Source organism: Triticum urartu, chromosome 5A (genome assembly GCF_056163025.1).
Source record: "Triticum urartu cultivar PI428250 chromosome 5A, HENAU_Tu73, whole genome shotgun sequence".
In the NCBI taxonomy this organism is placed as follows: Eukaryota; Viridiplantae; Streptophyta; class Magnoliopsida; order Poales; family Poaceae; genus Triticum; species Triticum urartu.
In genome coordinates, this window is record NC_141877.1 from 593,423,206 (window position 1) to 593,494,486 (window position 71,281).

Below are 71,281 nucleotides of genomic sequence, written 5' to 3' on the forward strand. Positions count from 1 at the left end.
CGGATTGAGAGATATGAAGTCTCCAATAAGTTCTATAGCTGCAAGATGAAGGAGAACAGTTCTGTCAGTGAGCATATACTCAAAATGTCTGGGTATAATAATCACTTAATTCAGATGGGAGTTAATCTTCCAGATGATTGCGTCATTGACAGAATTCTTCAATCACTGCCACCAAGCTACAAGACCTTCGTGATGAACTATAATATGCAAGGGATGAATAAGACTATTCCCGAGCTCTTCGCAATGCTGAAAGCTGCGGAGGTAGAAATCAAAAAGGAGCATCAAGTGTTGATGGTCAACAAGACCACTAGTTTCAAGAAAAAGGGCAAAGGGAAGAAGAAGGGGAACTTCAAGAAGAACAGCAAGCAAGTTGCTGCTCAAGAGAAGAAACCCAAGTCTGGACCTAAGCCTGAAACTGAGTGCTTCTACTGCAAGCAGACTGGTCACTGGAAGCGGAACTGCCCCAAGTATTTGGCGGATAAGAAGGATGGCAAGGTGAACAAAGGTATATGTGATATACATGTTATTGATGTGTACCTTACTAATGCTCGCAGTAGCACCTGGGTATTTGATACTGGTTCTGTTGCTAATATTTGCAACTCGAAACAGGGACTACGGATTAAGCGAAGATTGGCTAAGGACGAGGTGACGATGCGCGTGGGAAACGGTTCCAAAGTCGATGTGATCGCGGTCGGCACGCTACCTCTACATCTACATTCGGGATTAGTATTAGACCTAAATAATTGTTATTTGGTGCCAGCGTTGAGCATGAACATTATATCTGGATCTTGTTTAATGCGAGACGGTTATTCATTTAAATCAGAGAATAATGGTTGTTCTATTTATATGAGTAATATCTTTTATGGGCATGCACCCTTGAAGAGTGGTCTATTCTTATTGAATCTCGATAGTAGTGATACACATATTCATAATGTTGAAGCCAAAAGATGCAGAGTTGATAATGATGGTGCAACTTATTTGTGGCACTGCCGTTTAGGTCATATCGGTGTAAAGCGCATGAAGAAACTCCATACTGATGGACTTTTGGAGCCACTTGATTATGAATCACTTGGTACTTGCAAACCGTGCCTCATGGGCAAGATGACTAAAACACCGTTCTCCGGTGCTATGGAGAGAGCAACAGATTTGTTGGAAATCATACATACAGATGTATGTGGTCCGATGAATATTGAGGCTCGTGGCGGATATCGTTATTTTCTCACCTTCACAGATGACTTAAGCAGATATGGGTATATCTACTTAATGAAACATAAGTCTGAAACATTTGAAAAGTTCAAAGAATTTCAGAGTGAAGTTGAAAATCATCGTAACAAGAAAATAAAGTTTCTACGATCTGATCGTGGAGGAGAATATTTGAGTTACGAGTTTGGTGTACATTTGAAGCAATGCGGAATAGTTTCGCAACTCACGCCACCCGGAACACTACAGCGTAATGGTGTGTCCGAACGTCGTAATCGTACTTTACTAGATATGGTGCGATCTATGATGTCTCTTACTGATTTACCGCTATCGTTTTGGGGTTATGCTTTAGAGACGGCCGCATTCACGTTAAATAGGGCACCATCGAAATCCGTTGAGACGACGCCTTATGAACTATGGTTTGGCAAGAAACCAAAGTTGTCGTTTCTAAAAGTTTGGGGCTGCGATGCTTATGTGAAAAAGCTTCAACCTGATAAGCTCGAACCCAAATCGGAGAAATGTGTCTTCATAGGATATCCAAAGGAAACTATTGGATACACCTTCTATCACAGATCCGAAGGCAAGACTTTTGTTGCTAAATTCGGAAACTTTCTGGAGAAGGAGTTTCTCTCGAAAGATGTGAGTGGGAGGAAAGTAGAACTTGATGAGGTAACTGTACCTGCTCCCTTATTGGAAAGTAGTACATCACGGAAAACTGTTTCTGCGACACCTACACCAATTAGTGAGGAAGCTAATGATAATGATCATGAAACTTCAGGACAAGATAGTACTGAACCTCGTAGATCAACCAGAGTGAGATCCGCGCCAGAGTGGTACGGTAATCCTGTTCTGGAAATCATGCTGCTAGATCATGATGAACCTACGAACTATGAAGAAGTGATGGTGAGCCCAGATTCCGCAAAATGGCTTGAAGCCATGAAATCTGAGATGGGATCCATGTATGAGAACAAAGTATGGACTTTGGTTGACTTGCCCGATGATCGGCAATCAATTGAGAATAAATGGATCTTCAAGAAGAAGACTGACGCTGACGGTAATATTACTATCTACAAAGCTCGACTTGTCGCAAAAGGTTTTCGACAAGTTCAAGGGGTTGACTACGATGAGACCTTCTCACCCGTAGCGATGCTTAAGTCTGTCCGAATCATGTTAGCAATTGCCGCATTTTATGATTATGAAATTTGGCAGATGGATGTCAAAACTGCATTCCTAAATGGATTTCTGGAAGAAGAGTTGTATATGATGCAACCGGAAGGTTTTGTCGATCCAAAGGGAGCTAACAAAGTGTGCAAGCTCCAGCGATCCATTTATGGACTGGTGCAAGCCTCTCGGAGTTGGAATAAACGCTTTGATAGTGTGATCAAAGCATTTGGTTTTATACAGACTTTCGGAGAAGCCTATATTTACAAAAAAGTGAGTGGGAGCTCTGTAGCATTTCTGATATTATATGTGGATGACATATTACTGATTGGAAATGATATAGAATTTCTGGATAGCATAAAGGGATACTTGAATAAGAGTTTTTCAATGAAAGACCTCGGTGAAGCTGCTTACATATTAGGCATAAAGATCTATAGAGATAGATCAAGACGCTTAATTGGACTTTCACAAAGCATATACCTTGACAAGATTTTGAAGAAGTTCAAAATGGATCAAGCAAAGAAAGGGTTCTTGCCTGTGTTACAAGGTGTGAAGTTGAGTCAGACTCAATGCCCGACCACTACAGAAGATAGAGAGAAAATGAAAGATGTTCCCTATGCTTCAGCCATAGGCTCTATCATGTATGCAATGCTGTGTACCAGACCTAATGTGTGCCTTGCTATAAGTCTAGCAGGGAGGTACCAAAGTAATCCAGGAGTGGATCACTGGACAGCGGTCAAGAACATCCTGAAATACCTGAAAAGGACTAAGGATATGTTTCTCGTATATGGAGGTGACAAAGAGCTCATTGTAAACGGTTACGTTGATGCAAGCTTTGACACTGATCCGGACGATTCTAAATCGCAAACCAGATACGTGTTTATATTAAACGGTGGAGCTGTCAGTTGGTGCAGTTCTAAACAAAGCATCGTGGCGGGATCTACATGTGAAGCGGAGTACATAGCTGCTTCGGAAGCAGCAAACGAAGGAGTCTGGATGAAGGAGTTCATATCCGATCTAGGTGTCATACCTAGTGCATCGGGTCCAATGAAAATCTTTTGTGACAATACTGGTGCAATTGGCTTGGCAAAGGAATCCAGATTTCACAAGAGAACCAAACACATCAAGAGACGCTTCAATTCCATCCGGGATCTAGTCCAGGTGGGAGACATAGAGATTTGCAAGATACATACGAAGTTGAATGTAGCAGACCCGTTAACTAAGTCTCTTCCACGAGCAAAACATGATCAGCACCAAAGCTCCATTAGATTCGTGTTCATACTCAGCAGTTGCACCACTTCATCCTCCGAGAGCGCCCATATACACCTTGACATAGTGCACTCCAAGAGTGCGTGTCTCCATGAGTCTTCCCTCCCGCACAGCAAACACTGATGAGTTTCTGACATGTGCCGCTGATGCAATAGGTCCACTGTCGGCATAGTGTGCCTCGCCAGCCGCCACAGGAAGACCCTAAGTTTGGAAGGTACATTTATATTCCACAATGTCGTCCAGTCCCTTCGGTTAGCGTTCAGTGTCGAGCCACCCGGGGTCTGTTCCAGCCAGTCCCCTCGTTCCTTGTTCCTGGTCATGACCATCTGGTATGCTGAACTAACTGAAAATCTGCCGCTCCTCTCGGCTGACCAGGCCCAAAAATCCTCTACTGCCCTCGTGCATATCGGTATGGACAAGATGGCTTCAGCGTCGAACCGCACAAAGGTGGTCCGGATCAGTTCCTCCTTCCACGACGCTGTGGTCAAATCTATAAGTTCGGCCACCATCTCGGGCGGGTTAGGAGTGAGAGCTGTGATCGGTCTAAAAGGTCCAGTCCTCTGTAACCAATTATCTCTCCATATATTCGTTGTTTGCCCATTGCCAATACGCCTAATAATGCCTTGCTTGAGAATATCTCTTCCATCAAGAACAGCCTGAAGGAAATATGCCCTAGAGGTAATAATAAAGTTATTATTCATTTCCTTATATCATGATAAAGGTTTATTATTCATGCTAGAATTGTATTAACCGGAAACATAATACATGTGTGAATACATAGACAAACAGAGTGTCACTAGTATGCCTCTACTTGACTAGCTCGTTAATTAAATATGGTTGTGTTTCCTAACCATGGACAAAGAGTTGTCATTTGATTAACGGGATCACATCATTAGTTGAATGATCTGATTGACATGACCCATTCCATTAGCTTAGCACCCGATCGTTTAGTATGTTGCTATTGCTTTCTTCATGACTTATACATGTTCCTATGACTATGAGATTATGTAACTCCCGTATGCCGGAGGAACACTTTGTGTGCTACCAAACGTCACAACGTAACTGGGTGATTATAAAGGTGCTCTACAGGTGTCTCCAAAGGTACATGTTGGGTTGACGTATTTCGAGATTAGGATTTGTCACTCTGATCGTCGGAGAGGTATCTCTGGGCCCTCTCGGTAATGCACATCACTTAAGCCTTGCAAGCATTGCAATTAATGAGTTAGTTGCGGGATGATGTATTACGGAACGAGTAAAGAGACTTGCCGGTAACGAGATTGAACTAGGTATTGGATACCGACGATCGAATCTCGGGCAAGTAACATACCGATGACAAAGGGAACAACGTATGTTGTTATGCGGTCTGACCGATAAAGATCTTCGTAGAATATGTAGGAGCCAATATGGGCATCCAGGTCCCGCTATTGGTTATTGACCGGAGACGTGTCTCGGTCATGTCTACATTGTTCTCGAACCCGTAGGGTCCGCACGCTTAAGGTTTCGATGACAGTTATATTATGAGTTTATACGTTTTGATGTACCAAAGGTTGTTCAGAGTCCCGGATGTGATCACGGACATGACGAGGAGTCTTGAAATGGTCGAGACATAAAGATTGATATATTGGAAGCCTATGTTTGGATATCGGAAGTGTTCTGGGTGAAATCGGGATTTTACCGGAGTACCGGGAGGTTACCGGAACCCCCCGGGAGCTATATGGGCCTTAGTGGGCCTTAGTGGAAAAGAGAAGAGGTGGCCTGAGATGGGCCGTGCGCCCCTCCCCTCCCTTGGTCCGAATAGGACAAGGAGAGGGGGCCGTCCCCCCTTTCTCCTTTCCCCCCTCCGCGAATCCTATTCCAACTAGGATTGGGGGGGAATCCTACTCCCGGAGGGAGTAGGACTCCTCCTGGCGCGCCTCTCCTAGGCCGGCCGCACCCCCCCCCCCCTTGAGCCTTTATATATGGAGGCAGGGGCACCCCAGAGGAACACAAGTTGATCCACGTGATCATATTCTTAGCCGTGTGCGGCGCCCCCTGCCACCATAGTCCTCGATAATATTGTAGTGGTACTTAGGCGAAGCCCTGCGACAGTAGTACATCAAAATCGTCACCACGCCGTCGTGCTGACGGAACTCTTCCCCGACACTTTGCTGGATCAGAGTCCGGGGATCGTCATCGAGCTGAACGTGTGCTAGAACTCGGAGGTGCCGTAGTTTCGGTGCTTGATCGGTCGGGCCGTGGAGACATACGAGTACATCAACCAAACGCTTCCGTTGTCGATCTACGAGGGTACGTATATCACACTCTCCCCTCTCGTTGCTATGCATCACCATGATCTTGCATGTGCGTAGGAATTTTTTTGAAATTACTACGTTCCCCAACACAACCCTCCATATCTGTGATGGGTGATGGCCTAATTCTGCCTCCAAGAAGCTTGTGTTAGGAAAATATGCAGCCTTCAATATCCATGCACTGAGAGAGTTTGGATCTTCCAGTACTCTCCATGCCTGACGCGCCAACAAAGCAAGGTTAAAGATTTCCATGTCCCTAAACCCCATTGCCGCCAAGATACTTCAGCTTTGTCATAACGTCCCAAGATACCCAAACTGGCTTCTTTTTTCCTTGTTTACTCCCCCACCAGAACTATCGGATAATGGATTCAATGTTTTCACATAGACATGTGTGCTATCGCCTGAGACGACTCCGAAAGGCGGGTGTAGCTCTGGGCTTTTACATGGTGTGGTTGGTGGTGGGGGTGTCGGCCGGCCGGCCGCTGCCTATGAAGCAGATGTTTATGTTTTTTACAGCCCAAGCGTATCTTGTTTACGCCAGCAAGATAAAGTTGACATGTCCCGGTGATGTCGCGTACTCAACTGGTAACTTATTCAACTTTTCAACCACACACAATGGCCATACCTGGGCTGGGCTGTCGGTTTCGTAGATGCGATGCGGGTATCTTATTCTCAAGTATACCACGGTTGGGAAAACTAATCAACCACGTTTTCCACGAAATTAAACAAATGCAGAGCGGTGAAAACGACTTAAACCTCCTCCTTCTTCTACGTCGATAATAACAACCTCCAACCGTTGGGGCCGGGCGCCTAGCTCCGGTGCAAACGTGTACCCCGTGTACTCCAGTGTGTCACCGAGCCAGTTCAACATTCTAACGTCAATGCCCCGACTCACTTGCCCAACATGTCCTCATAGTCTCCAGCAGGAAACCTCCGTTATGCAGTGCTAAAGATTTAGGGTATTTCTCCGCCGCGGTAGCAAATAGCCAATACCTCTTCCACGGCCGCAGCGGGGAGAAATCCACAAAACCTTTGTCATGGCAGCCGTTTGAACTAGTTTTCAGAAAACCTTTCAGAAACTATTCAAATCAACTCCAAAATAGATAACTCTCATAGCAACTCGAGCTAACTTTTGACAGTGAATGGAATTGGTCCGATTTGGTCCAGACGATAGCTGAATTGTCTCCTCTCTTCTATATACATACACAGCAGCACACAAGCAGTCATTGTTCAGCATCCCAAACCGCTCGTCTCACGTTTCTACACAACTTACATGCAAGTATCATCAGGCCTTGGTGGCGGGGGAGCAGAGGCGCTGGAGGTGCCTCTCGACGACGTCGAGGCCACAGAGCTCCTTGACGTCGGCCATGGTCGCCGGCACATCCATCTGAAATGTCAGTGGCGAGTTGACCGAGAATTCCCTCCTAGCCGCTCTGATGGCCTCCCGCATGGCGCAGTGCACCGATGCCGCCAGCAGCAGCGGTGGCTCGCCGGACGCCTTGGAGGAGAGTACCCGCTTCTTGTCGCGCGCGCTGCTGATGAGCTCCACGTTGAACTGCTTTGGGATGGTGTCCACCGTGGGGATCTTGTACGTCCACGTGCCATCGTTCACCACCAGCCCGTCGGCGTTCGTCGTGTACTCCTCGTTTGTGAAGAACCCAACCCCTTGCACAAATGCGCCCTCCACCTGATCCATCAACCAAAAATAATTTCAGATTACAGCAATCTTCCAGCAATCAGCTGACTGTGTCGATTGGCAGCGAGCTCACCTGGCCAAGGTCCACCGCCGGGTTCAGGCTCTGCCCGCAGTCGTACACGAGGTCGCTCCTCAGGATCGTCGTCGCTCCAGTCAGAACGTCGATTTCCACCTCGCTGACGGCGGCTCCGTAGTTGAGGTATTTTACAAAGGCTGGGTCGGGTGTCCAGAAGGCATGTGCCGACAGGTTCAGGCCCGCCATTTTCACCTGGGCGATCAAGGAGCTCCATGGCACCGCTGCGCCGGACTTGGCCTCGAGACCCTCTTTGATGGGCCTGAGACGCTCGACGAGCGCGGTGCACGACTGCCGGACCGCCTCACAGCTGGTCTCGGAGGTGGTGCTCCCGCCGGTGAACCCGCTCTGGATCATGCTCAGTGAGTCAACCTGGATCACGCGCACCTTATCGAGCAGCCCATCGGCGTCAGGGCAGAGCTCCCCAAGCCCGAACGCCGTCATCTGCTTCACCTTGGTATACAACCCCTGCCCGAGCTCCACGCCGCCGACCTCCACAGCGATTGAGCCGTCGTTCAGGATGGACACCTTCCCAGGCGTCGGCCGAAGGGACACCTCGTAGGTGATGGGCACACACGAGATGCCGCGCTTCCTCCACCTGCTCCCGCCATTGAACCATTCAACTGCCTCCGCCCTGCTCCGGTACTCTGACGACGAGGCCAGCTTGTCGAAGATGTCGACGAGGCTGTACGTGGGGGCGTCCCCCGCGGCATCACCGTAGAATTTCGTGAGGCTCTCAACGCTGTGGAGGTTCGTCCTACGGATGGCGTTGGGGTTGGCTGCAAGCACGGATGCGACGTGCTCGATGATGACCTCCGCGATGAAGGAGCCTTGCACATCGCCAGGCGCCCGCATTGCGGACTTTGACGAGACGTTGGTCTTGCACAACTTGATGTCGAAGGCAAGGGCACCCCAGTTGTACTTCTTCAAAGCACCGATGGTGCAACCCGGCATCAAAGGGCTCAAGTCTGGTGATATCCCGGCATTCATCCTGAGGTCGACGTATAGTGCCGTGACTGTGCCGTCCGATTTGAACCCAACCGAGTATTTCACCTTCATCGGGTGCCGCCCACCTGCCATGATCATGTCGGTCTTGCGGTCGAGGTACATCCTGACAGGGCGCCGCAGTTTGAACGCTGCAAGTGCACACGCACATGCGACCTGAAGAACACACAACAATTTCATTACATTCATAAATTTATGCCCATGTTGTTATATAATGGGGCACTTACATAGGACCCTTTCATTGCCTTTCCACCAAAGCCGCCTCCAACTCTTCTGGTGATTATGCGAACATTGTGGTACGGAATGCCGAGACAGTCCGCGACGACATTCTGCGTGATCTCGGGTAGCTGTGCCGAGGAGTAGACAGTGATGCAGTTATCTTCGTCAGGGATGGCCAATGCGGTCTGCGTCTCCATGTAGAAGTAGTACTGTGATTCAAGTTTTATCTGTCGGAAATTAACAAAAGATACTCGGTGTCAGTATTTCGGCCTTGCCTGAAACTAAGAATGCAGCCTCCTAAATCTCTACTCCTAATGGAGCAGTTGGTAGTCTCGCTTTCAGGTTTTTTTTCGTCCCACCACTTTCGTCCGGTTTTTTTTCGTAGGTTAACCGTCGTAGATTTTTGTCGTCGCCTCCCTCACTTCATCGGTTTATTTTCACTTCACTCTCTCACACAACGAAAAAAACTGAACGGATCAGAACTTTCCATACTGACGCAAATTATTTAGTAATGTCTTTATGTAAAAAAATCAATCACAATCAATCTCTAAAGATCAAATCTAAATTAATTAATCTTCATAACGTTTGTTTCCTTCCGAATCAAGTCCATAACTTTCTTTCCTTGTTTGGGCAGAAACTGTTTGGTAGCAGAGATTAGGAAGCTTCCTATGAGTGTAGTAATAGGAAGTATTCTTTTTCTTGATGATTCGTTTCCATGCATGATGATAGTAAATTAGGCCAACATTCACCACTATTTATCAACGTCGTCAATCGTATCCATTCCTACCAGTTTTAAGGGAATTTGCTCGCTATGTCTTTTTTAAGGGGATCCGCTCGCGAAGTCGTCGTCGCACATTATTTTCACAAGCAATTCCCCTAAAAAAGGCGTGGGTATTGGTAGTTGAACGCCCGCAAGGTTTTCCACCTGTCCCATCCTCGTGCTGTGCCGCCGCCACCCGCCGAATTTCCAGCCGCCCGAGCCCGTTAACTTCGCCAGCCATCGGGTCGACTGCCCCCGCCCCAAACCCCCATCCCCGAGCACTAGCTATCGTCGTGTTGCCGCCCCAAGCTCCACGCCACCGGGAACGAATCAAGCGCCGTCCTGACACCGCCGTCGCCGGCCCAACACCTCCAGCCTTGCATGGACAGCTTCAATGTGCAGTCTCCCTTGTTGTCTCACCTTCTGCCAGCGCATGCAGCGGCGGGGTTGGACGCGTGCGTGCTTGCTAGCTTGCTCTCCGCGCGTATGTACTTGCTCTGCGTGCGTCGCACCGGCCAATGCGCATGATGCGTGTGTGCCTGCTTTTCTATATGTGTATGCCAGCATGATGCGTGTGTGCGTTGTTGTGTGTGTATGATATAGATGGCCCGAGTGTGTGCATGCTGTGCTCTGCTCTCTGCTGATCTATGTGTTGGTGCTCCTGCTATATGTTCATGCCATAGAAATGAAATTTCTGTTAATCTTCTGACATGTTGAGTTGGTTCTCTCTGTCTTTTGAGGGGGTGAATGCAAAGCAGTCTATTAAGCCAGGCACTATTGCTGAGCTAAATTGAGAAAAAAATATTGATAGCCATAGTTGTAGTTTAAGTAGTAGCGAGTTGTCTGATATGTATAAAGAGCCCGTTGCAATTGAGCCCGTTGCTAAATTGACAAAAAGGTCGCCAGTGTCACTTGATATGTATGAGAATATTAAATGTATTATTAACATGATTAATATTAAACTCTTAAAGTTAATGTGGCCCCGTTGCAACGCACGGGCGTTCTTCTAGTATCAAGTGTGTACCTCTCCTGATAGTATCTTGTGATCCGCTTCAGACATCCCTTGGTCAAAGTCCCCAACTGGCTTTGGAGCCAAAAATGGGAGAACAGGGAAGTAGCTATTATGTTGGATGGCGTCCTCTATTGTCAGAATTGGCGGCTCAAGATTCTCGGTGCTATACTCAATGATGGCTTGCTTCGCTGCCATATAGGCGTACTTCTGTGTTTCAGCGATCTGAGTGATGGCAAAGAAACATGATGATGCGATAAGTTCAAATGACCTCTTAGAATTCGGGGTACAAATATACAACTGCTGGTTATGCATTTTTCTGAAATTGAGCTCAAGTGTTTCAGAAGTAGGTACCACAATGCCAATATTCTGACCAGCAAATTCAGACACCGGATCACCGAAAAGCGCTTCGTCTCCTAGCATCGGGAAGGCGGATCCAACATTTCTTCCACCAGCTGGAATGTCCTTTGCGGAGATAACCGTGATGACCTTTTGGGAAGCCAACGATGATTTGAAGTTGACACCTTTTATATGGGCATGAGGGTGTGTGCTGTAGATAAATGCTCCGTAGAGACAATCCTTGGGAGCTGGGATGTCATCAACATACACAGCCTCCCCTGAACAAGACCAAGAATATTGTCAAGTGCATATTTCAGAATAGAAATGCAGGGATGAAGCATATCAGATGGTCCTGCACTGATGGACCAGTGTACACAAGTAACTACCAAATGATCTGAGTCTTCAAAAAAAGAAAAGATCTTGATTTCAACTATGCAGAAGAAAATATAAGTTATATTAACGTAAACTTTGTAAGAAGCTCAAGCTATGGAAAGCTAGAAATTCAAGTGCCAGGTCTAGTACATACACAGCTATAGTGAAAATTAATTGAATGAAACACTTGCACTAAATACTGGAATAAGAGTTTAGGAGTATACCAGAAGCTTGCAGCTCCGCCCCAGCTTTCGTGATTGGCTTGCCGACAGGTTCGTATTCATCATTGAAAACCAGTTCTTGCCTTGAGCGAATTGGCAAGCCATCGCTGGCAACCTCATCTTGCTTCTCAGGCGATGACTTGGCACATGAGCCATTGGGAGCAATATACTTTGCAGGTTCATTCAGGTTGTTACTAAGTGAAGAAAGGAAACTGAACAAGAAACTGACCGCCAAGCTGACTCTGTACTCAGGGTGTGTGGTGCCTTCTGACGGCGAGATAACATCTTTCAGCGACTGAACCGCTTCAAGTATCACAGGTGCACTCGCTGGTTTCCCCTTCAGGAATTCTTCAACCTTCCGAGCCCGGTTGGCGTGATCAACGCCGTAAGCTCCGAATGCGAGGCAGATATCCTCAATGAGGAGCTCCCCTGATGCTGCATCCCCTGAAGTCCTTGCCAGGAATGCAGAATTCACATAGGACACAGCATTGCCGAACGGTCTCGGAGCTGCACGAGAGGTCTCGAAGATGACACTGTCTGAACCCCAATCTGGGACAAATATGGTGAGCAATATGGTCTTGGCGTCACAGGGAGGTTGCTCCAAGAACTCCTCCAGTGTCAGGCACAGCATCTTGGAAGCCGTCTGGATTGTCACTGTCGAACCCACGGCAAGAAGGACAGTGACGATGTCTGAAGCGAAAGGCAGCCTCTGAGCCATGATCACGTTCCCTCCGATTGTCGCCGTGTTCCGGACGAACGGCGAGGCCACCTTGCTCAGGTGACCGGCGATCTTTCTGAATACGGGAGTGCCATCTGAGAAGACCTCAATGGCTTCGGAGATGGACACGGCTGCCCCGATCTCCACCCCCTTGTTGCTCCTGTTGATGACCGAAAGCTCCGGTATCCCTTTGATGTCGATGTACTTTTCATAAAGGTCTTGATCTTTGTACACTCCGGCGCCGGTGTTTGACGCCACGATCTTAACTGAGTTTTCGTCGAACCAGTTGGAATCGAAGAGGTTGCGGAGCTCCTGGATGCTCTTGGGACGGTACCAGCCATCGTACGTAGCGGCTGGAACATCGTTTGTTTGACCCTTGATCTCGGCCTTGAGGAACTCAGGGAAGGTACAGACGGCGCCGCTGGAGTACCCCGGTAGCTTGCCTACGTCGGCACGGTCGATACCTTTCTTCCAGAAGGAATTGAGGCCAAGGTCCTCGAGGTCGACGTCAGCAGCGAAGCTCTTGCAGGCATCGATGATGGGCCGGTAGCCGGTGCAACGACACAGGTTGCCAGAGACGGCGTGCTCAGCCTCGGAGCAGGTGAGCTTGGAGAATCCCAGCGGTGGGGCGGGGTCCCCGGTCTTGTCGGCCTTGACGAGGGTGGAGAAGATGGACATGCACATGCCGGGAGTGCAGAAGCCGCACTGCGAGGCGTGGAAGCCGGAGAGGCGCTGCTGTACTGGGTGGAAGCCATCGCGGGTGTTGCCAATGCCCTCGCTAGTGATCACCGAGCAGTGGTTGAGGCTGCCGACGAGCGTCAGGCAGGAGCTCGCTGAGAACTCAGTCACCTTGTCAGTGGCCAGGTCATACTTGGAGATAAGTACCACACATGCACCACATCCACCTGCACGCAGGAATGTGACATTGTAAATAAGAAACACTGCCGGCTTGATCTAACACGTGCACTGGCTATGAATCGGCCGAGACTGAAGATAAATCTGTAAATCTCAGAAAATCACGCTAAGCACACCGTTATGTGTAAATATAAACACCAAGATACGAACATTCATGAGTTTAGTGACTCTAAGATCTATCAAATCACTGTTGTGTGAAAATGTAATCAATTGTTCAAGTCTACTCAAAATGAACGTTGTTTTTACTAAAATTAACAAATTGCACATTTAGTTAGCAAAGCATATTTTAATATGGACTGAAGTTTGCTAGTGATTGCAAATTGAAACATGCGGCAAAGTTTCCAATATCGTTAGTTGCATATGGGACCTGACCACCAAACAGAAAAAATAGCAATTACAAACCAGAGAGTGAAAAGTCCAATAATTTGGGATGCATATAAAGACCATGGTCAGCAGTAGCCCCTAAATCTTAAATGGGGTCTCCCCCTATTTCGTGATCCCCAAAATAATGGCTACAACTCGAGCAACAACCCCTATTTCTCAGCTCAATTTTCCTTTGTCCTATTTGCACAAATATTTCATGTTTTACTTTATGTTTGACATCACAAAAATTCAAATATAACTATTTCTAGTGCATAGAATTCAAGCATATTCAAAATCACAATTTCAAGCACAGCAATTAAAGTTCAAGTGCATAGGTAAATTTTATCATGAAAGCATATCCATCCGTGTATCGGTGTATGGCTTCACTTTTTTTTTCTAATTTCAACCACTTGAAAACACAAAACGTCAAGAAATGCACTGAAGCACTTCACATCCGCGTATGGAATCTGATCAATCAACTCACAGCTGAGGCACTCATAAACATCGATTTCAGAAACATTTAGTAGCAGCATTACACCATCTATCCAATATACTGAAATTCCAATCAATCAAGCATCACATCCAATTTGCATCAAGGATTTATCCACAGCGGGGCTAATTCATAAGCAATCCCCATGTTGATCTTAGGCTCAACATGCATTACGAACACGAAGCAAAGATGTACAGCGGATAGGATGGACACAGATGCTAGCACGTGATCAGTGACTGATAAAATTGATCATGCACTCAATCGCCCTACCGTTTTACTTTTACCACATACACTAATTAGAAGTCATCAGCCAACCACAACGGCAGGCGCCTACAGTACACCGGCTGCGCGCGCCTGGGGGCTGCCCGCGCGCCCTCCAGCTCGACCTCAGGCCGCTGTCCCAGATGGGCGTACGCACGGTACAGACAGCCGACCGGGGACAAAACGTCGAACGGGTTACGTGCAGCAGCATCAAGCTGTGCCCGTGGAGTATGACATCGCGTACCTCGTCCCGGCGTACCTCCTCGCCGGCGAGGCGAGCGACGGTTTCCTGGCACTTGATGTCAGCCAGCGCGGCGCGCGTGAGCTCCACTCGGCGCTCGGCGGCCGAGATGAGTACCGCCCGCGGGCACGTGGTGCGGGCGGGGAAGAGCCGGCGGCGAGGAGGACTGGACCTCGGGAAACTCGTCGGTGCAGCCGGATTTGGTCTAGAATACGGGGGCCGCTAGTGCGGCGTCGGGGAGATCCAAGCCGAGCTGCTAGAGTTCACGGGACGGCGACGGGGGCGGCGCGAGGCATGGTGGAACCGTGGAGGTGAGCAGGACGTCCCTGTAGCCGGGAAGGATGGAACATTCTCTTCATATATATAAATGTTTTCTTTTAGGAAAACGCTCGCTTTCCGCCGGCTGATAACGCGCAGGCATCAGCCGCCTCCCCTGCCAACCATGTGTCCAGGCTGGAGCCCACTGCAACGTCTTTTTTTTTCCTGAGCGCACCCGCCGCCGCGAAACCAACCAACATGCTGCTCGTTTTGTATGTTCTTTCTTTCTCGGGCTATACATACGTCCACTATCGTATGCTATTGAGTTGTTTATAATTTTTTAAAATGAAGACACACTGCCATGCCATGTACTAGTAGTTAGTACTGATTACTAGTACCTTTTTTGTACGTAAAAAAATAGATACGGTGTTGTGTTCACTGCCATGCCATGTACTACCTTTGGAACAAGTTTTTGCAACAACGGTGTTGTTGCGGAACGACGACCGTACCAATGCGCGACGCGACAGGAGATATTATTGCAATTTTTGCAACAACGATCTTGTTACAAAAAATTAGATACGGCGGGAGGTATGTTTGCAATTTTTACAACAAGGGTCTGGTTGCAAAAAATTAGAGAAGAGGTTTTGCAACAGCTGACTTGTTGTAAGAAATTAGGGAAGAGCAGGTTTCATAACAAAGCCCGTCTTACAAGAAAGTAGAGAAAATAGGTTTCGCAACAAGAGGGTCTTGTTACAGAAAATTAAAGAAGAAAAAGTTTTGCAACAACAGACTTGTTGCAGGAAATTAAAAAGAGGAGGTTTCGCAATAAAGGTCTTGTTGCAGGAATTTAAAGAAAAGAAGATTTCACAACCAGAATATTGTTACAGAAAATTAGAGAAACAAAACGAACCATTTGCTTCACACTATCGGAGGAAGAAGCGCAACAACCGGCTTGTTGCAATTCGGGACGCGCACGATTGGGGGAGATTTGATGACTAAGGGCCTCTTTGATTCACAGGATTGTCAAAATGAAGGAATAGAAAAAATACAGGAATAGGGTGACATGTCCCATAGTATCCTACAGAATTTGAAAGAATGTTTGATAGCATAGGAAAAACAAAAGTATTCTACAAAGAGGTTTGAGTGGATGGAAATTTTCCTCCAAAATGTAGTACAAATGGATCATATGGAAAAATTCCTAAGGATGCCAATCCTACGAATCAAACAAGCATCACAGAAAAAATTCCTAAGGGTTTAAATCCTCCAAAAATCCTATGCAATTCCTTTGAATCAAAGGAGCCCTAATTCTGTGTTTATCAAACGAGAGGTGGTTGATATTTTAGCGCTATCCGCCGACGGACGCGTAGCGTCGCCCTTTCTTTTAAGGTATAAAATAAATATTATTTTGTTATACTATACATGAACCTTTTTTAACTCATGGGGATATTTTGAATAGGCGTTGAACATTTTTTTAGACAGGTAAATGCATCCTTGGAGTTTGAACTTGTCACGGATTACCATTTTGAGTTATGACATACACAAAAGTGATGAATTTGTCTTCCGTGGATAACCGTGCTGATGCGGCACCATATTTTTGTTTGAAGTAGTCTACTCTGCCGACGTGGCGGATGGATCCCACTCATGAATAATAAAAATATAGTAGTTGCCCATGTGGGTCCCATCTATCAGTGACCTACAAATAGTATGTTCGGCTTGGGGTCCGAAATAGCGATATGTAGCTAACAACACCGTGCAGCAAACATCCGTAGCACGGCTTGGACGATTAAAATCCACAAGCCGAAAAAAAAGTTGGAAGAGGTTTGTCACCGTCCGGACATGTGCCACGTAGGCCTCCAACAACCCCGGTCTACACAAAACCCTCTTCCTCATTCCGCTCCAACCGCCACTTCGTTGCCTACCACTACTAGAAATCCACATTTTACTTAGGGCCAAGTTCTTCACCTAGAGCTCATTGGCCTCCTTAAGGGAAAGAGTGATATGAACAGTACATCCTAGGGGAAGATGAAATCATGTGTGAAAAAAAAGTAAAACGAAGGAAAGGGGTGGGCGCGCTGATTTTTTGCGTTGGCGCGTTGATTTTTGCATCCCGTGCCATATTTTGACGTTGGCGCACTGAGGACGCGCGCTTTAGGTCTCATTTTCCCCTCCGTTCTCTATCCAAAATGAGCCGCCGCCAGGCTCCTTCCCTTCTCCTCAGACCCCCTTCTCTCCCAAAGCCGCCAGTCCGATTCGACGACGATCTGCAGCAAGGAGATGGCGGCGGAGCGGTGCAGGTCGCGTCCGTGCTCTCCACGCCCCTCCGCAGCAGCCGCTTTGCCTCCTCTTCCACACCATGTACCTCCGCCGCAAGCATGCCGCGACGCCTCCCTGCCGTGAGCTAGTGACCGGAGAGGAAGAACCAGATCACGACGACGAGCACTGGGGCTAGGTCCCCGTGCACCAGATCTGTCGTCCCCCACCGCGGGAGGATCCGTGGAATCACGGCCTTCGTTCCTTCTACCCTTCTCCAATTGTGGATCTGTGCCGATGACCCCTTAATGCCCAAGCAGATCCGCTCTTCCACCCAGTCCATGAAGGACGGCGTACACGCCTGGTTCCACCACCATGTCTCTGCCGCTGACAAGGTTCTCCATCTCCCCCTATCTTACTGGCTATTACATGTTTCTCTAGATGCAATTATTTTAACTATCATTTGATTTGTGACTGCTTGTTGCATCATTTAACTGGCTCTTGTTCATCTAAGTAAGGCCAAGACACGGTCACACTAATCTTGGCAGCAAAACAATCATAAAGGTTAGAAACCCACGGTGAATGAATTTCTAATACTTTGATAGGTTCATGCCCAGAACTTGAGAAGAGATAGAGTTCGTCACAGTATAAAAAGAACAAAAAAACATAATGGCCTTACATTGAACCAAACATCCTACTGCCTGAACCACTCCTCGAACAGAGCGCATTTGCTAACAACATTCAGTTCAGCAGATAAGACTAAAAAAAGAGGCAGCCGAACCACAAAGTAGAATCATCGACTAATAATATTCAGTTCATATATCTTTATTTAACTTTATGTTTGGTGTCTGAACCTTACTATTTTGTTCCAGTAGAATTTGCCTCTTCTCCAACACACATCAAAATGTGTGTTGTTTTCTATTAGAAGAACTCCAAAAAGGCGCAAAAGTTCAAAGCAAAATGGCCAAAATCAGGAACAAAAGGTTATTCTGGTAGAATGTATTTGTACCTTTCATGTCTTGTTTCGCACAAAGTTGTCATTGGTAATCACACAACTCAAGAGCATGGAAACAATGCTGACTGAGGTAAAGTAATGTTATATTGTTGTAGAACATTTTAAGTATACATGGAACACAACAAAATCATAGTTCTTGGTGATTACAGTTTAATATATCATCTCTTATGCTATTAGGAATTACAATTTAATATATCATCTCTCTGAATACATCCACCTCTTTGCATAGGTATTTCCAGATGGACTCGATACCCGGAAGTGTGAATAGTCTACTACCTCTACTTTAGAAAGTGAAGCCTGTTCTCGTTTATGCGCCTAAAATGTCTCTCTGCTCAGTCTAGTTATACCATCTCAGCTAGGCGAGAAAATTCTGACATATATATACCCTGTTCGTCCAGTCAATACAACAACAGATTCTGAAGGAACACCAAGCCTTCAACCTACTTAACCGGTAATAGACTCTAAAGTTTATTTCCTTGCTCACCAGCCCTCATAGACTCTGTTCTGCAATACCTCTTTATGTGTCATAATGATATAAACTAAATGATATTTTGTTAGCTCAATGTGTTAGAATTGGGTCATTTATTATTCTAACTGCACAGAAATTATATATGGTGATCTATTTTGACTTCCCTTTTTTATCTTTGCAATTACTAAGATGGAAATGGTCAGTCCTTTATTTTAGTTGATTTTACTAGACTTATGGTGATAATATCAGGTTTTGATTAATTTTTTCCTTGCCATTGCCATGTCTCAACCCGGCAATCCTGCCAATGGGCACGGGCGCCCATGGACACCCGACCTGACTGTGCTATAACTTGCTACTGAATGTGCGTGTGTTGCATTTGTTGATTTTATTTGGTTACTAACTAGCTGTAGCTATTACGCCTCAAATAGTTTCTCATATTTATTCATGCTGAATGTAGAAGAAAACTTGAATTGCCGGCTGAAGTCCTTGCTGCATCCAAGCCAAACACAGTACAACATGTTGAATAGAAGATGGTATTTTTAATCTGAATGACCTTGCCATTATAACCTATTGATCCAAATTTCGTGCACCATTGTCAGTTTAAACATGACAGTATATTGTTTTGAGAACCTAAGTTGCCTTCCTAGAATCTAACGTCTGAGATGGAAGTGTCAGGATTTCTTGTACTTTTGAACGTCACTTCTCAAAAGAAATAGAGGACTCCTCTTCCATGTGAATCCCACATTGATTTCTGGTTGTGCAGCCTGTGCGGCCTCCTGTTGCTCTTTCCTCTTAATATTATGCTGCTTTGTGCAAAACTATGGGAGTTAGTGAAGATTCGCCAGCCGCACACACACACACACGCACGCACCACCCACACGCCCACGCGTGCGCACGTGCACGCACACTTACAGTCACAGTCTTTCCCTAGAGCCTAAAAATATTTTGTGTGGACTAAAAAATAATCCCTCATAACTTAGTTAGATTCTGGTTATCGAATGGGTAATAAATAAACTGACGGTGTTAGTGTTGTACAAACTCTCAAACAGAACAAAGGGGTTACTCCAGGGTACTTTGATTATTCCTTTTTGCTTTCTATGTTTCTTGTAATGAGGTATATCATCATCTTTTAGCCCTTGAAAATACTTGTCATACTGTAATATTCTTGTGTTTCAAACTTCTAAGGGTGCTTACTACAAAATACTTAGCTGCTTCTCACCACTATTTTCAGGAACATGACGTCTCAAATGTTTCTGCCCAAGATTTGAATCTGAGCCTGCTACAGGTGTCGAAGGGATGTTTGGCGCCCTTATCAATCAGACTGGACCTGGTGCACTAAGAAGTATGCTTAACATGCCGCCAGATGTTTTGTGATCTAGCAAACTCTAGTTGATACTTGGCTTGACCTACAACAATTATGTACATGCTAATTGAGTTGTTCAGGGGGTTAGCCATAGCAAAATCTAGCTAGCTAGCTAGCCTATTTTTTGACAAACATGCTATGGCTGGTGATGTTTTGGCATTTGATGTAGTATGCTTATGATGACTGATATCCAGAGATATCTATATTAATTATGTGATGTTTCTTTTGATTCGTAACAATGGCTTGGTTTTGAATTATGGATGTCATGAATTCAAATTCAAATTATACATTTGAATTATGACAGTACAAAAGGGGCCCCATAGTCTTTCCCTAGAGCCTAATATAGCTGTAGGTGAACCACCTTTCCACGTGGATGCAATATTTGTATGAATTTCTTTCCCTAGGGCTTGTGCCCCTAGGGAAAGAACTTCCCCTAGAGCTTGCCACATTCACTCTAGGGGAAGAGGTCTTTCCCGACTATACTACACCTAGGGTTCTTTACCTAGGGCAAGCTCTAGGTAAAGTCTTTCCCTATGGTTTTTGGCATTTCACCTAGGGTATTTGGCTCTAGGTAAAATGCGGATTTCTAGTAGTGTACGCCGCATTCATGCCAATCCAGAGTGAACACGGCATTCATGCCAATCCAGAGTGAACACGACTAGTCACTGGCGCATGCCGGTTGAATGACATGACATTCATATAGGTGCAGCTGTTGAGACGCCTACTCTGGCCCGCCACTCGCGCCCTGTTAATGTCGGTTCAAAGAGGATGTAACCGGACCTGCCCGACATTCACGTTGGCATGACGAACGAGAAGCCAACTCCAGGCTCATTCAAGCCGTCGCTCGAGTGCCCGCTATTTAAAGAACGCCGGCCACGGCACAAACTAGTACCACCTCCGAGCCTCGTTGATCACGCCCTCTAGGATTTTGTGCACAATGCCTGCACCATCCGCCGTGAGCGTGACCTCCAGTTCGACGGTGACGGATGAAAATGCTGCTAACATCGACAGCTCCGCATCGTTCGTGCCGGGCTGCAATGGATACGGGGCCGGACGGTCCAGTTTGATTGTCGACGTCCATTTGATGGTTTTTTTTTGTGTGCATGCAATGTTGAAGTTGCCCTTAACGGACACATATTCTTTGCATCCTTTCAGATGAACAACATAAATTAAGAATCTTAACCCGGGTTTAAACGGCGACATCAGGCTATCATGTGACTGTGTCTGCCACTCCAACGAATGACATTTCCTATCTGTGAAGGATGAGAAGTATAATTATTATTTATGTCAATAACAAAATGTGCTTGTCGGAATTAAATGGGTTGGTGTGGCTCATTTTTCACATGTTAGATTTTACTTTTTTTTAGAAATTTTGTAAATATGTAAATTATAATCATGTGTTTTAAATAAAATGAATTACATTAATAATATGTTCATTTAATTTCAGAAAATATACAATTATTATTTAAAAATATCCATACAAATAAAGTATGAATTATACATATATTTTTATTATTTAGAAATGTGTTCGAATATTTAATAAAAATACAAAAGTAAATTTTGAAAGTTCTTATGAACTTACATAATAGCACGTATAAGTTTTAAAAGGTTCAGAATTTAATAAAATGTTCATGTAGTACATAAAAGTGTTCATGATTTAATAAAAAATTATGTTGCTCTAAAAAGTGTTCACATGTTTGAATAAAGTTTGTGTGTTTTCCAAAATATATATTTATATGTATTTTTAAAACTAAATAGTAAAATATGTATTGAAAATAAATACAAGACTAGTGTGCACCTAGACCGCAGATCCTCATATGAATAATATTTAGTCATACGAAAATACTTATTTTTATTATTTATTTTTAAATGATATTAATATATTTATAATAATACAAGAGGATTTTTTAAATAACATGAACATTTTTTAAATTTAATTTATTTGTATGGATATTATTTATAACACACAATTTTTCTAAATTTATTGTTATTATTGTGATTATAATTTACAAATTTCATAAAAAATCTAACATGTGAAAAAGGGCCTCATTGACGGCAGCTCCAATGAGTGTGTTTTGTTATAGCCATAAATGGTAATTATCCTTTACAAACAACAAACATCTTCGATTGGATTAGCTAGCAGGGAGGGCACGATAGCATGAAGTCACTGTTTTGAACCCCTGAGACAGAATCATTTTTCATATTCGGATCAAAGTTCTTAATTTATGTTGTTTACCCGAAAGGATATAAATCAATGTATCTATTTAGGACAACAAATCTCAACGGTTGGTGTTGCTAGGGACACACGTCGGATTAGCGGTAGGTCGGTAGCTTGAATCCCTGAGCGGTCCATCTTCCATTTCAATACAACTTTTACTATTTCACTAACATGTAGGACCCATGTGTGAACTGCTATTCATTTTGACTGTTGGATGGCAGGTGGGACCCACCTGATGCCATGTCGGTAGAATAGAAGAATCAAACAAAAATATGATGCCACATCAGCGCAGTTAACGTCTACAGACGGCAAATGCATGATATTGCACCCGGAAGCCAAATTCATGCACCACTTTTCTGTATACCACAACTGTAGGGCCCAAAGTGATCATATGTGATAAGTTCAAGCACCAATGGTGCATTTACCTCTTTTAAAATACATGTTCACCATTTTTCAAAGATATTAATATTTTAAATACTCGTCGAACATTTTCCTAAATGTGCAGTAAACATCTTTTGAAAACATTAAAAAAAGGAACACTTTTTACAAGTTCTGATGTAAACATTTGTATACACAAATTAAACAAATAGAAAAAATAGAAAAATAAAAGTAGAGGGCCTACAAGCCATAAAGACCGCTTGATCGGCGATCGAAAATGATAAAATTGAAGTTAGCTGGCCCGACCCATCTGGCAGGTGCGTGTGTGATCCAGCAACATCAGTAACCGTGGATACCCTATATCAACATTTTTCCCTTGATCTGTCGACTTCACCCGCAGGAGAAGGGGCTGGAGGGTTATTCTTGGGTGCCCCCCATCTCAAGGCTATGCAGATCATTTTCACTTTAATTAAAAACTATTCAAAGGTTGTGTATACGAAAATGGTAAACTTACTCATCAGTTTTTTTACTCCAGTATGACATAGCTTCAGCCTTATATGACTTTGCTAATTACTAGTGTGATTGTGTGTGTGATGTTAGATATGTGTATCATAACTATGTAGAAGCTTGGTGTACGCTTATTATGTTTGTATTCCTTAATGCTACATTTTAAGTTAATAAAATCAACACTTTGTTGAGAAAGAGACCACGCTAAGAGACACTAGAAAGCCAATACCGATATCCTGTGTGGCGAGACAGGTTGTGCTGTATGCATGAGATCCGAGTCGCCGTCGGTTGGCAAAGCAGCATAACTTGATTAACTACCGTGAACAGGAGGTCCCGTGCATGGTGCATCCGTTGATTGTTGCGGCACGTTTTGTGCTGGAATTGGTCAAAACTAATGTACCAATCTTGTATAATGTAATATATTTTTTGCGCGGTTTGTATAATGTAATATTAAACCACCCACCCATGCATGTTTTTTATATGATTAAAAGATTCTATCAATTTTATTTAAAATTTGAATTCGAAAACATGGTAAAACTTTATGAAACTTAGTGATACACGATGCAACACAAAATAGACCTAATAAGACTTGATAATGTCGTTACATAGCCTTTAGTTTTTTATATTCTATTTTGCCTTGTACCATAGTGTATCATGCCATTAAACTGTGTGTTAAAATGATGAATAGAAAACTTGGTGTATCATAATTCTTCACTATAGAACTTGAGAAACTTGGTGAAAACTCCATGCGCATGTCATGCAAAATGTTTCATAGAGTTTCATCATGTTTCAGATTTCAATTTTTAAAACTTGTCAAAAATATATTCAAGAGTGATCTTGTTTCAAAGTATTCATTGCAAGGAACACACAGATACAAACGATCATAAATTAGACTTTCAATTCAATGGATAAATTAGATTCGAACTTTGGAATCAAATGGGAAGGCATGGGCGGGTGAAATGTTATATGTGTAGTCTAAGAGGGAAAGGAGGAGAGAGATTGACCCATGCACCGGACCTCGGGATAATTTCTTTTCTCATGGTAGCATGCAAAGAACATAACAGGTAGCATGTGCCTTTCGATCTCCGCATCTGCGTTGCTTGCCATTTCTGTTATCAAATTGTTGCATACTCACATAGAGTCTAGACAAGGCAAGGAGATTTCTCCGGGCTCTTATATTTTGGTACAGAGGTGGGGGCTTTCTCCAGCATACTCACACTGCGTCTGCTTGCTTGTAGTCTTTGTCGCTTTGTTGTCCGGTGGGGGCTTTCGGCCCTTTGTATCTGGTTTTCGTCTGTCTTTCTTAATTAATTAGGCAACTGTTTTCTATATGAAATACAGGAACTCCCTGCCCGCTGGAGGGTTATTTGAAAAAGCCGTCTCACATTTTTGGTACGAAGTTGTAGTAGTACATATTTGTGATGTTTGATGAGTGAAGGATATGATAGCGCTACTCCGCTAGCTAACCTAGTTCGATCGTGCGGCCTCCTTGATCCCGCTTATGCACCTAAAGCTTTTCTCTGACCGCAACGAACTACCCATCAAAGTGAAAGAATTGAACAAGCTAGCTAGCCACTGGAGATGTACCGATCGAGTCGTCGGAGGCGGCGCTCACCTTCGCCGCAGCCGAGCTTGGGGCCCCTGACGGGCGTCCGCGTGCGCAGGAACTCGAGCAGCGTCATGGACGGGTCGACGCCGGCGGCCTCGTGCCGCGCGCCGTTCACCGCCAGCACCACCCGATCCGCTGCCGCCTCCTTCCCCAACGACCCCATCTCTCCACAACGATCGACGGGCCTCCTCGATCCAAGTGCGCTGGGCACAGAGCGAGGCCGCCATTTTATATACTCGGCCGGCAGGGCTCCCGCTGGAGCGGCGGCAGCGCTATGCAGTGACGTTGGACGGGAAACGGGCCATCCCGGGGCATGCATTAGCCGGCCGCCGTCGCGATCTGCATCAGCAGTGAAGGTAACGTGCGAGAGCGCGGTTGGTGCGGCGGTGACACGGTCGATCGGGTAGTCAAACTCGTGACGCCGGCCGATACTATTTTCCGCTCCTGCATCGGTCTTACCTCTCTCTCAATCAACCAGGAATCCGGGATCTTTTCAGTGCCGGGGAGAGTGGAGACGTAGGATGTTCTTCCACTCTCGGTGGTGTGCGTACTGGCTGACGCGATTCCACTACAGCGGGAGGCGGCTAAGCGATGTTCAAGTTTTATTCGGCTGGAGCGTTAGTGGCCTTCAGCTCAACCATGTCCCCGGTGACCTTCAAAAAAGAATCATGTCTTGTCACGCGAGACTTGTACCGGTAATCTGATGTCGCGTATAGTCAACTTCTGGGGCCGTCCGTTTGGTAGACTGATACCTGAGGGTATTTTATTTCGAGTAGACTACTGGAACCACCACCAATCACGTACTTTTTGACGAAAATTATATATGACAAATGTTTCCTACAAGCACGCAGTGGTGGTTACCATCATGGCGTTTTTCATAAAAGTTTCTCTATTTCAGAGAATTCAACCCGCAGTCCTGTTTTAAGTTAAAACGAATCGTTATTTTCGTATTTCACACAAAAATCCGTGTCTTTTCTTCAAATCAACCCACCGTCCGGATTTAAGTCACACCAGAACCGTTATTTTACATTTTTCGAAACCCCCCCGATGTTTTAGATAATTCATCCACAAATCATATTTAAGTCAAACAAATGCTTTTTAAAATCATCCATATCTTTTAAACCGTAACTCCGATTTGAACATGTTATATATGAAATTTGATTAGAATAATATGTAGAATATGAATATGAGATTACTTTTACCTGTTAAGTATTTTTAAATATTTTTTTGGATTGTATTTGAGCCAAACCAAATGATTTTCTAAATTATCTGTATCTTTTAAACCGTAACTTCGATTTTAACATATTATATATGAAATTTTATTAGAAAGATGTGTGGAATCTAAATATGATGTTAATTTTACATGTTAAATATTTTTAAAATATTGTTATGGAAGCAAACTTATAATTTATAACGCAAGATTCGTTTTTTTCATACCGGCGACGATCCGGATTGCAAATAAACACCCCACTATAACCATATACGGAAAAAAACCGATAACCACACATACATACCTCTGAAAAATGTCGCAGGGGAAAACAATAGATTTCTCATCGCGAGAGAAAGCGAGAGAGAGAGAGGGGGGGGGGGGGAGAGGGAGGAGAGAGGGGAGAGAGAGGAGAGAGAGACGCCTTAGGATTAACCATATTCAACACACGTTTTTTATTGTTTTGTGTGAACACCGATGCCATCGTCGGCAAGGGTGAAAAGAAGTATAAGCGGCAACACAAATATGATACCTCGCAAAAATAAAGGAGATGGACCTATTGTGGTCTTGAGTGATGATTGTTGAGTTAAGAGCGTGTGTTATGTTTTCTCTTCCGTTGCAACGCACGGCCTCTTTTGCTAGTATATCTCTACTTCCTAATTAAAGGAGGAGTTCGTACATGGTTCGTTTGTGTACTCCCCGATCGATTCTCCCACCGATGAACAAGGTTAGGTTGGTTCGATCTCCTCCTACCGGCTCCTCCTGTTTCCGCTTTTCTCCTGTGATTTTTTATCCTTACCAAATAAAACATCGTTCCAGGCTTCCAGCCTCTACTTCTCCCTTTACAACCTGCGCGTCACGGCTAGGCCATTCACCAGCCACACGCCGCTGCCGCCGCCACGATTTTGCTCCCACGCTGCCGCCGTCTCGCTCGACCGCTGGCAACACCGCACGCTATCTCCGCCACTCCCGCTCGCACGCGACCTCACCCTCCAACAGACCGAGCAGTGGCGACAGCGGCTCGTGGCTCCCGCCGCGCGCTCCTCGTCCTCTTGGAGATGGAGCTCTGGGAGCTCGTGTCAACATCGGCCAGGTAACCAGAATCTGCTTGGCGCCATCCCACCTTTAATATGCACCGGCATGTCCCCAAGACGCACGCCGCCCTGCAGGTCTTCTAGCGGTTCCGCGGCTGCTGCGACGCCCTCCGTGATCCTCGTTACCTCGTAGCAGGCCCGCCGGAGGCCGTGCTAAGCCTCTAGACATAGCGGAGCTTTTCGGCCGTACTCCCTTGCCGAGAGGTGCTCTGGCCATGGAGTAACGCACACCACCTGTCCGATGGCTTACCGCACAAGATGTATCAAGCTTTTTTTCGTTGACATTATTTTTCAATGAATTGCAGCAATGGAGCACTGCTTCAGATTTGATCGGGTGCTACTTCGTTAACTGGACAACAAACTGATATACGATTTAAAAGGTAAATAAGCCATTGCGCTTGTGTAGGCGTTAGAACTTTCAGCGCTAAGATTACCAACAAGCAGCTCCACGAGAGACAAGGTGCTTTTGTTCTTTACAATACACACTAACATAAATGTTATGCAAGTTGATTTCTATTCCTATATGATATCTGGGGTCTTCATGAATCCCTGCCTACAACTTTTGAATTAAGAATTATGTATCTGTTGATCTTGTGCAGGTTTCGGTTGTCGTTCCGGTGGCGTGTAGGGCAGCTGGAGATGCTGACATTCACCCTGTGCGCGTCACAAATTTTAGGTGAATTGTTCCTTTGGTCCCTGTACTTTCACTGATAGAAAAAGGGCCTGTTGTCCCGGTTCGTAAGGGCCTTTTATCCCGGTTATGAAACCGGGACTAAAGGGTCGGTACTAATGCCCTGTCCCTTTAGTCCCGGTTCAATTCAGAACCGGGACAGATGGGCCTCCACGTGGCCTATGGGTGGAGCCCAGGCAGGAGACCCTTTGGTCCCGGTTGGTGGCACTAACCGGGACCAATAGGCATCCATGCGTCAGCATTTCTGTGGCTGGAGTTTTTTTTTGAAGGGGGGGGGGGGGGGTTGGGGGGTTAATTTAGGTGTTTCATATATTGTGTTAGCTAGCTATAATTAATAGAGAGAAGTGTCTTTCTCTTATGTCCGTGCTTGGTCGACGTTATGTACTATACATACGTATAGAGAGGACTAGACACGCTAGCTAGCTAGTAAGCAAACGAAGGAAACAGAAGATCGTCATGAACATATATGCATACAGAGAGAAGTGATATCGACCACCTCTCCTTCTCCGAGAGATTGGTCGAATAACAAGTTCTCGTATATCTATCCGATACTACCGGCTACATATATACAATAATTATCTCTTACAAATATAATCATACAGACTCAGGGTCCACATAGTATTCTCCGTCTTCAGGGATCACGTGGTCAAGAAAGAATGCCGCCAATTCCTCTTAAATTGCTCGCATGCAAGCTGGTGCTAGGAGTTCATCCCGCTTTTTGGTTCAAAGTTCAGCAAGAACCTTTCAAATATCGTTATTTGGAAGGCCTTTGCTGAAATTCATACAAAAAGGCAAATTATCCTATCTGGGACACCATTCTAAAATAACTTTGGAGGACTTCGTCATGCCCTGGTTACTTCCGGCTAATGATGAAGCCATGGATTTCTTCAATACTTTGACATTAGGAAACCTCTCTCGACCCCTCGGCGATCCTCGACCCCTCGAACCCTCGACCCCTCGGCGATCCTCTTCTTCCTCTCATGTTCGAGAGGATCGCCGAGGGGTCGGGAGGTTGCCTAGTGTCAAAGGATTCAACAAAACCATGTCTTCATCATTAGGCGAAAGTAACAGGTGCATGATGGTACGAAGCTCTCCAAAATTATTTTGGAACGGAGTCCTAGATAGGATAATTCGCTTTTTGGTACAAAGTTCAGCAAGAACCTTCCAAATATCGTTATTTGGAAGGCCTTTGCTAAAATTCATACAAAAAGGCAAATTATCCTATCTGGGACACCATTCCAAAATAACTTTGGAGGACTTCGTCATGCCCTGGTTACTTCCGGCTAATGATGAAGCCATGGATTTCTTCAATACTTTGACACTAGGAAACCTCTCTCGACCCCTCGGCGATCCTGGACCCCTCGAACCCTCGACCCCTTGGCGATCCTCTTCTTCCTCTCATGTTCGAGAGGATCGCCGAGGGGTCGGGAGGTTGCCTAGTGTCAAAGGATTCAACAAAACCATGTCTTCATCATTAGGCGAAAGTAACAGGTGCATGATGGTACGAAGCTCTCCAAAGTTATTTTGAAACGGAGTCCTAGATAGGATAATTCGCTTTTTGGTACAAAGTTCAGCAAGAACCTTCCAAATATCGTTATTTGGAAGGCCTTTGCTGAAATTCATACAAAAAGGCAAATTATCCTATCCGGGACACCATTCCAAAATAATTTTGGAGGACTTTGTCATGCCATGGTTACTTCCGGCTAATGATGAAGCCATGGATTTCTTCAATACTTTGACACTAGGAAACCTCTCATATATATCCATCTATAGCCACATACATATATAAATGGAAAAAATGCTATGAACAAAAATACATATATACTTGGTAAATATTCTATGAAACATCGTTTCTCATATATATCAATGCATACATCCATGGATCATCATTGCTCATATATCCATAGTCATATATAAAAACTTCCTGTCTATGAACAAAAAACTTTCTATGAACAAAAAACTTTGTATGAACAAAAAAACATTTTTGACATATTTAGCACATTCTAAATTTTCCTAACTCTTTTACAACCACAAAAATTACTCCAACTTCATGACAGTACCCATACTCCATTTCACCAAAAACCTTCTGATCCATAGTTTAAATTTTTTAAATTTCATTCAAATGAAATTTGAACCAGATTCAAATTCCTTGCTGAAAACCTATTCTAAACCAATCAAAAAATTCTGAAATTTTGCCATCACCTTTGTCTTGCATCAGTACCTCACCACAAAAAATATCATAAATCCTAAAAATGCCCAAAGCCATCTAGCATTTGATCAAACACCCTCTATATGCACTGTTCATATCTGTAAAAAAAATCAGAAATTTCAGAAAATTTTGCTGCTGCTCCACTCCTTCTCCTCTCCTCTCCTTCTCCTCTCCTTCTGCTCTTCAATGCGTCGGGGCCGACAGCGACTATGGAGCAGGGGCAGAGAGCAAGGGCCGCACTCGATCGGGACCATGGGAAAGGGGGGGCTCACTTCGAGGGGGGCGGCGATGGCAGGAGTCCGGCGACGAGGACGGCGGGCTCGGGGGCGGCACGCGGTGACGGGGACGGCACGCGGCCGGCGACAGGGACGAGGAGGGGTGGGCTCGGGGAGGCACGCAGCGATGGGGACGACGAGGACGGCGGGCTCGGGGATGCCGGCGATGAGGACGGCGCGGGCTCGTGGAGGCGACGACGTTGGCGGCGGCGGCGTAGACGGCAAGGTGGAGCAGCCTGACGGCGTCGTCGGCGGGGGAGGGAGGAACTAGCGATGCAAACTGAAAATTTTCACAAGTGTTTGTTATATAGTCCAAGCTTTAGTCCCGGTTGGTGGCGTAAACCGGGACTAATTCCCTCTTTAGTCCCGGTTGGTGCCAGCAACCGGGACCAAAGGCCTCTTTTCAGCAGCCCAAAGGGCGGGAAGCGGCGGCCTTTGGTCCCGGTTGGTGGCACCAACCGGGACTATGACCAATGCCCCCCTTTAGTCCCGGTTGGTGCCACCAACCGGGACCAAAGGCCTTGTGCTGCCCCGCGCCCAAATGTTTAGTCCCACCTCGCTAGTTGAGAGGGAGCCGCACCTGTTTATAAGGTGTGGTGCGCCTTCCCTCTCGAGCTCCTCTCTAAAGCAGGCTTTCGGGCCTAACCGTGCAATGTGTGCCTGTGGGCCTACTGGGCCTCCCGCGGGCCTGAATCCTGGCCCATGGCAGGGTTTCTAGTCGTATTTAGGCCGTGGGTGCCCAGTAGGTGGCACTTTTTTTGTTTTTTTGTTTTCTTTGTTGCTTTATTTATTTTATTTTGTTTCTACTTACAACAAAATACTTATTGTTGCTATTTTTATTTTTTTTAGTTTTTTGTTTTGTTTTCTGTATTATTTATTTTCTTTTCTTTTTTGCTTTATTTTTTAATTCTTTTTTGCTTTTTGGTCAGCAAAATTATAAACTTTCTGTTGCTTTATTTATTTTATTTTGTTTCTACTTACAACAAAATACTTATTGTCCGCAACGAGGACCGGGACTAAACTTCGGTTGGCGAGGTGGGACTAAACTCTGCCCGCAACGAGGACCAACCCTTTAGTCCCGGTTTGTGACACAAACCGGGACTAATGGTCATGAGCCAGGGGCGAGGAGCAAAATTATAAACTTTCTATTAGTGCCATTAGTTTTAGAAAATTGAAAGTTGAAAGTTGGCATGGGCCAGGGACTAATGGTCATGGTATTACGAGGGCCGAACCATAAGACATGAAAGCATTTCAAACGAACTCTGAAAAAGTTAAAAGTTGGGATGGTATCATAATTTCACCCACATAGCATGTGCATGTACAAAACGGACAATGGTAGCATGTTCGTGTGTTACAAAGTTGGCATGGTATCATCATAATAGTTGCGGGAGAAAGTCTTCACTTTTTCTTCGCTTGTGTCATTTGCTTATTGCGCCGTAACCATGGATAATCTTCATTGTTTATCAGGATGCTTGGGTCAGCCTTGACATTGAAGGGAGGAATTTCATGAAACTTTTCATAATCTTCAGACATGTCTGTCTTGCCGTCCACTCCCAGGATGTCCCTTTTTCCTGAAAGAACTATGTGGCGCTTTGGCTCATCGTATGATGTATTCGCTTCCTTATCTTTTCTTTTTCTCGGTTTAGTAGACATGTCCTTCACATAGATAACCTGTGCCACATCATTGGCTAGGACGAATGGTTCGTCAGTGTACCCAAGATTTTTCAGATCCACTGTTGTCATTCCGTACTATGGGTCTACCAGTACCCCCCCCCCCCGCCTAACAGATTGACCCATTTGCACTTAAACAAAGGGACCTTAAAACCAGGTCCGTAGTCAAGTTCCCATATGTCCACTATGTAACCATAATATGTGTCCTTTCCGCTCTCGGTTGCTGCATCAAAGCAGACACCGCTGTTTTGGTTGGTGCTCTTTTGATCTTGGGCGATCGTGTAAAATGTATTCCCATTTATCTCGTATCCTTTGTAAGTCAATACAGTCAAAGATGGTCCCCTGGACAACAAGTACAACTCATCACAAACAATGTTGTCACCTCTGAGACGTGTTTCCAACCAACTGCTGAAAGTCCTGATGTGTTCACACGTAATCCAGTCGTCGCACTGCTCCGGGTGTTTGGAGCGCAGACTGTTCTTGTGTTCATCGACATACGGGGTCACCAAGGTAGAGTTCTGTAGAACTGTGTAGTTTGCTTGAGACCAAGAATATCCGTCCCTGCATATTATTGAGTCTCTTTCAAGAGTGCCTTTTCCAGTCAGTCTCCCCTCATACCGCGATTTAGGGAGACCTATCTTCTTAAGGCCAGGAATGAAGTCAACACAAAACCCGATAACATCCTCTGTTTGATGGCCCATGGAGATGCTTCCTTTTGGCCTAGCGCGGTTACGGACATATTTCTTTAGGACTCCCATGAACCTCTCAAAGGGGAACATATTGTGTAGAAATACGGGCCCCAGGATGACAATCTCGTCGACTAGATGAACTAGGACGTGCGTCATGATATTGAAGAAGGATGGTGGGAACACCAGCTCGAAACTGACAAGACATTGCGCCACATCACTTCTTAGCCTTGGTACGGTTTCTGGATCGATCACCTTCTGAGAGATTGCATTGAGGAATGCACATAGCTTCACAATGGCTAATCGGACGTTTTCCGGTAGAAGCCCCCTCAATGCAACCGGAAGCAGTTGCGTCATAATCATGTGGAAGTCATGAGACTTTAGGTTCTGAAACTTTTTCTCTGGCATATTTATTATTCCCTTTATATTCGACGAGAAGCCAGTCGTGACCTTCATACTGAGCAGGCATTCAAAGAAGATTTCTTTCTCTTCTTTCGTAAGAGCGTAGCTCGCAGGACCTTTATACTGCTTCGGAGGCATGCCGTCTTTTTCGTGCAAACATTGCAGGTCCTCCCGTGCCTCAGGTGTATCTTTTGTCTTCCCATACACGCCCAAGAAGCCTAGCAGGTTCACGCAAAGGTTCTTCGTCACGTGCATCACGTCGATTGAGGAGCGGACCTCTAGGTCTTTCCAGTACGGTAGGTCCCAAAATATAGATTTCTTCTTCCACATGGGTGCGTGTCCCTCAGCGTCATTCGGAATAGCTAGTCCACTGGGGCCCTTTCCAAAGATTGCGTAGTGTAAATCATTGACCATAGCAAGCACGTGATCACCGGTGCGCATGGCGGGCTTCTTCCGGTGATCTGCCCCGCCTTTGAAATGCTTGCCTTTCTTTCGACACTGATGGTTGGTCGGAAGAAATCGACGATGGCCCAGGTACACATTCTTCCTACATTTGTCCAGGTATATACTCTCAGTGTCATCTAAACAGTGCGTGCATGCGTGGTATCCTTTGTTTGTCTGTCCTGAAAGGTTACTGAGAGCGGGCCAATCGTTGATGGTCACGAACAGCAACGCCTTATGGTTAAATTCCTCCTGTCTGTGCTCATCCCACGTACGTACACCGTTTCCATTCCACAGTTGTAAAAGTTCTTCAACTAATGGCCTTAGGTACACATCAATTTCGTTGTCGGGTTGCTTAGGGCCTTGGATGAGAACTGGCATCATAATGAACTTCCGCTTCATGCACATCCAAGGAGGAAGGTTATACATACATAGAGTCACGGGCCAGGTGCTGTGATTGCTGCTCTGCTTCCCGAAAGGATTAATGCCATCCGCGCTTAAAGCAAACCATACATTCCTTGGGTCCTTTGCAAACTCATCCCAGTACTTTCTCTCGATTTTTCTCCACTGCGACCCGTCAGCGGGTGCTCTCAACTTCCCATCTTTCTTTCGGTTCTCACTGTGCCATCGCATCAACTTGGCATGCTCTTCGTTTCTGAACAGACGTTTCAACCGTGGTATTATAGGAGCATAACACATCACCTTCGCAGGAACCCTCTTCCTGGGGGGCTTGCCGTCAACATCACCAGTGTCATCTCGTCTGATCTTATACCGCAATGCACCGCATACCAGGCATGCGTTCAGATCCTTGTATGCACCGCGGTAGAGGATGCAGTCATTAGGGCATGCATGTATCTTCTCCACCTCCAATCCTAGAGGGCATACGACCTTCTTTGCTGCGTATGTACTGTCGGGCAATTCGTTATCCTTTGGAAGCTTCTTCAATATTTTCAGTAGCTTCTCAAATCCTTTTTCAGCCACAGCATTCTCTGCCTTCCACTACAGCAATTCCAGTACGGTACCGAGCTTTGTGTTGCCATCTTCGCAATTGGGGTATAACCCTTTTTTGTGATCCTCTAACATGCGATCGAACTTCAGCTTCTACTTTTGACTTTCACATTGCGTCCTTGCATCGACAATGTCCCGGCGGAGATCATCGTCATCGGGCACATCGTCTGGTTCCTCTTGATCTTCAGCAGCTTGACCCGTTGCAGCATCATTGGGCACATCGTCTGGTTCCTCTTGATCTTCACCAGCTCCCCCCGTTGCAGCATCACCGTATTCAGTGGGCACATAGTTGTCATCGTACTCTTCTTCTTCGCCGTCTTCCATCATAACCCCTATTTCTCCGTGCCTCGTCCAAACATTATAGTGTGGCATGAAACCCTTGTAAAGCAGGTGGGAGTGAAGGATTTTCCGGTTAGAGTAAGACCTCGTATTCCCACATTCAGTGCATGGACAACACATAAAACCATTCTGCTTGTTTGCCTCAGCCGCATCGAGAAACTCACGCACGCCCTTAATGTACTCGCGGGTGTGTCTGTCACCGTACATCCATTGCCGGTTCATCTGCGTGCATTATATATAATTAAGTGTCCAAATTAATAGAAGTTCATCATCACATTAAATCCAAAGTGCATACATTGTTCTCATCTAACAACATATAGCTCTCCATAGCATCTAATTAATTAAACCATACATTAAAACTATGTAAACATTTCAATGCGGAAACAAATGCGATTATAATCACAACCAAGGTAACAATTGATCCAACGGCATAATGATACCAAGCCTCGGTATGAATGGCATATTTTCTAATCTTTCTAATCTTCAAGCGCATTGCATCCATCTTGATCTTGTGATCATCGACGACATCCGCAACATGCAACTCCAATATCATCTTCTCCTCCTCAATTTTTTTTATTTTTTCCTTCAACAAATTGTTTTCTTCTTCAACTAAATTTAACCTCTCGATAATAGGGTCGGCTGGCATTTCCGATTCACATACATCCTACATAAATAAAATCTATGTCACGTTGGTCGGCATAATTTTCATAAACAATAAATGAACCAATAGTTATACAGATAATATATATACCACATCCGAATCATAGACAGGACGAGGGCCGACAGGGGCGGATACCAAAACCATCGCACTATATAAGATGCAATAATAAAAGTAAGAAAATAATACAAGTATCTATGTAAACATACAAGTAAGAATATTTTTCCTTTCAGAAAGAAGATAAGAGCAAGAGGCTCACCACGGTGGTGCCGGCGATGAGCTCGGCGCGGGTGATCGACGGCGGTGAAGACGGGGACGGGGCGTGACGGACCGCTAAACCTAGACAAATATTATGGAAAATGGAGCTTGGAGGTCGAGCTTGAAGAGGAGAAAGCTTAAGTAGTGTGGCTCGGGCATTCCATCGAACACCTTGTGTGCATAGGAGGTGAGCTAGAGCACCACCAAGCCCTCTCCCCCTCGGCCAGAGAAAAACAGAGCACTGGGGTGCTCTGCTCGCGAGCGAGGGGTATATATAGGCACCTCATTGGTCCCGGTTGGTGACATGAGCCGGGACTAAAGGGGAGCCTTTGGTCCCGGTTCAAGCCACCAACCGGGACCAATGGTGGTGGGCCAGGAGCTCAGACCATTGGTCTCGGTTCATCCCACCAACCGGGACCAAAAGGTCTAGATGAACCGGGACCAATGGCCCACGTGGCCCGGCCGCCCCCCTAGGCTCACGAACCGGGACCAATGCCCAGATTGGTCTCGGTTCTGGACTGAACCGGGACTAATGGGCTGGCCCGGCCTGGACCAAAGCCCTGTTTTCTACTAGTGTTTTGGCCACCATCACCACTGCTAGAAGAACTCATTTGAAGGTTAGTCCAGTTGCCCTGCCTCCCAAAATTTTCATTCACAATTTTTAGGTGAATTGTTCCTTTGTTTCCTGTACTTTTGTAGATTGTAGCATTAACAATTAAGGAACATGGATGCAACTTCTTGTGTTCTTCATGTCGTGCTGAACCAGGGAAGAAGCCCACATGCAGTGCATGGCAATCCTTATCTCTTATTCTGTCTTTTTCTTGATTTCAGATTTAGGAATCACCTAAATACAGGCTCTACCTTGACACTGGCTACTATCCAGGGCATGTCTTTTGTTTGTGTTACTGCTCAAGTGGATATATGTTCTTACACACACGTATTCTACTTCTAGCTTATACGTTGGTAGAATCCCTCTTGATATTTTCTTTAAATGTGTGTAAACTAGCTAGACTTGGACAATAATGCTTATGTGTGTTAGTGGGTTGCAGGTAAGGAGTAGTTTAGTAGACATATCCACTGAAGTACAGATGGTCATGATTTGTGTGAAATCACTAGAATATGTGTGCCATCTACTGAGCTGCTTGGGAGGTCCGTCTCTCTCTCTCTCCCTCCCTCCCACCCCCTCCATCCCTCCCTCTCTTTCTCTCTCTCTCATGAATATTCAGACCATAAACCCACAATTCATTGGATCCCAACAAACACACCATAAAAAAAGATTACATCGGATAGAACTCCAAGAACATTGAGGAGAAGAAGCCATCTAACTAGTAGCTATGGACCCGTAGGTCTGTGGTAAATTACTCACGCATCATCGGTAGGGCAGCAAGGTTGATATAGAAGCCCTCCGTGATCGATTCCTTCTCCGGCAGAGTATCGGAAAAGGCCTCCAGATGGGATCACGAAAGAACAAAAGCTTGCTGCGGCAGAAAAAGTGTTTTGGGTGGCTCTCTATTGGTTTGGGAATATTTGGGAATTTATAGGCCTGGAATTAGGTCAAACGGAGCTGCATGGGGCCCACAAGCTCAGCCCCCCCAGGGGCACGCCTTGCGAGCTTATGGCTCTCTCGTATCTCGTCCGGTCTCCCCCCGAAGCTTCTAGGTCCCCTTCTTATTCGGAAAAAATTAATCCAATTGTTTTCATTCAGATTTTGTTTAATATTCACTTTTTGAAAAGCCAAAAACAAGCAAAAAAACATAAAACTGGCATTGGATTGATACTATAATGATATAAAATTGCATATAAAACATCCAAGATTGATACTGTAACAACATAGAATAATACAAAACTATAGATACGTTGGAGACGTATCAATTACAACTACCTAGTATTAGATAGATATAGATCAAAGTATTTGTTAGGAACTTTCTGTCTAGGTTGTGTGTGTATTCACTCACTAACCACTAACATAGAATCGCAGAAGACTAAATCTGAAATATTGGTGGGAAGTCTAATATTTTGAAGTTTCTTAGGCTTCAAGAATAAAGAGCTTTTTATTAAAAAACAAAAATAAAATAATCAAGCATCACTCCACTATTGAAAATGCAATCTACTTGTGGAGACATCTTGATCGATTGCTTTGCAAACTCCCAATCGAAATATTGTGACACGTGTAAAAATCCCAAATAAGCTAAAACTTATAGAAAACCTTATTGTGTATTCACGTGTTAGCCCACATCTCTTGTGACATATGTTGCCATTGTCCGCTTTGCCCGCTCCAATGCTCAAATCCTGGCTCCGGCACTGCAAGTTACAACTGCTGAAACTTGATAAGAACAAATGATAATTTAGCATGTCTGGAAAGTAAAACTTAAACACTAAGTCCTATGTCATAAACCTGTGATGCCCGGATAATTAGGTTACAGTGAACCTCTGCTAATGATGCCACGTCACCTCGATTACTGTTGCTAATCTCGTGTTAGTTCGAAAACGGTTCGAATTCAAATTCAAAATTAAGCAAAAAATAAAAAATTTCAAATATTAAAACTAAAATGGTCGGTGTGTGTCTAATATTGCTATGGTAATTATAGTGAAGAAAACATAATTTTACAAAGTGCCTAAGTGCTTTAAACTAAATAAAACAGAAAAGGAAATAAAAGAAAAGAAAATACAAATCAGACAAGAAAAAGAAAAACAAACAAAAGAGAAAAGCCCCCCCCCCTGCTGGGCCAAGTGGCCCAGCTGGCCTCCACCGGCCCAACTGGCCGGCCCACTCCCTCTCCCTCTCCTTAACCCCCCGAAACCCTAGCCGTAACCACCCGTCGCCCCACTCGCTCCCCCCACTCCTCTCGACCCCCACTCCGCTCGATCCCCTTCTCCCATCTGGATCGGGCCACGTCCCGACCCCTGGCGCTCGCCCCTCCCGACCCCGCGCTCCCCGACACCGGCGCCTGTTCCCAGCGCCGCCCCGCTGCCGCTGTGGCTCACGGCCTCGACGCGCCGTCGCCGACACCCGTCGCCTCCCCGGCCCCGAACCAGCGCACCGCCACCTCGACATCGTCGCTCTGGGCCTCGTCCGCGACCGCGGCATCGCCGGACTCCCTCGTCCCCGTCGCTGTCGTCTCCCTCGTCCCCGCCGTCGTCGGACCACCTCGACCCTCCCCGAGCTCACTGCCGTCTCCCTACAACCCTGTCGTGAGCCTCGTCCGCCCCTCTTCTCTCCCCGTTACCAGATCCGGCCCGCGCTCGCACCCACCACACCTGCGCGTGCCCCGCCGCTCGCATCCCGCGCCGTCGCCGCCGTTCACACTCACTGCCCGGTGGCCACGCCCGCACCTCGCCCACGCGCCCCGCTCACCTGCCACAGCTCCCGCGGCCGGCCGCGCCCCCTGGCCGCGCGCCAGGCCCTAGGCCGCGCCGCGTCGGTGCCTCTGATGCCTTGTTGAGGCCATGGCCTCCCCCCCCCCCCCCCCCCGCGCGCCCGGGTTCGCCCCTCCTCGGGCACGGACGCCCACGTCCGCAGCGCCCTGCGCTTGTCGACCCGCCGCACCGCCACCTTGGGCCGCCGCTCGCCGCTGCTGGCGCCTCGCTGCGCCCAGACGGGCTCCGGCCTCAACGGGCGCCCACGCCCACACCCCGCGCCCTTTAACCCTGTTGGCCCGCTGGCCCTATGACAAGTGGGGCCTCAAGCCCCCAGAACGTATTTAAAAAAATAAAGATAATCAATTAATTAAAGAATAATTAACTTAATTAATTTTGATTAATTAAACTAATCAAATAATTAAGCTAATTAAACATTAGTTATCTAATTAACCTGGTTAGTTAATTAGCTAATTAATCAGTATGATAGTGGGGCCCACCCATAATTAATTCTAATTAGATTAATTAAATTTGGATAATTAACATGTGTCTCTGACCAGTGGGACCCACTGGTCAGGTTGACCAGTCAAACCCCCGTTGACTGCTGACGTCAGCATGACATCATGCCGATGTCATAAATCCAAATTTTGAATTAAATTAAATAATTAATTAAATTCTAGAAATTAATAAAATCTTTAAAAAATCATATCTTTTAATCCGTAACTCGGATTAAATTATTTTCAACATGAAAGTTGCTCAGAACGACGAGACGAATCCGGGTACGCAGCCCTTTCGTCCGCCACACATTCCTAGCATAGCGAACACACAATTTCCCCCTCCGGCTCCTCTGCCCGAAAACGCAAAACACCGGGGATAATTTCCCGGATGTCCCCCCCCTTCACCGGTACCACCTCGTACAGCGTTAGGGCACACCTAGCATCACGCTTTCTCATGTCATGCATCATCATGCATTTGTTTGCATTATATTTATTGTTTCTTCCCCTCTTCTCTCGCTAGACATCGAGACCGACGCCACTGCTACCCAGTACGACTACAGTGTTGACGACCCCTCTCTCTTGCTAGAGCAACCAGGCAAGCCCCCCTTGATCACCAGATATCGCCTACTCTTCTCTATACTGCTTGCATTAGAGTAGTGTAGCATGTTACTACTTTCCATTAATCCTATCCTGATGCATAGCCTGTCCTTGCTACTACTGTTGTTACCTTTACCTGCAATCCTAATGCTTAGTATAGCATGCTAGTTTATCATCAGTGGCCCTTCATTCTTGTCCGTCTGCCATGCTATACTATCGGGCCGTGATCACTCGGGAGATGATCACGGGTATATACTATATACTTTATATATGATACTTGAGGTGACTAAAGACGGGTCGGCTCGTAGGAGTACCCACGAGTGATCCACGGATTGGGTCCGAAAGGACGTTTGTCCTGACGGCCCTCTGAGTGGATCTTTGTGGCGAAGCGACAGGGCAGGTTGAGACCATCTAGGAGAGAGGTGGGCCAGGCCCTGGTCGGCGTTCGCGGTTATTTCAAAATAACACGTTTAACGAGATCTTGATATTTGATCTGAGTCTGGCTACTGGCCTATACGCACTAACCATCTACGCGGGGACAGTTATGGGCACTCGGCGTTGTGGTATCAGCCGAAGCCTTCGTGACATCAGCAACTGCACGCCGGATTGGACTGGAACGCCTGCTAGGCTAGGTCTGCTTCCGGCCGCCCACGCAACGTGCAGGTGTGCTAAGGGCGATGGGCCCAGATCCCTGGGCGCTTAGGTTTAGACCGGCGTGCTGACCTCTCTATTGGTGTAGGTGGGGCTGCGACGTGTTGATCTTCCGAGGCCGGGCATGACCAAGGAAAGTGTGTCCGGCCAAATGGGATCGAGCGTGTTGGGTTATGTGGTGCACCCCTGCAGGGAAGTTAATCTATTCGAATAGCCGTGATCTTCGGTAACAAGACGACTTGGAGTTGTACCTTGACCTTATGACAACTAGAACCGGATATTTAATAAAACACACCCTTCCAAGTGCCAGATACAACCGGTGATCGCTCTCTCACAGGGCGACGAGGGGAGGATCATCGGTTAGGATTATGCTATGCGATGTTACTTGGTGAACTTACCATCTACTCTCTTCTCCTGCTGCAAGATGGAGGTTACCAGAAGCGTAGTCTTCGAAAGGACTAGCTATCCCCCTCTTATTCCGGCATTCTGCGGTTCAGTCCACATATGATAGCCTTATTCCAGTTGATACCAATGCATTCATATGTAATGTAGCTCCTTGCTTGCGAGTACTTTGGATGAGTACTCACGGTTGCTTTCTCCCTCTTTTCCCCCTTTCTATACCCGATTGCAGCGACCAGACGTTGGAGCCCAGGAGCCAGACGCCACCGTCGACGATGACCACTACTACTCGGGAGGTGCCTACTACTACGTGCAGCCCGCTGACGGCGACCAGGAGTAGTTAGGAGGATCCCAGGCAGGAGGCCTGCGCCTCTTTCGATCTGTATCCCATTTTGTGCTAGCCTTCTTAAGGCAAACTTGTTTAACTCTTGTCTGTACTCAGATATTGTTGCTTCTGCTAACTCGTCTATGATCGAGCTCTTGTATTCGAGCCCTCGAGGCCCCTGGCTTGTAATATGATACTTGTATGACTTATTTTATTTGTAGAGTTGTGTTGTGATATCTTCCCGTGAGTCCCTGATCTTGATCGTACACGTTTGCGTGTATGATTAGTGTACGATTGAATCGGGGGCGTCACAAAACCCTAAACCAGAATCCTAAGTGCTAAACATAAAACCCAAATCTCTAAACTCCTAGAAGCAAACAAAACTTGGTAAAACTTGGCAATGACTGTCAAGTTGAATATTTGAATCTCGGTAAAAAATAAAGTTGTCAAAATGTATCAAGATTGTCTTGTCCAAAATTTCTCGTCGCAACAAACACTAATATGCAAATGGAACTTAATTTGAAGTTTTGGTTCAAAATATATAAAGCATTCAAATTTGGAGATGAAATAAAAACACATGAGAGGTGGGGTGGGTGGAGCTGGCAACTCTGCCAAAATCCTACATGCATGGACCCCTCTACAGTAATCAAGAGGCTTAAATCAAAACAACTTCACCAATCTTGAAGCAAATGTGTGGCCGCATGCATGCGAGCTTCAGCACCTAAGTGCCCCGACGAATTTTAGTTGTTCCTATTCCCTGCATAGGTCCCTACTTAGGCCCCGTTTGGGAGCTCGCCTGGCTCCCGCGCAGCCAGCTTCTCATGGGAGCCAGCGCTAGCCAGCTTCCCACGGGAGCCAGGAGCGTTCGGCTGCTCACACGCTCCAAGTTCTGCTGCATGGGCTGGCAGCCCGGGAAGGGAGCCTGAAGCCTGTTCGGGGCAGTTGTTTGATGGCCCGATTTTGTGGGGAAGGCAGGCTGGGCTGAAAAGAGCACTACAGGCCAGATTACAACTAAAAAAAGTTGCTTCTATTTTTTTCCTGTGTAGGTTTCTGCCGATTTTAACAGTACAAAGAGCATTATTTCCTATACAGAGAGCAGTTTTGGGTAGTACAAGGGCAAATAATGTAATGAACATGTAGATTTTGGAACTTCATCCAGTTTAGATAAAGAGCCACAAGGTTTGAAATGACAAAAGCTTTCTCAAATTTGCATCAAATCAAAGCGGGGACAAACATTTATACAACTTGAGCATGACTTCACCAACCAAGAGCAATGGCGGTAGCTAGTTCATTCCTAAACCTATCCATGTCAGGAGTACTTGCCTCCGAAGTTGAAGCATCTGATGCACTCGAAGGAATAACATACTTCTTATATCTATCCGGAATTGTTGGAACATAATCCGGATCCCTTTCACATCGAACAAAGTGGATATCATCTTTGTCATGGAGGCGAACATAGTTGTGCAATTTCATAGTAGCTGCAACTATCTACATCTGTGTTTGAAATGAGTAGTTTGGCATCTTGAGGAGAATTTGCCATTTCATCTTCCACACTCCAAAGGTTCTCTCTATGCAATTTTGTTTGGAGGAGTGAATCTTGTTGAACTTCTCCTTGGGAGTATTTGGAGGTGCACCTCTTTGAAAGTCAGGGACATGATACCGTTCTCCTTTGTATGGTGCTAGATATCCAACTCTATTAGGATAACCGGCATCTACAAGGTAATACTTGTCTAAAAGGAACAACGCACAAACAAGTTAGTTGGAGGATAGATCACATTTTGTGTAAGCTTGTAATCAAAAGAAATGCTTACCCTTTGGAGGATGGGGGAAGGAGGGCTTGTCCTTCTCAATTGCATGGTATAGCACATTTGTATCATGCATAGAACCAGGTTGGCCAATTGAAGCATAAGTAAAGTGCATATCAAAGTCACATACCGCCATCACATTCTGAGTTGTCACACCCGTTCTTCCAATGTACCTCACTTTCGGAGGCCCTTCAGGAATAGAAGCTCTTATATGAGTCCCATCAATTGCACCAATGCAGTCTTTGAGATGCGGATAAGCCCTTCTATCTATCTTAATGATATCATGCACATTGTGGAAGTTTGGGTCTTGTGGCTTAAGGTAGTGAGATGCCATGTTGACCACACATTGTAGAACCTCATGGAATTTACGATGGATTGTATCCGCTGAATGTTTGAAGCGGTTTTGAGTTCTTCTATTTGACTCACAACCTCCCAATGTCCACAAGAACATAGCAAGAGACTCGTAAGTGCTAACAAAGCTTGTCTCTTTTAGACCATAATTACGTACCAACAAGTCATGAAGATCAAAGAACACACTTGCCGTCATTCTCAACATTGTGTAGGTCTCTCCCGGTGTAGCAATAGTCTCTTGAATCCATCCAAATCCACTCAAAATAGATTTCCTAGGCTCGGTCTTCATCACCCAACTTTCACAATACTTGCCAAATATGACCGCCGCACCAGAACAAAGCATGTCCATATTATGTTGTTGATGCATAACCAAATTCCTCATTGTTTCATAACTATTGTCATCATCACTATCACTATCTGATGACATCTGCACATAGACAATCAATGCCATAGCAAACAATAGTTAGCATCAACATAATAATGGATTCATCAACATATGCATAAATATTTTCCCAAGGCACAACAAAATAGTAGGTTCACCAACATAGGCATAAATATTTTCCCAATGCACAACAAAATAATAGGTTCACCAATACATAGGCATGAATATTTTTCCGATAGCACAAATAATACTAGGTTCGCCAACACATAGGCATGAATATTGTTCCGATAGCACAACATAATACTAGGTTCGCCAACACATAGGCATAAATATTGTTCGATAGCATAGAACATAAGCAAATATTATCGATAGATAAGATGGAACAAACTAGTTCCCATACTTGAGGTCAAACCTCCTACGCAACCAACCCTTTTGAGAGTCAGCTATCATGTGCAGGAACATCTCCCTTTGCTCCCTCTTTATAAAGAGCTCAGTAGCAATGAAGTGCTCATCTGTGCCTTCTATTGCGCTGCAAGCACGAACTAAATCCATCGTAGAGGCAACAGAGGTGGTCTCATCTTTCTGTAGGAAAGACTGAAACGATGTGTGTGAAGCATGGGCAATGGAACTAATCTTTCTAATCTCCTCCTGCATCACTTGTGCGGTCTTCGGTCTCTTGTTCTTCTCCGGAATCGTGATCCCAAGCCTCACTTTAGATCCACTAGCTATTTTCGGAGATGCTTGCTCCTCGGTATCATCCTCCAAATCCAGATCAGTGATTTCATCGACATTCAAGGCGTCTTTTAATGCTGCACTAGAGGGGGGAGGCATGCCATATGCGGGGTTCCAATGGTCACTACCATCGACACTGATATCCTCAAACAATAGGCGCAAGCCTTCTTCATTACGAAGTCCATGCTTCTTGAACTTGCCACAACCTGGGAGGTCCTATTGTACAAAAGATATAACATTAGTAAACAAAGGATGACAAGTTTAGATTCTTTTTAATGAGAAACATAAGCATGAGAACTTACAACTTTTGCCTTCTTCCACCACTCATTATCTTGTTTCACCGTGTTTTTCTCAAAGTCCCACCCCCCACCCGTCTCGCGGTGCTTGAGCTGCTTGAATAGGTTGTACTCACGTTTTAACTTGTCCCATTTGTTTCTCACTTGCTTATGCGTGTACTCAAGTCCAGTTCTCATCAGGAACTCCTTTCCCACATCGTCATATGCATTGGGTGTCAAATGAGTGTTTGGCATATTTCCAGCCCGCAATTGTTTGACAAACAACTCGACGATGATCCGGGTGTTCTCATCAGTCCATTCGGCAGCCATACTTAACACTTCTCTATAAATAGACTAGCAAATTCAGGTGTCAACATCCATAACCAACAAGCAGGTCAGCACACAAACACATGTCAAAATATTTTCATTTTTCATGTCCAGATTACATTAGCATTATCAAACAGATAAGAACAGAGCATGTCACCTAAAATATGCTACCATGTCTACTAGGACAGCACATAAACAATGACCAACAACCATATTATGCCATATTCCTTGATGTTCACTTCACATTATTACCACAAAGATGTCCAAATGTAACTCATTTTTTCAATTTTTCAGTCACATTCATACATCAGATCTGTAGAGAGAGAGAGAGAGAGGTAGGGGGAGGGGCAGCTCACCTTGAGCTAGGAGGGCGTCGGTCCACGGCGTCGGCCGAGATGCGAGGGATCAGCGGCGGAGACTGGCGACGGCGCGGCGGCCAGCCGGCCAACGGCGGGGTGGCGGCAGGGTGGGCTGCTACTAGGTTGGCAGCAGCATAGAGGAGGAACGCGCGAGTGGGGGGACAGAGCAGTCACTCGATCAGGAGGGGCGACGTTGACCAGATCGAACCGGTACGCGCTCCCCACTTCGGAATGGCATTCGCCCGTAATTTGTCTCAACTCCGTCTTCTGTTTTTCTGGAGCTGGGATTCTGCTGCTCCACCAATTTGCACTGCGTTGGCGCTGTCTCCACGGAGCTGGCTTCGAGGAGCGAGAGCGTTCGGGGCGTCTCCACATGCGGAGACGCTGAAGCTGGCCGCGGGAGACGATCCGAACGGGGCCTTAGTGTGAAAACGGGTAAACCCTATGGTTACTACGCATGGAAATTGAGGCTGGCCCAAGTATATTGGCAGTGAGTATCTCATTCAAGAACCTTTCAAGATCGTTTTTTTTTCTTCTGTGTTTTTTTTTCTTTTCCTTATATTTCCTTTTTCTTTTCTTTTCTTTTTCTTTTTTATTCTTTTTATCTAGTTTCCTTACTGGGTTTTATTTTCTTTCTGGTTTTTCATTTATTTTTTCTGTGTTCCTTTCTAACGATTTTTCTTACTAATTTCTTCTTTTTCATTTTCTTATTTTTTTCGATTTCCATTTCAATGCGGCCTACATTTTCAAAATTCACGAACATAGTTGAAATTAGTGCATTATACAAACTCACAACCTTGTTGGGAATTCACAAATATTTACTAAATCTGTGAATTTTCTGACATCAGATAGATTTTTTGAATTCATGTTTTTTTGGATTCTTGTATATTTTTAATTTGCAATAATTTTTAAAAATTGTGAAAAAAATCAAAGCCGCAAATTTTGTTGAATTCATGAAAATTGTCCAATTCACGAATATTTTTTGAAATTTTTGATTTTTTTCATGAATTTTGTTCGTATTCATGAATAATATTTGTGACTTTTGGATTTAACATAATATATTTGAAATTTCTGAATCATTTCAAAAATTGCGAACATTTTTAGAGTTTATGAACATTTTTTATTTACAAAACAAATAAAATTCATGAACATCTTTTAGATCTACGAAACAATATAATCCACAAACATTTTCTCAGCCAATTTCTGAATGTAAAGAAACTTTGTATTCGTGAACATTGTCCAATTGGAGTTTCTTTTCGAAATCACAAACATTTCGGTGACCACTTTTCGGATTGATGAATTCTTTTTATATTCAGAACCAATTTGACAATTGTGAACAGTTTTTGATTTTCACAAATATTTTCTGAAATTCCTGAACATTTTAGAAAATATATGAATAATTTTTAAATTCAAGATCATTTTTTGAATTTCAAACCATTTAAAATTCATGGGTATATTTTAAAATAGGCAAGAAAATTGAATTCGCAAACATATCTATGACTACTTTTGTAATCTAAGAACGTTTTTCGAAAAAAAAATTGTAAAAAAGTTTGGAATTCACATTTTTCTTAAAAAATCAACATTTTTAAAAATCTATAGAGTATTTTAGTAGAATACTAGAAAAATAAAAAAAAGAAAAAAACTCAATCAGAAAATTCTAAACGATATGCTTTTTCGGTCGCGCTCCAACAGTCGGCCTGGCTAGTTAGCTGTGGCGCGCTGGCTGATATGCTTGTCTTGCTTTGTGGAGACAGAAGCTGGTCTCGCCTCAGCATCGCTACTCGCTACTAATTGGCTGGGCCAAGTAGCTTCCTCCAGATAATTTCGTTTTCTGCTCTTTTTTTCATTTGTTGTTTTTTTCTTATGTTCATGTTAAAAATGTATTCCAAAACTTATTTTTTTAAGTAAACATGAATTTGTAAAATGTGAACACAATGTAAAATAATTGGTTTACACAGCGTAGAAAAAAGTGTTACCATAATTTTGAAAACTTTCATAGCATTACAAAATGTTCATGTGTTTCAAAATATTGCATGTGATATTAGAAAAAATATAATATATTTCTTCCATGTAAATAAAAAATATTTCGTACAATTCTCAAAAGCACTTTACATTTATAAAAATGACGCATTTAAAAATGTATTCATGACAATTTTAAAGAATATTTATACAATGTACAAAAAATGTTCGCGTAGTTAAAAACATATTTCATAGCCATCCAAAAATGATTATGTATTTCAAAAAATTAACACATATTCAAAAAAAAAACATGTATTTATAAAAAGGTTAATTACTTATTTGGAAAATGTTAAGAATTTATAAAGATGTTTCGGATGCATAATAAAATGCACAATGTGTATGAAAAATGTAAACATCAAAACAATATTTGAAAAAAAAAGTTTTCATGCATTTCAAAAATGTTTTGCGCTTATGAGAAAAAAATTCCTGATGCACACAAAGAATGTATAATATGTGTGGAAAAATAGTCGTGTGTTACAAAATAAAATAAAAAGTAAAGAAAAAGAAAACCAATAAAAAGACAGTCCACCGAAACCCGAAAGATAACCATTGAAATCGGACACAAAGGCCGTTGAAGACCGATACTGAAATAAAATAATGCTACGGCGCCGCCCTCCAGCTGGATCGAAGAACAACCAGTGCCTAGCCCAGTGCTGGTTTATGGCCCGGGCCACCATATAGTCAAACAGAAGTGCCAAACCAAACTTGTCTCCGCCATTTGTGGCTTATGCAACATGCTATCAATTGTATTCCTCTAAACATTATTGAGCAATAAAGAGTAAACGTGTTTTAGCCTAAAAATAAACTTGCCTCAAAAGAAAAGGTGCCAAACCGAACGTTGGCCAAGTCACCTCAGGTTGAGGTGATCTCATTTATTATACTCTACTCCTTCCGTTTTCAAATATTTGTTTTTTTAGAGATTTCAAATGGACTACCACATACGAATGTATAGATATATTTTAGAGTGTAGATTCACTTATTTTGCACCGTATGAGTTACTTGTTGAAATATCTAGAAAGACAAATATTTAAAAATAGACGAAGTATATGATAGTTAGTCCTCACAGATGCATAAATAAAGTATCATTTGTCAAACAAACAAAAAACGCGAATCCGCGCCACCCTTGCATGGCAGGATAAGAGAATTTCATCAACAAATGCTCATCAACTCAACTTGAGATAGCTGACCACACATGCCAGAGATGTTGATGTTGACACGTAGTGCGTTTGCCTTCAGCCTCTCGTCGCTGGACTCTGCTGCATGTAGTGGAGAAAGCTAGGTGCTCCGCCGGCCGGAGGCAAGCTTACATATACACAGCCAATAACGTACGACCAAGGGCGTCCGTCCACGCAACAGCGAGGTTCGGCTAGCCATCGATGAGATCGATCGGCAATGCATATGTATCATGCATATGATATTAGTGTATGATACTACCTTCATAATACATAGTATTATATATTAATATCATATGATATTTTATTTATTATTATACATGACATAAAATAGCATAACATTAATTATGATACAGTACTCTCTCCATTTTTATTTAGTTCGCATATTAGCTTTAGTCAAAGTCAAGCTTTACAAACTTTGACCAAGTTTTTAAACAAAAATATTAAGATATACAATAACAAATCAACAATATTAGATTTATTGTTGAATGTACTTTCACATCGTATAGATTTATTATGATAAATGTCTATATTGTTTTCTACAAACTTGGTCAAACTTTACGAAGTTTGACTTCAGTCAACTCTAATATGCAGAGTAAATAAAAACGGAGGGAGTATCATGATATGATACTGCACCTTCTTTTTCTTCATTTAATGCTACGACATTTCATCAAAATTTCTTAGTTGGCATACATGATACTAGTTATGATATTATCACTACGACCACCAGCCTGTACTTAACTGTCGAGTTACCTGACGACGGCCGTCAGTAGGCACGGGACTCTCTCTCTCGCTCTCGGGCTGTTGGAAATGATCTTGTATCCGAGTTGTAATCAGGTTGGTGTCTGCCTGCTGTTTGGCTGTGTTCGAGCCATTACGAGTCGTTTAGGTTTAATATAAAATTGTGGTCAAGGTAGGTTGCCGTGTGATCGATTAGATAATATAGCGGTCAAGGCTGCCGTGTGACTAGATTAGTGAAGCTCTTAGCCACACCATTGATATGTTTTTTTTTGCGGGGTGCCATTGATATGTTTTCTCGTGATTTGTGCTTCCAAAAGTTTCCAAAAGTGTACCCGTGTTCCATCAGAAATAGTGAATGGCGAGCTGAACAAAACAAAGAAATAGTTATCCAGTTTTTACAAGATTTTTTCTGTTTCCACTTTCATGATTTTACTATTTAGATTAGAAAAAAGAGAGTACCCTGGCTTCCTCATCATGGGACGCACACAGCCAATTTCCACTTTCATTTTGTAGTTTCCTTTTCTATTTCCGTAAAAAAAAATCTGAAAGGGACGGCTTCCGCTTGGTTTTCATCAATGCATGACGGCACGAGATGGCAAAGCGCACGCATAAACAACCTTGGACTTGGACATGCTAGTGCTGCGCTGGTAACAACGAATCCGGCTTGCCTGCTCCCTCCCCATGCTTTCATCTGTGCTCCCACTTTATCCTACAACTGTTTTTTTTTTCTAATCTAATCATCCCCCTGATTTTAAGAAGGTGGGCCGGGTTTTATTTTATTTTAATCAAATCAAGCCACGTATGCGGGAGCACGGATGGGCACACACGAGAAAAGCAGGCAAGTCTCGTCCGGTGACAACCGACGTTTAACTGTCGCGAGGCCCACATGGCGGCCGGGTGAAGTCGGGCGGAAGGAACCCGGCTCCGTCGACGTTAAATACGCACACTACGGCCGCTCATGCACACACACAAGTCCGGCGAGCTTCTCTCTGATAGTCCTACTCCTGCAACCCCAAGTCTCCGTCGCAGCAGCATCCCCATGGCCAGCCTCAACAACGCTTCCTGGTCCAGCGGCCTCTGCGGCTGCTTCGACGACGTCGGCGGCTGTAAGCTCATTAATTCCCCAGATAGAAGCATGCAATGCATGCATGCCCTGGACCCTGGTTGTGAGTGAACTTGTGATGACCGGGCCGGACGTGTGTGCTGCAGGCTGCCTGACGTTCTTCTGCCCGTGCGTCGTCTTCGGGAGGATCGCCGAGATCGTCGACATGGGCGCCACATGTGAGTTAATTAATTTTTCTTGTCTAGACGACGATCGAATGATCTATCTATCTATTGTCCGGTGAACCAAGAACTAACGACGGCACGAACGGACGAGCTCTGCCCAGCTTGCTGTGCGAGCGGGACGGTGTACGCCGCGCTGGCGTCGATGACGGGGATGGGCTGCCTCTACTCCTGCGGCTACCGCTCCAGGCTGCGGGAGCAGTACCGGCTCAAGGAGACGCCCTGCGGCGACTGCTGCGTCCACTGGTTCTGCGAGGCCTGCGCGCTCTGCCAGGAGTACCGCGAGCTCAAGTCCCGCGGCTTCGACATGGCCCTCGGTACGTACGCTCTACTACCAATTAATCCTCGGCGAACCTCCATCACTAGTTAGGACGCATCAATGGCCGGCTGCGCGTGGAGGCGTCTTACCGGCGTTGATGTTGTTGTCCGTTGGTGCAGGATGGCAGGCCAACATGGAGAAGATGGGGAAGACCACGGCGCCGCAGACGCACGCGGGGATGACTCGCTAGAGCATCCATGCGGCCACCGACGATGAATCCATTCCATGGTCGTCAATGTCAGCTTCCAGCTCAAGATGAAGAATGCCACCAGTGTACGGCGTCTACTTATGTCTTGTCGCGAGTCGGTTTGTGTTTGTGATCGATGTGTAGTGTGCCTTTCTGTTGTTGTAAATCGTCGTTTCCCATCCGTCCACCTCCACCATCTGTGATGTTTATGTGGACATTTGAATAAAAGATGTATCGGTCGGGTCTGTCTGTGGAAGCAGAGTCCATCATCGCCCTATAATTATGCTTTGAATTTTATGTAATCTTAAGCGTATGAAGTGTGGGCGTGTATATATATGATCAACTAGAAGGATACGGTAAGCTACAAACTAATAAGCGTAGTAGCTCAAATGGTTAGATTCCTCATGATGGAACTAGTCCATCTGGGTTACTATACTAGCATTTCTAAAGACAACAACTCTTTATTTCTCAAGATAGGAATTCAAGATAAATAGATCCGCACTCAAATTTCAGGCTTGTGTCCTTTCATCTAGAATGGTTGTTATTTGGTCTTTAGTGAGCGAAGTCATTTCCTAGATAGAGTTCTTTGCCCGACAAAAAATGAATCTTGATCTTTCTTCTTGATAGTTTGTGATCGAGGCAATCTCACAATTTCGATCTTGCTACTACCACTATGCCCTGAGTTACTAGGGCTACCTGAACTGAAGGAGCCCAAGTCCTAAACTTGGCACTCGTGCTTGAATTTTTCTGGATTTAATTTCAGAGTTTTTGATGATGTTCGTTCGGTGAGAGGGAAAGTTTCCGTCGACCACGAGACGTCTGTGATGACTTCATCGATCTCAAGATGTTGTGTTGACTCAGTTCCTCGGAGGTGCTCATAGGGTAGGGCATGCATTCATCCGTCCATGATGAGTGTATGTATGTGTATGAGAGCATCTGCGATTGTACTGTGTTAAACAGTAAGATATGTGTGTGTCGTTGGATTTGTTTAACATAAGAATGATGCCTCACTTAGTAATGGGTCTTTAGACTACTCACTCAGGACGGTGTATGGCAAACCCTGCTATGCCAAAAAGACGTGTCTCGGTCTTATTGAAAACATGACGACTCACACTTTTTGGTTGGGCTAATGACGGCAAAGAAATATATTTTCCACTTTCGATCCTTCATGATAAAAGATGGGCCAGAGATTTGTTTCTGGGAGGACAAATGGCTATGCAATGCCAGGCTCTGCGAACATATCCAACTTTGTACCGCATTGCTCGCGATAAGAACGATATATACTATTGCGCATGTGCTCAGTTCATCCCTATTAGATATTGTTCCAGGCAGGATTTGATTGGCCTTCACCTTTTGTCATGGCAAAATCTTTTATCCTGATTGGATAAAAGATTAGCCTGACACAAGAACAAGATGTTTTATTTGGAATCTTACTACACCTGAGCCCTTCACAGTTGGCTCTATGTACCGTGCACTCACGCATTCAGAGGTTCCAGAGGATAATAACCAGAAAATTTAGAAGTCAGAGATTTCCATAAAAGTTAAAATCTTCATCTGGTATCTACGATACGAAGTTGTGCCAACCAAGACAACCTCGCCCATCGCAATTGGCATGGAAGCAGGAAGTGTAGCTTTTGAACTCATGATGAGACAATGAAAACACCTCTTTTTTCAGTGTAAATTTGTGCATTCTACATGGCCAGTCATCCAAGTAGCGATAAATTTGTATCCGCCCATGGGTATTGCCAATACTTTTGACCATTGGTTGGACAATATTTTAAATAGGTTCAAAACGCTAACATGGGTGGGAGTGCATGCCTTCTTATGGTCGTTTTGGCAACATAGAAATGACTTGGTATTTAATGGCAAAAAATCTTCTTTGTAGGTTATTCTCCGGACTTGCTTTGTATGTTGCCTATGCTACAATGAATGGAGTGCCAATCGTTGTTCAAGACGGTCAATATGTGGTTGGATCAGGTGGCTATTGAGGTTTTTTTTTTCTAAAATGGGTGACAACATAGTCTCCGGATCAGTCCACCCCCGCGTTCGACATAGGCATAATGTCGGTTATATGACTCTTCTGTTGATGACATGTCAAATTTTATTTTCATTTTGCCAGATTGTTGGTTTTGTCTATGTGCATCTTAACTATGCAGATACCTGGTGTTGCTCATCATGCTTTGGATCCACTTGATACTTGACTTGGTTCTGCTTCCCCTCTTTTTTTAAGAATACTGAGTCATGTTCTTCTCCTACCAGTATCGAATAGAACATGCTGAACACGATCTTCTTCATGGAAACCTGCTCAATTTAGATCGGGAAAATTGTACATATTTTATGGAACCATGTGCGATGGCTCGAATCTGTAGTCAATCCTACTTTTGATAGGACCAGTTGACAATTGAATCCAATTTTTCCCTTTATTTAACTACCCATAATAGTGCGGAAAGAAAACCCGGAGGAAGAGTGGCCTTGAGTTTCTCCTCCCTTTGCCTTAGGATTCGATAATTCTCTTTCTCAATGGGACGGGGAAGGGATATAACTCAACGGTATATTTTGAGTCAACAAAAGTGATTTTTATCAAAAATAAAAATAGGGGAAATGCTACACGAGATGGCCAAGGCATTGCTACGTTCAACTTCATTTGATCGAATGAAATAAAGGAGTTTGAAGACGGATTGTGTTCACTCGTCAAAGTTGCAGTCAGTTCCATCAAAAGCAAAGAGGGCAACAAATAAAATGCAAAAAAGGTGCTCCCTCCAATCCATAACAAGTGTGGCAATTTTGAACTAACCTTAGTTCAAAACCTCGATACTTATTTTGGATTAGAGTGAGTAGTTCAGACCTCAACCCAATCCCTCGTATATACAGGATGTGGGAACGTCATAGTTCATATACCCCTCTCCCTCCATCACACCTCGGAATGTTGAAATTGTGCTTTAAGTTCTCTAGGCTCTTTTTTTTCGGGTGAAGTTCTCTAGGCTCTTGAGAGGAAATACCTATAAATTCATTGGTAACTTTGTCCATACTATAGTTTTAGAAACTGAACCGGACCATTTGTCTGACCCAAAAACCGTGAGCAAAGCCTTGCCCTGTTTTCTAAGGAAGACCGAAAAAATATTCAAAAAAAGAATGTGCATCAACAAGGAATCAAACACCTAACCTTCAAACAAGGCATGCTAAAGACCTAACAACCAACTAAGCTAAACTAACAATTTATGATTCATTATTGGTTTACAAGGAATCAAACACCTAACCTTCGGGGACATCCGATAAAAATATTGTATGTATTCTCTTGATGTGCGGTCATACTTTTTAGAAATTACCTGAAACATTCCTGTTTTTTATCGCAAATGAACCGATGAACCGACGGCCAACTAGTAAAATCCTAAACCAAGAGGCTCATCGGTTCGATTGCCGGTTAAAATTTTTAAACTACGCCAGCCATAAAATATGGATTTGCTATAAATACAGGATCTTAAACTAACACACCATAGACAAGGTACTCTTCCTTGAGATACCAAGCTCCATGCCGTGAGCATGGATTCCACCAAACAATTTCAACCATGAAACTTTGCTAAAGCTTTTTATTTCGCCTTTGTATTCGATCTTCACACATTAGACATTATGGTCGTTCCACTTGTAGATATTGTCTTTAACATCCCCTCCACGCGTCCACACACAAAAGTTGCAGAACCTCCGATACCTTTGTGTCATTTGTGCAAACTGTCCAGTTTGCTTCGTAAAGCCACTAATCGTTAACTCAACTATTCTAACTGTCTATCTTAGATTTACAAAATCTTAAGGGCCGGTTCTTTTGATAGCTTAAAAGATAGGATGTGTCTAGGGCACATCTAGATGTGCTCTAGTTATTGCACATCTAAGTGAGTGAATCAAGCATAAAGAGAAAAGGAAAAAAGATAAAGAAAATATTCACACGAATCTCAATGTAAGATCAATGACATATGACTTAGATGTGCAATACTTATGGCACATCTAGATGTGCTTTAGCAAAACTGTAAAAGATAAATCGCCTTCTCTCTAGCTTTTGTCATAAGCAGCCTCTCTTATTTGATTGGGGTTTCTAAACTAGTAATTTAGAAGTCACAATAAATTTAGCAATGATTTTTTTTTTTGCTTGGGAAGGCAGTTTATTTTTTAAGCCGCTTAAAAAAAAGTTGCCACAAAAACTGGCCCTTAATACTGTACCTCAAATTTATTTATACAGTTTTCCAACGGTCCTTGACTTCATATCATCACCCAGATTTGTAACAGGAACTGAAGTCTTTTTATCCTCATCACTCAAGCAGAATCCAAGCACGTGCATGCGTGCCGTTAGATGAAATCCAACGCTTCAAATCGATCCACGTAGCTAGTTGTATGCTCCCTTCTCGTCTATGCACACCCGCACACAAGCAGCGTCCCAAACCTTCGCTCGTGTCATTTACAGTACACACGTGTCACGTTTCTACATATATTTCATGCAAGTACCATCACGCCTTGACGGCGGCGTTGGGACCGGCGGCGGCAGAGGAGAGGCTCTCGAGGTGCCTCTCGACGACGTCGAGGCCACAGAGTTCCTTGACGTCGGCCATGGTGGCCGGCACGTCCATTTGGAACGTCAGCGGCGAGCTGGCCGAGAAGTCCTGCCTGGCCGCCCTGATAGCCTCCCGCATCGCGCAGTGCACCGACGCCGCCATCAGCAGCGGCGGCTCGCCGGACGCCTTGGAGGAGAGCACCCGCTTCTTGTCGCGCGCGCTGGTAAGCAGCTCCACGTTGAGCTGCTTCGGGATGGTGTCCACCGTGGGGATCTTGTACGTCCACGTGCCGTCGTTCACCACCAGCCCGTCGGCGTTCGTCGTGTACTCCTCGTTGGTGAAGAACCCAACCCCTTGCACGAATGCGCCCTCCACCTGATCCAACAATCAAAACTGAATTCAGATTCCAACGATCTTCGGCGACACCAAGCAATCATGTAGCTGTGCCGATCGGCGGCGAGCTCACCTGGCCGAGGTCCACCGCCGGGTTCAGGCTCTGCCCGCAGTCGTACACCAGGTCGCTCCTCAGGATCGTCGTCCCCCCAGTAAGCACGTCGACTTCAACCTGCAATTCGGGCAATTTCTCAATCAGAAATGAATATCCCTTGTTGTTATGATTTGGCGATCTTTGGACCATGGATCATGGTACCTCGCTGACGGCGGCACCGTAGTTGATGTACTTCACGAAGGCTGGGTCAGGCGTCCAGTACGCCTGCGCCGACAGGTTCACGCTCGCCATGGTCGCCTGGGTAATCAAGGCCTTCCATGGCACAGGCTTGCCGGACTTGGACTCGAGGCTCTCCTTGATGGGCTTGAGCCGCTCGACGAGCGTGGCGCACGACAGCCGGACAGCCTCGCAGCTGGTCTCGGACGTGGTGCTCCCGCCGGTGAATCCGCCCTGGATCATGCTCAGCGTGTCGGCCTGGATGACACGCACCTTGTCGATGAGCGGTCATCTGCTTCACCTTGGTATATAACCCCTGCCCGATCTCCACGCCACCGACCTCGACGGCGATGGACCCATCGTTCATGATGGACACCTTCCCGGGCGTAGGCCGGAGCCTCACCTCGTACGTGATCGGCACGCAGGAGATGCCCCGCTTCTTCCACCTGCTCCCGCCGTTGAACCGCTCCACCGCGGCCGCCCTGCTCCGATACTCCGGCGATGAAGCCAGCTTGTCGAATATTTCAACGAGGCTGTACGTCGAGGCCTCGCCGGCGGCGTCGCCGTAGAACTTCGTGAGGCTCTCGAAGCCGTGGAGGTTCTTCCTCCGGACGGCGTTGGTGTCGGCCGCGAGCGCCGACGCGACGTGCTCGATGATGGCCTCCGCGATGAAGCAGCCCTGCACGTCCCCGGGGCCGCGCATGGCTGACTTGGACGAGACGTTGGTCTTGCACACCTTGACGTCCAAGGCCAGGGCGCCCCAGTTGTACTTCTTCAGAGCACCGACGATGGCCGACGGGAGCGCCGGGCTCACATCCGGCGATATCCCGGCGTTGATGCCGAGGTCGAGGTGCAGCGCCGTGAGCGTGCCGTCCGACTTGAACCCCACGTTGTACTTCACCTTCATCGGGTGCCGCCCTCCTGCCATGATCATGTCCGTCTTGCGGTCGAGGTACATCCGGACTGGGCGCCGCAGCTTGAACGCTGCAACTGCACACGCGCATGCCACCTGATAACACAAACATTTCCTCCATGGTCACAAGATTGTAGTACAACTTTTTGTTACTGTAAACCTCTGCTTGAATGGTTGGGGCTTCCACTTACATGGCATCCTTTCATTGCCTTCCCGCCAAAGCCGCCGCCAACTCTCCTTGTGACGATGCGAACATTGTGGTACGGAATGCCGAGGCAGTCGGCGACGACATTCTGCGTGACCTCGGGTATCTGAGTCGAGGCATAGACGGTGATGCAGTTATCTTCGTCGGGGATGGCCAAGGCGGTCTGAGTCTCCATGTAGAAGTAGTACTGTGATTCAAGTTTCACCTGTTGGAAATTGACAATGATGCTAGATGTGAGTATGTAGTGATCCTTGTCTGAAACTATGATGTAATGATCCTTGTCTGAAACTATGAATATAGACAACATCCTATTACTAAACTGAAGTATGTACCTCTCCTGATAAAATCTTGTGATCAGCTTCAGACATCCCTTGCTCGAAATCCCCAACTGGCTTAGGAGCCAAAAACGGGGGAGGATGGAAGTAGCTGTCATGTTGGATGGCATCCTCTATTGTCAGAATGGGCGGCTCGAGATTCTCGGTGCTATACTCGATGACGGCTTGCTTCGCCGCCATATAGGCGTACTTCTGTGTTTCAGCAATCTGATCCATGGCAAACCAAAACGATAATAATATGGTCAGTTCCATCCCTGAAAATTTTGGGTAAAACATTATAGTACTACTGGTTGTGCATTTTTTCTGAAACTGAGTTCAAGTGGTTCAGAAGTAGGTACCACAACGCCAACGTTTTGACCAGCAAATTCAGAAACCGGATCACCGAAGAGCGCTTCGTCTCCTAGCCCCGGGAAGCTGGATCCAATATTCCTTCCACCGGCAGGAATGTCCTTTGCCGAGATAACCGTGATGACCTTTTTTGAAGCCAGAGATGATTTGAAGTTGACACCTTTGATATGGGCATGAGGGTGTGTGCTGTAGATAAATGCTCCGTAGAGGCAATCCTTGGGTGCTGGGATGTCATCAACATACACAGCCTCCCCTGAACAAGAACCAAGAATATTGTCAACTGCATGTTTCAGAATAGAAACTAGTGTACAATAGCAGAGGAAACATAGCAGATGGTTGAGCATTGATTGGACTAATGTACAATGAACAAAAAGAACTACCAAAACATACCAGAAGCTTGTAGCTCGGCCCCGGCTTTCGTGGTCGGCTTGCCGACAGGTTTATATTCTTCAGTGAAAACCAGTTCTTGCCTTGAGCGGATCGGCAAATCATCGCTGGCAACCTTACTTTCCTTTTCCAGTGACGACGCGCCATTACCATTCATGGTTCCATTAGTAGATAAAACATTGGTAGTAATAGCCTTCGCCGGTTCATTCAGGTTGTTAGCAAGTGAAGACAGGAAACTGAACAAGAAACTGACAGCCAAGCTGACTCTGTACTCAGGGTGTGTGGTGCCTTCTGACGGCGAGATAGCATCTTTCAGCAACCGAACCGCTTCAAGTATCACAGATGCACTCATTGATTTCCCCTTCAAGAATTCCTCCACCTTCCAAGCCCGTGCCGCGTGATCGACACCGTAGGCGCCGAACGCGAGGCAGATTTCGTCGACGATGAGCTCCCCTGATGCTGCATCCCCTGAAGTCCTTGCCAGGAATGCAGAATTCACATAGGACACAGCATTGCCGAACGGTCTCGGTGCTGCACGAGATGTCTCGAAGATGACATTGTCTGAACCCCAATCCGGGACAAATATGCTGAGCAGTATGGTCTTGGCGTCACAGGGAGGCTGCTCCAGAAATTCCTCCAATGTGAGGCACAGCATTTTGGAAGCCGTCTGGATGGTGACCGTGGAGCCGGCTGCGAGAAGAATGGTGGCGATGTCCGATGGGAATTGCAGCCGCTGCGCCATGATCACGTTCCCGCCGACGGTCGCCGTGTTGCGGACGAACGGCGAGGCCACCTTGCTGAGGTGACCGGCGATCTTTCTGAAGACCGGAGTGCCATCGGAGAAGACCTCGATGGCTTTGGAGATGGACACGGCCGCCCCGATCTCCACCCCCTTGCTGCTCCTGTCGATGACGGAAAGCTCCGGGATCCCTTTGATGTCGATGTACTTTTCGTACAGGTCTTGATCCTTGTACACTCCGGCGCCGGTGTTTGACGCCACGATCTTGACTGAATTCCCGTCGAACCAGTTGGAATCGAAGAGGCTATGGAGCTCCTGGATGCTCCTGGGATGGTACCAGCCGTCCTCGCCGGCGATCGCCGCCGGCACATTGTTCGTCTGCTGATCAACGGAGGCCTTGATCTCGGACTTTAGGAACTCCGGGAAGGTGCAGACGGCGCCACTGGAGTATTCCGGCAGCTTGCCGACCTCGGCACGATCAGCGCTTTTCTTCCAGAAGGAGTTGAGCCCGAGGTCCTCGAGGTCGACGTCGGCGGCGAAGCTCTTGCAGGCGTCGACGATGGGCCTGTAGCCCGTGCAGCGGCAGAGGTTGCCGGAGACTGCGTGCTCCGCCTCGCACGACGTGAGCTTGGAGAACCCTGGCGGCGGGCCTGGCTCGCCGGCGGCGCCGGGCTTGTCGGCCTTGACGAGGGCGGAGAAGATGGACATGCACATGCCGGGGGTGCAGAAGCCGCACTGCGAGGCGTGGAAGCCGGCGAGGCGCTTCTGGACGGGGTGGTAGCCATCGCGGGTGTTGCCGATGCCCTCGCTGGTGGTTACCGAGCAGTGGTTGAGGCTGCCGACGAGCGTCAAGCAGGAGCTCGCCGAGAACTCGGTGACCTCGTCGGTGGCCGGGTCGTACTTGGAGATGAGCACCACGCATGCGCCGCACCCACCTGCACGCAGCAACGTGACGCCGTCGTTAATTAATTAGAAACACACCAGGCTAGACGAATCATATAATGAGAAAGAACAATTCCTTCAAAAACATAAAAAATATATTTGCTGAGTGGAATAATTTGCTCCTGAATAGAACGAACAATTTGCTGAATGTAAAAATAAGAAAAATAAAATAAACATGTATATGTTTGTGTTCTTTTAGATGTCTGAAGTTTCATGGGAAGGACAAAAGTATTGTGACCTATCATGTCTCTATGAAACGTTTGCACAAAGATAGAAGAAATGAATTATGTCTTGACATCTTGTACTCCCTCGGTCCCATAACATAAGAATGTTTTTGACGGTATTTTAAGATATTCTTTTATGGTTTAATATTCATGGAGGCAAGTGGTGGAGCTACCACCCACAACAAAAGAATGCCAAGGCCACGACCAAAAGATGCACATATTTAGCAGTTGACATATTGTACATTTGTGTATGTATTATACCGATTTGAAAAGCATGTGTTACTTGGGACATTTTTAATTTGAGTCATCCAAATCTTTTAATCCAATTTTGTTAAGTATCTATCCGATGGTTGTGAACAATTGTCACCTCCCTTGACTATGTTAATCATTGTCTCATAATTAAGTACTCCCACCGTAAACTAATATAAAATCTTTTAGATCACTAAAGTAGTGATCTAAAAGATCTATATTAGTTTATAGAGGGAGCACTCTTACTAGTTCATTATGCATACTTGAAGTTGTTTTTTCAGTACTTAAAGAAATTGTTTTTTATGTGATACTTTTCTTTAATAAAATGTCGTTTCTTTTGCTTTCTTAAAAGGGAACGTATGCATTTAATATAAAAAATGATGATTATATTGTTTTTGTTTATTTATGTATGTTAGCTCATTGTACTTTGCATCTGCACCATTACTATTCCACCAAAATAATGATGAGTTGGTGTAATACTTTTGATCTAAGTTGTCAATGATACTTCCATCGACGGCTCCCGGTTTAAGGTGAACAAGACTATTTCTTAATTCCATACTCATGGCATATCTAATCTGTACTAATTCACTCTATGCGGTTTGTTACGGATCACGATTACTACATGTTCTTATATTATGGGACGGAGGGAGAGTTTCTCGTCAAATTTTGTGTGGGGAGCCTGCCTATATGGTCTGATTAGTGGTCTGTTTCCCTAAAGTCATACTCCAAGTATATTATATCAATATAAGAAGGACACGCATCTGGTACAATGATATGGGCCAAAGCATGCCACCGAAAGTCTGAAACACTGTCGCTGTATATGTAGCAAACTGATACGCGTGCCAGAGTTTTCTAAAGATGGTTTGGTTAGCTGCAGCATATGGGACCTGACCACCTAACAACAAAAGATAAATAATTCCACATCGGAGAATATATTAGGTCCAATAATTTGGGATAGGTTAGTTCGCGCTGCATGCATGCCCTGCTCCACTGGGAGAAAAGCAGATCGGCAGCTAGCGTATCCGGCCTTTTCACTCCATCATGCCCGATTGAAGTGTAAAGTACCAATGCTTCGGCCTAACTTGTTTCAAAAAAAAAAATGCTTCGGCCTATCATTTTCTTAATTCTATGTTATCCCGAACTTAAAGTGAAAGATAGAAAGTCTCCCACTTAGCATCGCTAGTGAGTGCACTTTGTAAAACTGCACGCACCAGTCAGTTCATCAAAAAGCTCAAGCTGATGGAAAAAAATGGGCTATGCATTTATACGTCAACACACTTGAAATAACCTCTTTGATTGGAGGTGCATCAAAGTGTTGAGAGCAGCTAGCTGGAAGGTGCAAGGAACAAGTGCCCCGACATGAATAGTTGTGGACTTGTGGTGCGTTGATGAATGAGCTAAGTGTATAACGATAGCTGGCCAGCCAGCACCAAAAGAAGAGAAGAAACATAATGTATTCCGCACGGATATGATGGGTCCTGGCTAGGGTCGGTATGTGCCGAGGAGGAGAAAGCGATGAGCCATCGACATTTTTTGTGGTTCGTGATGAACGAGCGGTAGCGCTGGTAGCTACGTACCGTAGGTATGGTATTAGGGAGTAGCAGAAAATGAAGAGAAGAAGCAGCACCGATGTGGTTGATGGCCCAAGAGTGGGTACTGTGGATATGTCTATGTATGTATGTGCCGTGGTGCCTACGTGCACGTGTACAGAAACTCCTACCGCCACCTATTTTCTATCTCCATTCCTGTGTGTTTCGTGGTTTGATTCCATACGCCTACGCGCGCGCGTGTGGAGCGCGTGCGTAGAGATCGACGACGACCAAGCGATCCAGGAGCAGGAATCCGGTCGGTCGGTAAACTGAAAACGATGGCAGATCAACTCCCATCGACTCGTCGGTTCGAGGGCTTTGGGCTGTTCATCCGAATAAGATTCTAAACGATCGAAACTGCAAGGATTAAACCGAGCTAGCTAATGGAGTGGAGGGCCGGCTGGTGGTGCTCACCTTCGCCGCAGCCGAGCTTGGGCCCCCGGACGGGCGTGCGCGTGCGGAGGAACTCCAGCAGCGTCGTCGACGGGTCCACGCCGGCCGCCTCGCGCCGCACGCCGTTCACCGCCAGCACCACCCGCTCCCCCGCCGTCGCCGCATCCTTCCCCAGCGACCCCATATCTCTCTCTCTCTCTCTCTCTCTCTCTCTCTCTCTCTCTCTCTCTCTCTCTCCCTCTCTCTCTCTTTCTCTCTCCCTCTCTCTCTCTCTCTCTCCACGACCCACAGCTTCGTCCTGGATCCAGGTGCACCACTCAGCAAGTGCGCCGAGGCCGGTGGCCATACCTCTATCCTTTATACGGGGGCTTTGCTAGAGGATCTTTGCTACGATTAGTTGCAAGCTATGCAGTGACGTTGGACGGGGGCAAAGCGACGGGAGATGGCGTGGGCGTGCGCTCAGCGCGCACGGGTCACGTGGAGGCCGGGGAGAAATGGGCGCGGTAGATTTGAGATCGGTGATGGATCGTGTGCGCTCGAAGACGAATCCGGTGCAACGGAGCGATCGAGGCCGATGCACGCTGTATGGGTAGTACATTGCATGTGCTATGATGCTAGCTTCACGAGAACCTTTTCCGCTCTTGTACTAGCAGTACTCCTACTCCGCTCTCTGGTCTCCACGCAAGCGATCAAACGGATGGGAAAGGTGATAATAATATTTAGTATGCCAAGGCGTGAGTGGCAGGCAAGATTTGCTTCATTTTGCTCTTCTTTGTTTGTGCTTTAGACTAGCCACAATAGAGAGTAACATACACATTTTTTTACACTATATTACTATCTTTATAGTGGGTAATAACTTAAGTGTGATAACATGCAAAGATTCATTTATTATGTTATAGACTCATATTGCATCGGGACATGTGATGTTAAAGTAACTAGCTAAGTTACTACAACTAGCTCTCTCCTCATTAACTCAGTGCCACATAAGCAAATTTGCTGAGTTGGATCCGATGTTACTGCTGAAGTTACTCCCACTATGGCTAGTTTTAGAGCATCTACAGCCTGACTAAGCAAATTCGGTCACTCAAACATCTGCGGACGCGTCCGAATATGTCTGTGGACACTAATCAAACACTTCTCAATTTATGTCCTCCATATTCATACTCCTCGTATCTAATATCTTATATCCCATTACTCATGCAACGTAAAGATAAATTACGTAGGTCATTGCACAGACCATGAAACGGAGCTACATATGCACATTCCGATCACCAAAGATCACAGACGGATCTCCAAAAGCTACTCAAAGTTCGCATAATCCACAAACGACAACTAGAGACGTAAATAACTAGAAGTTAACTAGGGAGACGACAGAGATTCGCCACTTTCTCGCCGGGTCTTTGCCTTTTTGATCGCCAGCGTAGCTGTAGGCGTCGGCTACAGGTGGTGGATCATCGGAGTCATTGGCGGAGGAGCTGTGGTCGTCGCCGTCTTTGTCGGAGTCGTCGGAGAGGACAATGAGCCCCTTTAGTCGCCAGATGGACATGTCTTGTTGCCGCTTTATCTTAGCCAACCGAGCCGCATCTGTCGCTGCCTCATTCACCTCGCGCTCCGACTGCTCTATGGCAAGCTGGCGCGCCTTCGTGTTCTTTCACCATAGGCGGCGAGCGTCTGCCTCCGCCGTCATGAGCGACCGGCGGCAGACCCAAGTGAGAAGCCGCTCGTCCTCGTCGGGCTCCACCGGCATCCCGCGGTGGCAGCGCATGGACTGCAACGTAGCCTGCCTCTCCCTTGTCCGCCGCCTGCCGCGGCAGGCAATGCGCGCCTCCGATTCTAGAGTGCACGTGCAGGCCAGCGCTGCAGAAACTAGCACCCACCATTGCCTGGGCAGAGCATCGGCCGGTGGGGGAAGAGGAAGATGCGGGGGCGGAGTAGACCGCGCTGCCCTGTCGGAGCCGCGCACAGGCCGGGAGGGGCCACCGCCGGCGTCAGCGTTGCGCTGACGTGGGAGCGGCGACGACGCTGCAGATCCGGAGCTACCCCTGGTGTCCACATTGGACCGCTTCAAGGCAATCCGGAGGGCCAGCTCCTCGTCAAGGTCGACGTCGAAGCCAGAGTGGCTGGCAGAGCTCGACATTGCGCCTGATTGGATCAGAATTGGAGAAGGAAGAGAATAAGACGAAACGAGAGAGGAGAGCGAGTGAGCTAGGGTTCCGAGCGAGGAGCCGGGTTGGGTTTTTTTGTGGGATCGATAGTGGACTGGGCTTGTCAGCTCCGACGTGGCGAACGAGCCCGGACATGCCCGGGTCGTCTCATATCCGCCCTACATTTGGGCTGGATATGAGCGGCGTCAGACAGTCTAGACGTTTAAGGCACCCCAATTGATCGATTTTTTATAACTCGATCGGTCACCGGTCCACCCGCCCCGGCGTTTCAGACGGGTTCGAGGCCTCCGGCTATAGATGCTCTTATAGCTTGGGTCTCCTTTCCTCTCGCTGTGCCGATGTATTAGAGCATCTACAACCGGACCACTCAAATTCGCCTCACACGTCCGGGCGGGCCGCCCGGTCACTGCCCTGTCACGATTTTATTGACCCAGATGAGCCTTTCAAACGACCCTCAAATGTCCGGACTGACTGGCACCCCCCTTATCCAACCCAAATATGGGGCAGATATGGGGGCGCCCGGGCACACCCGCCACATCGGACCCAACCCATGTTGGCCCACCGACCCTACTTATATTCGTCCCCATCCTCTCGCTCGAGCAAACCCTAGCCACTTCACTCCACTCCCCTCCGCCACCCGAGCTCACCTCCGGCGGTTTTGCGGCATTCTGTGCCATGGCAGGCAGCGGATCGGACTCTGACCAGTCCGGATCTGTCAACTGGGGTGTTGTCCCGTGTGGGTTGGGGGAGGCAATGGCAGTCCGCTTTGCACTCCGCCGCTCCTGGGAGGACAGTGCCCGGCCAACGGACGGATCCGTCCGCCGTGACGCCATAGCGTCGGCTCACCAGACGCTCTGGTCCTCTAGTCCTGGATCCTCGCGGTTCCACTCGGAACACCTCTCCTTCCCTATCACCGGCCGGGCAAAGTATGAGTCCCACCAGGAACGGGTGGCCCGCCATGGGAATGAGAGGATAATGGCCGCCGAGGCCTGTATCGCGGTGGAAAGGGCGGCGACGGAGGCGGTGCGGGCGGCCGCAGAGGAGGAAGCCATCCGCGTCCGCATTGTGAAGAAACGACAGCGGAGGAACACGTGCGGCCTTGCCCGCGAGCAGCATCGGGGCGGTCCGTGCCATGGCCGGACTGCCATCAAAGGAGGACAGCGACGACGAGGACAGCTCCGGCGACGAGCAGATCCGGCTCGATCTGTAGTGCATCTTCGATCGGTACTTCCATGAGAAGGACGGCAAGGGCGCCGAGAAGGGCAAGGGCAGTCGTGGATGAACTCCACCATAGCCAAACATGCCAAATTTGGGTAGTCCGATGGCATATTTTTTTGAACATGGTACAGACGCAAGCACTCATATACACGCGCATACGCTCACCCCTTGGATGCACACACGCACACCCCTATGAGCACCTCCGAAAGACTGAGCTGACATATCATCTTGAAATTTACAAAGCCACCACCGGCGCCCCCCCCTAGGGGCCCTATATATAGTGGGGGGAGGGAGGGCAGCCACACCCTAGCCCCTGGCGCCTCCCTCTCCCTCACGTGACACTTCTCCCTCTCGCTGAGCTTGGCGAAGCCCTGCCGAGAACACCGTTGCTTCCACCACCACGCCGTCGTGCTGCTGGATCTCTATCAACCTCTCCTTCCCCCTTGCTGGATCAAGAATGAGGAGACGTCTTCCCAACCGTACGTGTGTTGAACGCGGAGGTGTCGTCCGTTCGGCACTCGATCATCGGTGATTTGGATCATGACGAGTACGACTCCATCAACCCCGTTCTCTTGAACGCTTCCGCGCGCGATCTACAAGGGTATGTAGATGCACTCCCCTTTCCCTCGTTGCTAGATAACTCCATAGATTGATCTTGGTGATGCGTAGAAAATTTTAAATTCTGCTACGTTCCCCAACATACTCTACCCTCGAAAGCTGTTGCGATCCCATATAGTTGTGGGTTATCAAGACTAATTTCTAGCACCGTTGCCGGGGAGCATAGCTCTATTCTTTGAGTCACTTGGGATTTATATCTGCTGGACACTATGAAGAACTTGAAAGACGCTAAGACAACAATTTATCCCTCAACTACGAGGGGAGGTAAGGAACTGCCATCTAGCTCTGCACTTGATTCACCTTCTGTTATGAGTAAGTTTGCGACACCTACACCTGCTTCTGCTATTCGTTCTGATATGTCGCATGTTATTGATGATGCCACTTCTGCTATGCATGATACTTATGATGAAACTGCTTCTATGCCCGATACTACTGTGCCCCTTGGTGAATTTCTTGATGAACAAATTGCTAGGGCTAGAGAGAAAGAAATTATTGAATCTAAATACGATGATGATAGTGATGATGAAAATATGTCTCTTATCCCTGAGGGCTATCTTTTTGATATGGAATCTTCTGCCGCTATTTTAGCTTGTAGGGATAGGTATGAGCTTAAGAGGTTATTAGTTAAATGGAACAAAGAATCACTTAGAGATAAAATGAAACCCGACCCTGCTTTTGCTACTTCACCTATTTGTGTTCCTGATAAGGATTATGAATTCTCTATTGATCCTGATGTAATTACTTTGGTTGAATCTGATCCGTTTTATGGCTATGAATCTGAAACTGTTGTGGCACATCTTACTAAATTAAATGATATAGCTGCCCTGTTCACTAATGATGAGAGATCGCGTTACTTTTATATACTGAAAATATTTCCGTTCTCATTAAAGGGTGATGCTAAGATATGGTTTAATTCTCTTGATCCTGGTTGTGTGCGTAGTCCCCAGGATATGATTTATTACTTCTCTGCTAAATATTTCCCTGCTCATAAGAAACAAGCTGCGTTGAGGGAAATATACAACTTCATGCAAATTAAAGAAGAGAGTCTCCCACAAGCTTGGGGGAGGCTTCTCAAGTTGCTTAATGTTTTGCCTGATCATCCTCTTAAGAAACCCGAAATACTTGATATCTTTTATAATGGACTAACCGATGCTTCCAGAGATTACCTGGATAGTTGTGCTGGTTCTCTTTTCAGGGAAAGAACACCGGATGAAGTTGAAATTATATTGAATAATATGTTGACAAATGAAAATAATTGGGCACCTCCTAAGCCAGCTCCTGCTTCAATTACCGAGTCTATTCCTAAACCAACTCCGAAGAAGAGAGGTGTTCTATTCCTCAGCCCCAAAGATATGCAAGAAACAAAGAAATCTATGAAAGAAAAAGGTATTAAAGCTGAAGATGTTAAGAATTTACCTCCTATTGAAGAAATACATGGTCTTAATATACCGCCTGTTGAAGAAACATATGATCTCAATTCTTTATTTACTGAAAAACCTCCTGATTCTGATATCCCGACACAAGTAGTAAAGGTAAATTCTCTCTATAGATATGATAAAGCTGAAGTTCCTCCTACTAAAATTGCTAGTCAGTGCTTGGATGAGTTTGATAACTTTATGTTTAAGCAAGACGACTTCAATGCTTATTTTGGTAGACAATTAAAAGAAAATGCTTATATGATTAGACGCTTGGGTGATTATATGGCTAATATTAAAGGTGAACTTAAACTTGTTAGTAGTGGCGGAGCCAGCGCCCGGCGACCCTGGGCACTTGCCCGGGCTCGCTCGCTACGCGCTACGTACGATGGCCTTGTTATACTGGGAAAAATCGTCAACGCCTCGTGCTTTACCCGAGCAGATGGGCTGGTTGCGGTAGGGTTATCAGGTAATGGGCTTTCTTTTCCTTCAGTAAATGGGTTAGGTGGACATGATTGACGTGGGATTATAGGCCTATTCGGCTACTGGCCTAGCAAGCCGTCTATCGGCTGTTGTTTACTCCACACGGGAAAGACCACCATATTTTTCTAGAAAAAAAAGAGGACCACAATCAGTTGATCGATCCACCTCCCCGCGACGTGGCATGCTCGGTTGTTGCAGATGGTGGTACTCTGGGGTCTACTGGAGACGGAACGGCGGTGAGTGGAGGCTGGCCTGGGCTGTGCGCGTGGCCGGCGGTGTGCTCCAAAGCAGATCCATCCCAGGAACGGCTTGCATCCTCGATTGGCGGCTTCTTATCCCCTTCTTTGTGATTAGGTGAGATTGCTAACTTTTGAAGATTGATAGACTTATTAGGGTTTAATTAAATTTAGAGGTTAAAGCGTGCGCAATTTGTCATCATTCAGGCTATATATTACTTCTTCACTGTTAAAATAGATTTGTGGTTAGCTGTTGTGTGTTAGAATCAAGAGATTTTTACTAGTCAACCAAAATTTGGAAACCGATCGGTTACTGGATATTTTGTTGGACCCTGAATTTTTGTTCTACACGTTTGGTAGTGTCAAATAGAGCACATATACATTTCTAAAACAACATCGCCCCTAGACTTTGGAAGTGCTTTCGAGGTTAAATACTATATATTCAGCTGATAAATCAATATGAATTCAAAATTCGTTTAAATACTTGGGGGAAGGCAAAAATAATATTATGTTTAAACCGGTTCTATCGGTCTTTATCGGAAAGAGACCAGTATCAAGAATAAAAAAGTGGTCCAAACTCCCTATATTAATTTTTAGATTTATAGTTAGGCTTAAACTTGCCCAGGCTTCACAAAATTTCTGGCTCCGCCCCTGCTTGTTAGCAAACATGCTTCTATGGTTACCACTCAAGTAGAATAAGTACTTAAGGCTCAAAAAGAAGTGCTTGATGAAATGAATAGTAAGAAAAATGATTATGTTGTTAGAGTGGCTACTAGAACTGGTAGAATGACTCAGGAACCTTTGTATCCTGAAGGCCACCCTAAGAGAATCGAGCAAGATTCTCAGAGAAATAATATTGATGTTCCTAGTTCTTCTAAAAAGAAGAAAAAGAAAAATGATAGAACTGTGCAAACTTCTAGCGAACCTATTGCTGAACCACCTGATAATCCAAATGATATATCTATGTCTGATGCTGAAACACAATCTGGTAATGAACATGAACCTAGTGAAAATATTAATGATGATGTTCATGATGATGTTTAACCTGGTAATGATAATGATGTAGAAATTGAACCTGTTGTTGATCTTGATAACCCACAATCAAAGAATCAACGTTATGATAAAAGAGACTTTGTTGCTAGGAAACATGGTAAAGAAAGGGAACCTTGGGTTCAGAAACCCATGCCTTTTCCTCCAAAACCATCCAAGAAAAAGGATGATGAGGATTTTGAACGCTTTGCTGAAATGATTAGGCCTATCTTTTTGCGTATGCGATTAACTGATGTGCTCAAAACAAATCCTTATGCTAAATATATGAAGGATATCATTACTAATAAAAGAAATATACCGGAAGCTGAGATTTCCACCATGCTTGCTAATTATACTTTTAAGGGTGGAATACCAAAGAAACTTGGAGATCCCGGAGTACCTACTATACCTTGCTCCATTAAAAGAAATTATATTAAAACTGCTTTATGTGATCTTGGAGCCGGTGTTAGTGTTATGCCTCTCTCTTTATATCGTAGACTTGACTTGAATGAGCTGACACCTACCGAAATATCTTTGCAAATGGCTGATAAATCAACTGCTATACATGTCGGTATCTATGAGGATGTGCTTGTTGTGGTTGCAAACGTTACTATTTTAACGGACTTTGTTATTCTTGATATTCCCGAGGATGATAGTATGTCTATTATTCTTGGAAGACTTTTTCTTAATACTGCAGGGGCTGTTATTGATTGCAACAAAGGCAATGTCACTTTTCATGTTAATGGTAATGAGCATACGGTACACTTTCCGAGGAAACAACCTCAAGTTCATAGTATCAACTCCATTGGAAAAATTCCATCGATTATAATTGGAGGTTTTGAATTTCCTCTTCCTACTGTCAAAAAGAAATATGATATACTTATTATAGGGGATGTGCATATCCCCGTTGAGGTAACCTAGTGTTATTCGAAATTTTCTCCGGTTTCATGATTATCGGAATGAGTTTGTTAACAAGACTTGATCAACCTTGTTAGTGGATTCTTTTTGATGAGCATGAGATGGATGAAACTAGAAGCACAACCTTCTCTACCCTCTCTATATTTTCTGTTAATTAGTAGAAATAAAGTAAAAATTAGTATTTTTCTGTCTGTTTCCTGACTTATCCGTGAAATATAAAAATATCCCGAAAATAAAAGTCCTCAGAATTACATGCCAATTTAATATGATTTTTTCGGGAATATTTGA

At 45.5% G+C, this 71,281-nt stretch overlaps 4 protein-coding genes, 1 long non-coding RNA gene and 1 pseudogene across 8 annotated transcripts; 2 read left to right on the forward strand and 4 right to left on the reverse strand.

Moving 5' to 3' along the window:
- Positions 1-7,006: 7,006 nt before the first annotated feature.
- On the reverse strand, positions 7,007-24,986 carry LOC125510934 (indole-3-acetaldehyde oxidase). 2 transcript variants are annotated; one of them, XM_087521941.1, is made up of 7 exons: positions 24,674-24,986; positions 11,616-13,235; positions 11,035-11,297; positions 10,696-10,905; positions 8,920-9,138; positions 7,688-8,848; positions 7,007-7,605 (listed from the first exon to the last, which is right to left on the reverse strand). In XM_087521941.1, exons 1-7 carry the CDS (start codon positions 24,984-24,986, stop codon positions 7,204-7,206), a joined length of 4,188 nt encoding a protein of 1,395 aa, XP_087378067.1. In that variant the 3' UTR covers positions 7,007-7,203. The 2 variants fall into 2 exon arrangements, with proteins under 2 accessions (XP_087378067.1, XP_048532181.2); XM_048676224.2 differs by lacking the exon at positions 24,674-24,986 and adding an exon at positions 14,604-14,967.
- On the forward strand, positions 16,989-20,167 carry LOC125510895 (uncharacterized). 2 transcript variants are annotated; one of them, XR_007284798.2, is made up of 4 exons: positions 16,989-17,503; positions 18,353-18,953; positions 19,050-19,125; positions 19,824-20,167. It is a non-coding gene; the product is annotated as an uncharacterized LOC125510895 (long non-coding RNA). The 2 variants fall into 2 exon arrangements; XR_015602788.1 differs by lacking the exon at positions 19,050-19,125 and having other exon boundaries at positions 16,990-17,503; positions 18,353-18,574.
- Positions 24,987-42,689: 17,703 nt separating the features above from the next.
- Positions 42,690-43,937, reverse strand: LOC147973157 (uncharacterized; annotated as a pseudogene).
- A 217-nt stretch (positions 43,938-44,154) lies between these two features.
- Positions 44,155-45,938, reverse strand: LOC125506092 (L10-interacting MYB domain-containing protein-like). 2 transcript variants are annotated; one of them, XM_048670966.2, is made up of 3 exons: positions 45,661-45,938; positions 45,005-45,320; positions 44,155-44,918 (listed from the first exon to the last, which is right to left on the reverse strand). In XM_048670966.2, the coding sequence occupies exons 2-3, from the start codon at positions 45,305-45,307 to the stop codon at positions 44,358-44,360; spliced, it is 864 nt and encodes a 287-aa protein (XP_048526923.1). In that variant the 5' UTR covers positions 45,308-45,320; positions 45,661-45,938; the 3' UTR covers positions 44,155-44,357. The 2 variants fall into 2 exon arrangements, with proteins under 2 accessions (XP_048526923.1, XP_087380676.1); XM_087524550.1 differs by lacking the exon at positions 45,661-45,938 and having other exon boundaries at positions 45,005-45,362.
- A 4,525-nt stretch (positions 45,939-50,463) lies between these two features.
- LOC125507432 (cell number regulator 2-like) lies at positions 50,464-51,620 on the forward strand. The gene is made up of 4 exons (XM_048672010.2): positions 50,464-50,701; positions 50,805-50,876; positions 50,984-51,196; positions 51,318-51,620. The coding sequence occupies exons 1-4, from the start codon at positions 50,554-50,556 to the stop codon at positions 51,386-51,388; spliced, it is 504 nt and encodes a 167-aa protein (XP_048527967.2). The 5' UTR covers positions 50,464-50,553; the 3' UTR covers positions 51,389-51,620.
- Positions 51,621-55,582: 3,962 nt separating this feature from the next.
- Positions 55,583-63,203, reverse strand: LOC125510896 (putative aldehyde oxidase 2). The gene is given in 9 exon segments (XM_048676184.2): positions 55,583-56,298; positions 56,390-56,488; positions 56,573-56,873; positions 56,875-57,596; positions 57,692-57,910; positions 58,038-58,247; positions 58,379-58,641; positions 58,779-60,449; positions 62,933-63,203. Coding segments are annotated over 9 exon segments (4,068 nt in total). The 5' UTR covers positions 63,096-63,203; the 3' UTR covers positions 55,583-55,878.
- Positions 63,204-71,281: the final 8,078 nt, after the last annotated feature.

What these genes read in the sequence shown, in the direction of transcription:
- LOC125506092 (XM_048670966.2), bottom strand. Translation starts at nt 45,307, where the DNA reads ATGGCTGCCGAATGGACTGATGAGAACACCCGGATCATCGTCGAGTTG. An exon ending in GGTGGAAGAAGGCAAAAGTT is followed by an intron (nt 44,919 to 45,004) that starts GTAAGTTCTCAT and finishes TTTGTACAATAG; the next exon opens with GACCTCCCAGGTTGTGGCAA.
- LOC125507432 (XM_048672010.2), top strand. Translation starts at nt 50,554, where the DNA reads ATGCACACACACAAGTCCGGCGAGCTTCTCTCTGATAGTCCTACTCCT. An exon ending in CTTCGACGACGTCGGCGGCT is followed by an intron (nt 50,702 to 50,804) that starts GTAAGCTCATTA and finishes TGTGTGCTGCAG; the next exon opens with GCTGCCTGACGTTCTTCTGC. An exon ending in CGTCGACATGGGCGCCACAT is followed by an intron (nt 50,877 to 50,983) that starts GTGAGTTAATTA and finishes AGCTCTGCCCAG; the next exon opens with CTTGCTGTGCGAGCGGGACG.
- LOC125510934 (XM_087521941.1), bottom strand. Translation starts at nt 24,986, where the DNA reads ATGCATGCCCCGGGATGGCCCGTTTCCCGTCCAACGTCACTGCATAGC. An exon ending in CAAGCTCGGCTGCGGCGAAG is followed by an intron (nt 13,236 to 24,673) that starts GTGAGCGCCGCC and finishes TCCTGCGTGCAG; the next exon opens with GTGGATGTGGTGCATGTGTG. An exon ending in ACAAGATACTATCAGGAGAG is followed by an intron (nt 9,139 to 10,695) that starts GTACACACTTGA and finishes AATTTCCGACAG; the next exon opens with ATAAAACTTGAATCACAGTA.